The sequence below is a fragment of the Triticum urartu genome, chromosome 6A (genome assembly GCF_056163025.1).
Source record: "Triticum urartu cultivar PI428250 chromosome 6A, HENAU_Tu73, whole genome shotgun sequence".
NCBI classification, from domain to species: Eukaryota; Viridiplantae; Streptophyta; class Magnoliopsida; order Poales; family Poaceae; genus Triticum; species Triticum urartu.
The window spans coordinates 597,593,157-597,665,245 of NC_141878.1; the positions used below are offsets into that span (position 1 = coordinate 597,593,157).

The 72,089-nt window shown below is 46.5% G+C and overlaps 2 protein-coding genes and 2 long non-coding RNA genes across 5 annotated transcripts; all 4 read right to left on the minus strand.

Moving 5' to 3' along the window:
• Positions 1 to 42,365: 42,365 nt before the first annotated feature.
• Positions 42,366 to 44,122, minus strand: LOC125521281 (uncharacterized). The gene is made up of 4 exons (XR_015607886.1): positions 44,043 to 44,122; positions 43,717 to 43,956; positions 43,570 to 43,637; positions 42,366 to 42,771 (listed from the first exon to the last, which is right to left on the minus strand). It is a non-coding gene; the product is annotated as an uncharacterized LOC125521281 (long non-coding RNA).
• A 77-nt stretch (positions 44,123 to 44,199) lies between these two features.
• LOC147966991 (uncharacterized) lies at positions 44,200 to 45,667 on the minus strand. Its single transcript, XM_087531002.1, has 6 exons — positions 45,639 to 45,667; positions 45,220 to 45,427; positions 45,046 to 45,138; positions 44,863 to 44,964; positions 44,407 to 44,784; positions 44,200 to 44,316 (listed from the first exon to the last, which is right to left on the minus strand). Exons 1-6 carry the CDS (start codon positions 45,665 to 45,667, stop codon positions 44,200 to 44,202), a joined length of 927 nt encoding a protein of 308 aa, XP_087387128.1.
• Positions 45,668 to 46,268: 601 nt separating this feature from the next.
• Positions 46,269 to 49,038, minus strand: LOC147966992 (uncharacterized). Its single transcript, XM_087531003.1, has 3 exons — positions 47,657 to 49,038; positions 47,264 to 47,572; positions 46,269 to 46,278 (listed from the first exon to the last, which is right to left on the minus strand). The coding sequence occupies exons 1-3, from the start codon at positions 48,256 to 48,258 to the stop codon at positions 46,269 to 46,271; spliced, it is 921 nt and encodes a 306-aa protein (XP_087387129.1). The 5' UTR covers positions 48,259 to 49,038.
• Positions 49,039 to 49,470: 432 nt separating this feature from the next.
• On the minus strand, positions 49,471 to 51,738 carry LOC147966993 (uncharacterized). Of its 2 annotated transcripts, none has more exons than XR_015609132.1 (5): positions 51,093 to 51,738; positions 50,643 to 50,841; positions 50,235 to 50,345; positions 49,993 to 50,054; positions 49,471 to 49,912 (listed from the first exon to the last, which is right to left on the minus strand). It is a non-coding gene; the product is annotated as an uncharacterized LOC147966993 (long non-coding RNA). The 2 variants fall into 2 exon arrangements; XR_015609131.1 differs by having other exon boundaries at positions 50,675 to 50,841; positions 51,093 to 51,731.
• Between the last annotated feature and the right edge of the window lie 20,351 nt (positions 51,739 to 72,089).

Genomic DNA, 72,089 nt, shown 5'->3' on the forward strand with positions numbered 1-72,089 from the left:
CAGGGCAGATATATCATTTAACTTAGTAAGATGTGCCACAACAGTTTCAGATATATAGCCATAGAAAGGATCAAATTCAACCAAAGTAATTATATCTGGATCAACAGAGAATTCATAATCCTTATCAGGAACACAAATAGGTGAAGTTGCAAAAGCAGGATCAGGTTTCATTTTATCTCTAAGTGAGTCTTTATTCCATTTAATCAATAACCTCTTAAGCTCGTATCTATCTCTGCAGGCTAAAATAGCTAAAGAAGAATCTTTATCAAAAAGATAACCTTCAGGAATAACAGGCATATTTTCATCATCACTATCATCATCGTATTCAATTTCATCAATTTCTCTTTCTCTAGCCCTAGCAATTTGTTCTTCAAGAAATTCACTAAGGGGCACAGTAGTATCAGGCATAGAAGCAGATTCATCAGAAGTATCATGCATAGTAGAAGTGGCATCATCAATAACATGCGACATATCAGAACGAATAGCAGAAGCAAATGTAGGTGTCACAAACTTACTCATAACAGAAGGTGAATCAAGTGCAGAGCTAGATGGTAGTTCCTTACCTCCCCTCGTAGTTGAGGGATAGATCTTGGTTTTTAGATCTCTCAAGTTCTTCATAGTGTCCATCAGATATAAATCCCAAGTGACTCAAAGAATATAGCTATGCTCCCCGGCAACGGCGCCAGAAAAAGGTCTTGATAACCCACAAGTATAGGGGATCGCAACAGTTTTCGAGGGTTGATTATTTAACCCAAATTTATTGATTCGACACAAGGGGAGCCAAAGAATATTCTCAAGTATTAGCAGCTGAGTTGTCAATTCAACCACACCTGGAAACTTAGTATCTGCAGCAAAGTGTTTAGTAGCAAAGTAATATGATAGTGGTGGTAACGGCAACAAAAGTAAAGGCAGCAAAAGTAATGTTTTTGGTATTTTGTAGTGATTGTAACAGTAACATCAGGAAAATAAATAAGCGTAAACCATTATATGGAAAACTCGTAGGCACCGGATCAGTGATGGATAATTATGCCGGATGCGGTTCATCATGTAACAGTCATAACATAGGGTGACACAGAACTAGCTCCAATTCGTCAATGTAATGTAGGCATGTATTCCGTATATAGTCATACGTGCTTATGGAAAAGAACTTGCATGACATCTTTTGTCCTACCCTCCCGTGGCAGCGGTGTCCTATTGGAAACTAAGGGATATTAAGGCCTCCTTTTAATAGAGAACCAAAACAAAGCATTAACACATAGTGAATACATGAACTCCTCAAACTATGGTCATCACCGGGAGTGGTCCCGATTATTGTCACTTCGGGGTTGCCGGATCATAACACATAGTAGGGGACTATAGACTTGCAAGATAGGATCAAGAACTCACATATATTCATGAAAATATAATAGGTTCAGATCTGAAATCATGGCACTCGGGCCCTAGTGACAAGCATTAAGCATAGCAAAGTCATAGCAACTTCAATCTCAGAACATAATGGATACTAGGGATCAAACCATCACAAAACTAACTCGATTACATGATAAATCTCATCCAACCCATCACCGTCTAGCAAGCCTACGATGGAATTACTCATGCACGGCGGTGAGCATCATGAAATTGGTGATGGAGGATGGTTGATGATGATGACGGCGATGAATCGCCCTCTCTGGAGCCCCGAACGGACTCCAGATCAGCCCTCCCGAGAGGTTTTAGGGCTTAGCGGCGGCTCCGTATCGTAAAACGCAATGATTTCTTCTCTCTAATTTTTTTCTCTCCAAAAGCAAATATATAGAGTTGGAGTTGGCGTCGGAGGGTTAACAGGGAGCCCACGAGGTAGGGGGGCGCGCCCTAGGGGGGCGGGGGGCGCCCCCACCCTCGTGGAAAGGGTGTGGGACCCTTGGTCTTCATATTTGGCGAGGATTTTTTATTGTTTTTTCTAAGACCTCCCGTGGAGTTTCAGGTCATTCCGAGAATATTTGTTTTCTGCACATAAAACAACACCATGGTAATTCTGCTGAAAACAACGTCAGTCCGGGTTAGTTCCATTCAAATCATACAAGATAGAGTCCAAAACAAGGGCAAAAGTGTTTGGAAAAGTGGATACGACGGAGACGTATCACTAACTCTCAATCCCTCCATGGATTCTTGCTAGTTTTTGAGGAAAAAGAGAGAGGAGATCTAGATCTACATTTCCACCAATCACTTTGTCCTCTATGTGAGGGGAACCCCTTGGATCTAGATCTTGGAGTTCTTGGTGTTCTCCTTCTTGTTCTTCCTCTCATTTTCCTCCCTAGCATTAGTTGCTCCGGTGGGATTTGAGAGAGAAGGACTTGGGCACTCCGTGTGCCATTGCCATTGCTTTCGTGCATCGGTTTGAGTTCTCCACGGTGATACGTGGAAGTGAAGTTTGAGAAGCTTATTACTCTTGGGTGTTTGGGCACCCTAGAGCTTGTTCCTCTTGGGTGCCTTGGCGCCCTAAACGGTTGATGTTGTTCGGAGCTCAATCATTGCGGTGTAAAGCTCCAGGCAAGCGTCGGGGTCTCCAATTAGGTTGTGGAGATCGCCCCGAGCAATTTGACGGGTATCGGTGACCGCCCCCAAGGGTTGCCAAAGTGTACGGGTTCGGTGACGGCCCCTAAGGGTTGCCATTTGTACGGGTTCGGTGACCGCCCTCAAGGGTCCCTTAGTGGAATCACGGCATCTTGCATTGTGCGAGGGCGTCAGGAGATTACGGTGGCCCTAGTGGCTTCTTGGGGAGCATTGTGCCTCCACACCGCTCCAAACGGAGATTAGCATCCGCAAGGGTGTGAACTTCGGGATACATCATCGTCTCTGCGTGCCTCGGTTATCTCTTACCCGAGCCCGTTTACTCATGCATTTTACTTTGTGATAGCCATATTGTTTCTTGTCATACATCTTGCTATCACACAGTTGCTTATCTTGCTTAGCATAAGTTGTTGGTGCACATAGGTGAGCCTAGTTGTTTTAGGTCTTGTGCTTGACAAATTAACCGCTAGGTTTATTCCGCATTTGTTCAAGCCTAAATCATAATTATTTTAAAACGCCTATTCACCCCCCTCTAGGTGACATCCTCGATCTTTCAATTGGTATTAGAGCCTCGTCTCTCTTTGTTAGGCTTAACCGCCTAGAGAGTAGAGATGTCGACTAGGGGATTAGGATTCTCTGACACTCTTAGTTTCGATGGCACAAATTTTGATGTTTGGGTAATTCGCATGCTTAATCTCTTTAGGGTCATGGACCCAAATTTAGAGTGAATTGTAGATATGGGTTTTTCTCCTCCAAAGGCACTACAAGAAATATGCCAACTTATGACCTTCTGTCAGTGACCCTCGAAGAATTGGTCATAAATTTATGACCATTTTAGACCAATTGGTCAAAAGATGTTCGGGGGCTCCAAACCCTAAACTATAACGACCATTTTGGTGAGAAAGGTCGTAATTTCCTTACACGAAATGGTCATAAAGCAGATAGCACTGGTCTGCTGCCTTATTTCTAGCTGATCATGACCAATATAGATGGTCATAACCTTGTAAATTGTGGTGGGTTGCTATGACTAGGCACCACCTCATCAGTTTTGCCTATGTGTCATGTCCATGTGGCAGTTTTTGCCCTAGGTTGTGAAGCAACCTATATTACTGTCATTCCCAAAATTCCCAAAAAAATCCCATAAATTCTTTGGGTCATATCTTCATCAAATATGTAAAAAATCCTTCCTTGCCTAGTTCAAAACTAATTCAACAATATTCATTTTCCTATTCTGTTCACATTACCATATTCTTGATTGCCCTCGGAATTTTTGGGCACTCTTTCCTATCCAAATCATTACCGTATGACAAAATTCAGCTCCATTTTCCTAGCAAATCTTCCTCGGCAAACTTCCAAAGTTTTTGTCCACCTAGAAGCATTGTGAAGTACCTTTTTTATATCTCAAAATGACATGAAATTTATACAGTTCCTTCATATGCCCAAATTATCACCCTCCTCCAAATTGCAGCTCAGTCAAATCATCTATGTGAGCCCAGGTTCAATTTATATTTTATGGCCAAATTGGCACGTTGCAAAGCAAGTGTTATATAGACCCCTTCTATTACCCTCAAACTTTTTGGGCACTCTTCCATAGCCAAATCATTGCCACATGATAATATTCAGCTCAATTTTCCTAATACATCTTCCTCAGGAAATTTCCAAAGTTTCTACCTCGAGAGAAGCTTTGTGAAGTAAGTACTAGCTAGGCTTACCCAAATGATCTGAAAATTTACCAGCGCATGACCATACCTATGTAACTTACCTACACCAATTTTTAGCTCATTTCATTCATCCAATCTCTCTCACTAGTTTTCCCAAGTTTTTATCCATAGAAGAGCATTGTGAAGGAACTACTACTTTCGCATGTCCAAATGGTATCAGTTTTCTACAATGCTTTCCTATGCCCAAATAACCATCCTCCACCAAATTTCAGTTCAATCCATTGATTATTTTGAGCCCGGCTTCAACATTCATATTTTTGTCCAGCGTGGTACTTTGTAAAGCAAGTACCACATAGGATCCTCCTTTTAAGCTAAAAATTTGTGAAGACATTCTACTTAGTAGATGATCATCCTCAGCCAAAACTCACGCCCATTGTCCATGTGCATTTCCCGTACCGCTAATCAAACACTTGGCTGCTAATTCAAGTTTGAGCATCGATCGGTCTCCTCGTGAGAATCTTATGTTGTGATTTTCTTCCTAGAACCTACCTGGGGAGTTCCCAACCCACTAGACATGCCTAGGCTGCCCAGAACACATGGCAACGCCACTGTCACGCGGTGACCACGCTGCGGGCATGCGAGTTTACGCGCTCTAGAGTTGGGGGCCTCGGCCACCGCCCAAACCTCGACGTATCGCCACCAAACCATGTATTTATGATTAAATAGGTACTTATGTAACTATACATGATTTTTGGAAAAAATAAATAGTAAACTATGAGGCAGCTGTAGTTCAAATTTGACCTGCTTCCAGCTAAATCGGCGGGAATTTGTCTTTTTCACCAGAGGTGGATCAAAACTTTTGACACCCAACCATTTTGTCAATTGTACACTAAATATGGCCTAGTATTTTAGAAAATTGATTTGGTCCAATTTTGCAACAAATATATGGTAGGTCCTTCACAAAAAAACTCATTTCGGGCACTCGGAAAATGGAAAATGTATTTTCCGTGCAAAGAAAATGAAAACTCCCTTAGGCAACATTGTTTGGAATTCTAAGATGCACCCTTGTGCACAATATGAGATCATTTGAACAAACTATGCCAAGAATGTGGCCATAAGATTGATCATTTGGCTTGAAAGTCATGAATCTTCACGCATGATAGCTCATTTCTAAAACACTTTTTTAAAAGAATTGCCGTATTACAAGTTTATTATTTTTCCTGGAAACATGGTCGCATATAATGACACAATGTGAAGGTTTTGCAATTTTTTGATTTTTTTGGTGTTTCTCTGATTAAATAGATACTTATTTACCTAGAAATGATTTTTGGAAAAATTAAAGAGCAAACTATGAGGCAGCTGCAGTTCAAATTTGACCCGCTTCCAACTGAATCGGCGAGAATTTGTCTTTTTCACGAGAGGTGGATCAAAACTTTTTACACCCAACCATTTGGTCAATTGTGCATTAAATATGTACTAGTATTTTATAAAATTGATTTGGTACAATTTTGCAACAAATCTATGGTAGGTCCTTCACAAAAAAAACCTCCTTTTGGGCACTCAAAAAATGGAAAATGGTTTTTTCATCCAAAGAAAATGAAAACTTCCTTAGGCAACATTGTTTGCCATTCCAATATGCACCCTTGTGCACAATATGAGATCATTTAAGCAAGCTATGCCATGAATGTGGCCATAAGATTGATCATTTGGCTTGAAAACCCTGAATCTTCACGCGTGATAGCTCATTTCTGAGAACACTTTTTTGAAATAATTGCCGTATTACAAGTTTATTATTTTTTCTGGAAACTTGGTCACATATAATGACACAATGCGAACGTTTCCCAATTTTTTGATTTTTTTTGATTTTTTATGCCCGTTTCAAAATGCGGTCAAAACGGCGGGCTTGACCGTTCCTAGCTAGTGGTTGAATCTTGCAAAACTTTTGATGTTTCTCTGATTAAATAGATACTTATGTACCTAGAAATGATTTTTGTAAAAAATAAAAAGCAAACTATGAGGCAGCTCCAGTTCAAATTTGACCCGCTTCCAACTGAATCGGCAGAAATTTGCCTTTTTCATGAGAGGTGGATAAAAGCTTTTGACACCCTACCATTTGGTCAATTGTGAATTAAATATGGTCTACTATTTTAGAAAATTGTTTTGGTCCAATTTTGCAACAATTATTAGGTAGGTTCTTCACAAAAAAACCGCATTTTGGGCATTTGAAAAATGGAAAATGTTTTTTTGCAAAAAAATTCATTTCTCATGACATATTTTTAAAGATATTTATCTTATTTCATGTTTGTTACTTTTCCTGAAAACTTATTCACATTTGGTGACACAATGAGAAGGTTTTCATTTTCTTTTTCAATTTTGTCAGGTCATAAAATAGTTGATAAGATTTTAACACGCTATTTTTAGTCAACTACGACCAATTTAAATGGTCATAACGTGGTACTGCATTCTGATTGGTCCGTGGACATCTCACGCGGATCGTGCATGGAACACCGTCGGATGCTCGCGGATCCAACGGCAGTCCTCGGCCCACCACACCAACCCCAAGCCCACCTAAGCCGAAACCCTAGCTCTACTCATGGACATTTTCCACCCCCCTGCCTCCTTTCTTTCTCTGCCCCTCGCTCCCTCACGCACCCACTATCCCTCCCACGAAACCCTTGCAGCCGCCACCTACGCCTCTTGTTCCGGCATGTTCCGGCGGGCCTCGCCGGCGCGCAGCCCAGATCCGAGCTCCCCTGCCTCCGCTCTTCCCTTCCGTCCGGCCAGATCCGCCTCTTGCGTCCACGGTAGCTCATCCCCAACCCCTTCCCACGGCTAGGATTTCGAGGGTGGCATTCCCACCAATTCCGGCGCGGCGGCGACGACTGTGCTCCGCCCTCTTCGACGCCCACCAACCTAGCCGTATGGCACGGCCATGGCCATGGCGGCGGCAAGATCCACCCCTCCCTCATCTCCTCGCTGCCGCCACCTCCTCCCCGTCCTGCAGCGGCGCGTCCCGCCACCACCTCCTTCCTCGATGCGTCTCGCAGCGACGCCCATCGTGTCCCACAGATGTCGTCCCTCTCCATCAATCCCCACCGCATTCCCCAATCCCCACCCCCAACCAAAATCTTCCCCATCTCCCCCAGCCGATTCTCCTCCTGTCCGCGTCCCCTTCCCCACCCCCGCTCCCAGATCGCGCCGCGCGCCGCCCCTGACCGTCACGGGAACCCCACCCCGCCACCGATGAGGCCTGACTCCCCGGGGGCCCAGCCAAGATGGTGCTCGCGTAGATGGCCTGGAGCATGTACTACTCGTCTCTTGCGCGCGGTTCCACTCGTCTGATCCCGTGCTGGCTGTAGATTCCGGGCGGAGATGGAGGTGGCGCTGCAGGCGTGTGATGCCGCGGACTGGGTCTACAAGGGAGAGGGCGCGACGAATTTCATCCTCAGCTACACCGGCTCCTCGCCCTCCATGGTATGCTCTGCTCTGCCATGCCCTGAGTAGGCTCGTTATGCTGTGTTGTTGGGTACTACTTAGCTTTCATGTATTTACTACAAGATTCTGGACTTGGTATGATGCGTTTGCCCCTGCCTAGATTAATTGGTGTACCGATCGGAGAAGTTGGTGGCCTAGAATCAGAGATGCTAGCTTGTCGCCAGTGCTCTGTTTGATAATTAAGCACTCATCACTGTAGCAATCAATAAATTATGTGTAGGGTTGCCCTCTTAATTTAGGCATCTGCTTCCACTTTATTATTGAAACATGAGAGCAGGGGTCAGGCGTAGCTCTTTGTTACCTACCAGTTTTTTAGCCATTTCTAACGAGGAAACAACCATCCTATCTGTAGTTGGTTCCCTTGATTCCCCATTTTGCTTCCGTATGATACATTTAGAGCTGATAGGGGTTAAACTCTGTTGATCTACCTTTGGTTTGCATACAGCTAGGCAAGGTACTACAGGCCAAGAAGGTCGTAAAACACAAGGCACAACCAGCACCAAACTGTGTAAACTTCTCAAGCTACGAGCAGCTCGCGTGAGGTGACATCCCAGAATTGATCGAGTCTGTCAAGCAAGGTTCTGTGGCTCAAGCTTATGCAGTACATGTCATGAGCCAACATGTGTTTTTCCAGCACTAATTCATTTCCTGCGCTAATTTGATCGAGGGACTGGTCAGGAGGAGGCTGATGCCCTTGTGTTTTTCCTGCTGTAGGCCGTCTTCAGGGAGCTCTACAACATGCTGGATCCAGGGAAGCCGGTCTTCAACCCCAAGAAGGGCAAGCCCAGTGTCGTCATGTCCTGGTTCAAGAGGACCATCATCTACGACGTCCGCGCGTGACCCAACCTCGTCGAGAGCACCTCCGGGAGCCGGGATCTCCAGATGGTAACCTCCTCCTATCTCGATCCCTTCCCACCTAGCATAGATGCCTCATTTACTGCTTATGTGCATCCCAAATCCATGCCTGGGACTGACCAAGGGGTCTGCTTTTAGTTGGCCATGTTCATATTTGTTGATATTCTCAAAGTGTAGCATGTACGAGTTTTATTTGTTGACACTCTCCTCATGTGAAGTGATTAGTTAGCAATTTGGACTGGTGGATGGAGTTTGGTACATGTAAAACGGTTCTGGCATTGTCATTTCTGAGCATATTTTGTAACTGTAGCCTCCAATGGGGTTGACACTCTGCTCATATACATTTTAGCTCTTTTGCTTTTAATCTGTTAGCAGTGGTCACCATTATATATTGCCTGTGAATAAGTATTTCAACTCATTCGCATTGAATCTGTTAACAACAGTAGCAAATACTTGTTTGCTTCATGATTATATGTTGCCATGATGATTTAAGACGATTAGCTGATGCTGAACATGTTATATCATTCTGACCATGTGAATTTGTTAGTGGTGCACTTATTTTCAGAAGTAGCATTTACACTGTAGCTCCTTGCATATATATGACACTGCTTGGAACATGTAAAACGGTTATGGCATTCTCATCTCTGAGCATATTCTGTAACTGTAGCCTGCAAGGGGATTGAGCATATATGCATTTTAGAAATACTACTGTTTTCAGTTGACAGACTCAAATAATGCAGCATGCATTGTCCTTTTCCCTGCACAAATAATGCAGTATGAGATGTGTGACCACATCATGTAATTATGCGCTGATGCAAGTTGTTTTTGGCTGTAATTTAAAGGAGTTGCTCATCCCGGTAGCCTTGACATGTAGGATATCTATAGTTTCTGTTGCTCATGCTCATCCGCAAGCTTTTGGATTTATTGTTAGTCAGATTTCTGTTTTACTTCTGTTTGGTTCTAGGATCCGTGGGTCGTGAGCAGAATCAAAAGCATTTGCGCTTGCATTCTCTGTTATATGTATTCAGCCATACCATCTTTTCATTCTACGCACAGTTTATTGCATCTAACTAGTGCCTGCAACTTGATTGGCTTGAATTTCTCATTATCTGATTTAACCAGTCGAGTTTGTATCTATAAGTTTATTTGATATGTTAATCTTGACAACTACCCTTAGTTCCGTGTTTCTTGTCTTCTAACACTTGTTTACTTTGATCTTGCGGTTTCAGCCATGGGCAAGGGACAAGACTTGCATTGACATCGTGATCATTGGCGATGTCGACCACCACTGGCCATCTGATCTACAAGCTTGGAGGTAGAGCGGTCTATTTGTAGATCCCAATATTTATGATTGTGTGGATCTGGGTGAAGTTTGAAGTTCCTGGGTATGCAAGATTTGATGGTTAAACTGGTTAATGTGATGTGAATGAGTGTATGGAAACTGGTTGTTGTGATGTGTCAGTGTATGTAGTTTCACGTGTTCTATTCTGTGTAGCATATTGTAATAAACTTATTTTAGATGTTATTTGAAGACTTTCATATGCTTTCTCTCTTCCGTCTGTTTGATATATTGCTTATTAATAAGCTGTGAAAAATCTGACATTTGGGACCCATCTGTAAACTGGAGCTGGGAGAAAAAGCTGGAAATAAAAAATAAATGGACTGCAAAATGTTGTGTGCTAGAAAATAAAAAGGCCAAATTGTAGGCCAGGCCCATGTAGCTAACCGAAATTAACATAAAATACATATATTAAAAGGGCTTGCCTAAAGTAATACATGGGCCAAATTACTGGGTCAAACCCATGTAGCTAATAAAAGCACAGGAAAAAAATACATTAAAAAGGCCGAATTGTTGGGCTAGGCCCATGTAGAAAATCGAATTGGACCGGGCTGAATCTTGTGCCATGTCAGATTGCCACGCTGGATGCCTACGTGGCCTGGGGAGGTTGCTAGTGACCAAAACGCCACACTAGACATATTTTGGTCATAAACGTCTTCGACCATTCCAGAAGAAAGGTCGCTATAGTTAGTTCATGACCGCCAGCTTTTGACCTTCTGTTTTTGGTCACAAAAAGGTCGCAAATGAAAAACTATGACCTTTCAGTGACAAATAGTGGTGGTCACAAGTTGACATATTTCTTGTAGTGAGGATCCCCAAATATTATCTTGAGAGGATGAGAAAAACTCTTATCTCAATGCTCAAGCTTCTAATGTGCTTTTCGATGCTTTGAGCAATGTAGTTATATTTCAACTCATGCCGTTCCGGGATGCTCATGAGTTGTGGACGAAGCTTCAAGATAAATATGGTGCGTCCAAGATTTGTGGGGATGATTGTTCTCCCTCCACCTCCGGCCGTGTTGAGTTCTCAAATTCTTCTACTTCACCTACATGTGGTTTGCCACAAGGTAATGAAATGGTGAATAGTGTTGGTCATTGCAATGATGATAGTATGCTTATTGTGGATGATACTTCATCATTATCTTATTGCAATGCATCTTATTTGGACTTTAACACTTCGAGCACCATACATGTTTCACATGCTTGTGTTGATAGTCCGTGCATATCTTCTAGAAAGTGTTTGACTAAATCTCATGATGATATTCTTGCTATATCTTGTTGCCATGATAAAAATGCTTGTATTTCCTCGTGTTGTGGTGCTAACAATGTAGAGGAAACCCAACACTCCATGGAACAAGATGTGGTTTTAAATGGTGCTTCAAGGGATCCTACATCATCATCTATTGCTTTTTGCCTTATGGCTAAGGCTTCAAAGGTATCTCCTACATTGAAACCCAATATGTCTCTTGATGATGGTGTTGATGCTAATGATGAGGAGGATAATGATGAAGAGAATGATAATGTTGCCTCCTTAAAAATTAAGGGGGAAATGGTTTTTAAAGCTCTTCATAAAAATAAAATTGCTCATTCCAACTTCATGGAAATCATGTCCATTGCCATTGAGGGCAAGAAGTATATTGAGGAGTTGGAATCTCATCTCGAGGAGCATGAGGTCACCATTGAGAAAATGGAAGGTCATGAGCGTGATTACGCTAATGAGATTGCGAACCTCTCTCAAGCTCTTGAACTTGAACAAACCACCAAGGAATCTCTTGAGGAGACTTTTGCTCTAGAATTATCTAGAGTGAGGGAATCTCATGATAGAACTCTTGAGGTGGCCAATGATTTTGAAACTAAAAATGAGGAGCTTGAAGATGCACATGCTAAACTCCTTGAGGACTTTGAGCACCTCGAAAATGGCTCAAGGGTCATTAAGAGTGAGCTCATCAAACTCACCGTGTCTCATGCTCAACTTAAAGCTTCATATTCAAAAGAGCTTGCCAACTTGTCTTCTCCTCTTGTTGCTAATTGTCGGTGTCAAAACCGGCGGATCTCGGGTAGGGGGTCCCGAACTGTGTGTCTAGGCCGGATGGTAACAGGAGGCAAGGGACACGAAGTTTTACCCAGGTTCGGGCCCTCTCGATGGAGGTAAAACCCTACGTCCTGCTTGATTAATATTGATGATATGGGTAGTACAAGAGTAGATCTACCGCAAGATCAGAGAGGCTAAACCCTAGAAGCTAGCCTATGGTATGATTGTTGATGTGTATGTTGTCCTACGGACTAAAACCCTCCGGTTTATATAGACACCAGATAGGGTTAGGGTTACATAGAGTCGGTTACAATGGTAGGAGATCTTCGTATCCGTATCGCCAAGCTTGCCTTTCACGCCAAGGAAAGTCCCTTCCGGACACGGGACGGAGTCTTCAATCTTGCATCTTCATAGTCCAGGAGTATGACTGAAGGTATAGTTCGGCTATCCGAACACCCCCTAATCCAGGGCTCCCTCAGTAGCCCCTGAACCAGGCTTCAATGATGACGAGTCCGGCGCGCAGTTTGTCTTCGGCATTGCAAGTCGGGTTCCTCCTCCGAGTACTTCATAGAAGATTTTGAACACAAAGATAGTGTCCGGCTCTGCAAAATAAGTTTCCACATATTGCCACGGCCAAGCCTAATGTATTCCGTAGCGTGACACACCACGGCCAAGCCTTTATCCGAGTCGTTTCAGTATCCCACCTCAGCGCGTTATGCAAGGCGGTTTCCTTGGCACGTCTTGTCAAAGCAGAGATCGTGTCCCCTTATTCCGGGATTCTCATCAATACGGGCGTGGGTAACCCAACCTCTTCTAGGACTCTTAGATCATAGGCAAGTCCGCATTCAAGATCTCTTTAATGCAGATTTTAGTTTGGTCGCATTAACACAAGTTATGCTGGTTCGTCAAGTCCAGCCTTGCAAACGCCGGCCTCTTCACTTGTGGGAGTTCAATCCCGAGGGACAGTGCGCCATTCGAAATTTCCTCGGCCTGACGCACAAGATGTACAAGTTGTTCTTCGGACCTCGAGGACGTGGGCCTGAGAAGCAACCGTGCCGCCGAGCAGGTAAGGCATCCTCCGACCGAGCGTACTACCTCTCTTTTGATGCAAAGTTATTTCTGAGAGTTTGCTTTTTGACCCGGACTGGCTAACAAAGGCGAAGTTGATTCGGTGCTCGGCCCCCCTCCCTGAGGGTTTGGAAAATCTGATATTGGAAAAGATGCTCCAGACCGCACCTTGCCCGGAGCCCTTGAAGGAAAATACGGGCGGTCGCAGGCCCCAAACATTGGCCGCTCCAGCCGAGGGAGCGAGCGTCTTCACGAAGGAAGACGACCAGAAGAGGAAAAGGATTGCGTTTGGGGATTCGGAAGCCGAAGGTTCAAAACGGGAGAAGAAGTCTCCCACAGAGGGTCCTACCCCAGGGGGTGCGGTTGCCGCACAAAGTCCTCGGGGGGATTGTCAGGACCCCGATCCTAAGTCACACCGATCCAGCATGTAACACATCATATCACTTTGCGGCCTCACGCATGGTATTCCCACGGGTGCCACCTTACCTGGCCCGGGACCGTTTGCGCCTTTTGGCTCACGTATATGATAGTGTCGCTAGCATCCATATGACAAAGAACCCGGGCCGACATGGCTAGTCGTGAAACCAAAGCGGCGCTAACCCATGAGGACAGGCATACATGAATCACATCGAGCATGTCGGTCATCAACGTGTGAATCCGGGCTGTAGCACTGGGCTAACGGGACTCCGGTAACCCGGGCTGTAGCAGGCTAGGCAGGACTCCCGAAGTCACCGCGTGACATTTCCCCGAAGGGACAGACACAAGAATGAAGTGAATCACATGCCGGCCAGTCAAGTGTTCCGAGCAGTAGTGCTGGGCTAGCAGGACTCCGGTGAACCGGGCTGTAGCGTACTACTATCGCTCAGAAGCGCTAGACTACATTTCCCCATATGATAGGCTGCCAAGGATAAACAACTAGATAGTCGGATCCCACACATACCAAGCATTTCAATCATACACACAATATGCTCGATATGTGTAGATACAACATGGCATCACAACATAACTCTACAACTCAAGTATTTATTCATTAGGCTCCGAGGAGCGAGATATTACAAACATGGGTCTTATGACCCAACACACAGAGCATACAAGCAACAAGCACATGCGGAAGCTTAACATGTCTGAGTACAGACATCTACAAAAGGAAAAGGCTAGGAAGCCTGACTATCTACCAGATCCTGCCGAGGGCACAAGATCGTAGCTGAGGTATCAAGCTAAACGTCGAAGTCCACGCGGAACTACTAGCAAGACTGAAATCTCTCTGCAAAACATAAATTAAGCAAACGTGAGTACAAAGGTACTCAGCAAGATTTACATCAGTACTAAACTACATATGCATTGGTATCAACAAGGGGGTGGTGGAGTTTAACTGCAGCAAGCCAGCTTTGACTCGGTGGCTATATTAAACTACGACTGCAAGTAACTATTTTGAGGTGGCGCACACGAGTCCACATATTCACCATTCAATACACTACTATGGATCCTCTTCCGTCTCCCTACGAGAAGGCCATCCATAGCACTCACGCTTATCTTGCGCATTTTAGAGTATCCACTTTCACTTGTCTATGAACTGTTATAGGCAACCCAGAAGTCCTTTACCGCGGACACGGCTATTCGAATAGATCATTTATAACCCTGCAGGGGTGTACTTCGTCACACATGTTTCCACCACTTAGCGTCTGCACATGACATGTGCTCAGCAGACTTCAAGAGAAAACCGACGTGGGTGTAGACCACGACCCGACTAACCTCACAAGTCTCTAGTCCAGGTTTATCGCCTATTCAGGTTCCATCCGCAAGGAAATCCGGCCGGGGTGTCCTCAACGGCCCCAAACGATGTGAACAGGGTTCCCGAGACACCAAACGGGTGACTCGGTACACCGTGCCACGGTATATCTACCGCAACATAGCCCACCCCTAGGGTCAGCGCTACGCACGGCCGCCAACACATGTCCTACAAACACTAGAAACTAGTTGCAACTCCTGGACAGAGGCGAGAGGGGTCAGTAAGTTGAGCGGGGTCATATTTCAGGGCCCAATGTGTGGTAGTAGCTGTTTCATGGATCACAAACACAGAACTCAGTTCCTAAGGACGGCTGCAATGAGACAACCCACCATGTACTCCTACATGGCCTCTCACCGCTACCTTTACCAAATCGTGTTCACACACTTAGCTCACACACAGTAGGACATGTTCACAACTTTCCAATTCATCCCTGATGAATCAGACCTGATACAACTCTAAGCAATAGCAGGCATGACAAGCAAACATGAATGAGTAGGCACATCAGGGCTCAAACAACCCCTACTCATGCTAGTGGGTTTCATCTATTTACTATGGCAATGACAGGTCATGCAGAGGAAAGGGGTTCAACTACCGCAACATGTAACAGTTGAATCGTTGTTGTCCTAATGCAGTAAAAGAGAGCAGGAGCGAGAGAGTGGGATTGTATCGGAATGAACAAGGAGTTTTTGCTCGCCTGGCACTTCTGAAGATAGCATTGAGTCTTCATCAGTGTCAACGATCACAACGTCGAAACAACGTCTATCGGGAGGGGACAAATACCGGCAACAAGGAAGAACAAAATCAATGCAATGCAACAATATGATGCATGATCATGACATGGCAATATGCTGTTGATTGAGCTAATGCAACTAGCAACAAGTTAAAAGGAGTTGGTTTGAACACTAGGTTCAAATTCAAATTCCACATATGATTATTTAAATGCCCTTTATTTGTTTTGTCCAAAAAGGAGGACAAACATTGTTCAAACATGCATGAAAATGGTACAGATGGATTCCTTGAATTTTTCTGATAATTTTACATATATAATTTATTTTATTTGGAGTTACGGTTGAATTTCTATGATTTTTAGAAGTTTAGGCAATTTTTTGGAATTTTCTGAATAAAATTAAATCCAGAAAGTGATTTACTGCGTCAGCATGACCTAATAGTGACGTCAGCAGGTCAACGGCTTGGTCCAGGTCAAACCTGACGGCTGGGACCCACTGGTCAGTGACTAGGCTAATTAACAGAGACTGTTAGTGCTAATTAAATCCTAACTAAAAGTGTCAGTGGGGCATGGCCCACATGTCAGTGGCAGTGAGGTGGTAATTAGGTGGGGGAGGTTAATCCTAACGACAGACACGTCGGCAGTCGCCGGAGTATCGCCGGCGGCGAGCAAAACGATGGCGGCGCGGCTTGGGATTGCGCTACGGGCGGTGGTTTGGCGCGCTGGGGGCACTAGGGAGGAGCTCTTGCTCGTCCGCATCCAAAGGAACGGACGGGAGGCCGCTAGGTGGCCGGAGTTAAGCACGACGTCGACCTCGGCGGCGGCCGGAGTTCGGGCGAGGTCGGGGTTGGCGCTAGGGGGCACGGCAGGTCGAACGGGTGGGCGCGCCCGACTCCTGGGAGAGTGCTGAGCACGGGGCAAAGCTCGGGCGTGGGTGGCGGCAGCTGTGGCCGTGGCGGCGATGAGTTACGGCGGCGGCGAGCTTCGGCCGTGGTGGTTAGTGAGGCCAGAGGACGAAATAGACGGCGGGGAGAGAGGGGTTTGGTAGAGGAGCTCACGGCGAGGTCAAAGCGGAGCTCAGCTGGCTCGGGGACGACCGGAAGGCGACGAATTCGTCGATGAAGTCCGGTGGCCGTGCTCGGGGAAGATGACTTGTAGCGGCGATGTGGGGCTCCCGCGGTGGCGTGGCTCGGGGTGGAAGAAGGAGGGGGTCGAGGCGGAGCTTTTGGGCGCAACGGCAGGGCGAGGGGTGGCCGGTGGCCACGAGTACGGCGACGATGACGACGAGCTCCGCTCGGTGGTGCGCGCGAGAGGGGAGCAGAGGAGGGGATGGGGTCCAGGGGGAGAGAGGAGAGGTGCAGGGGGGCGAGGGGGAGTGCGTGGCACTCGGGGCTGGCTCCAGAAGCGGCGGAAGCAAGCAGGAGGTGGCCGGACGCGTGCTCGCGCGCGCCGGCCACGCGCTCGTCCTCCTGCAAGGAGGAAGACGACAGGGGAGGGGGCCAGGTGGGCCGGGCCGGCCACTTGGGCCGCCAGGTAAGGCCCAGGTGGGCTTCTCTCTCTCTCTCTCTCTTTATTTTTCTTCCATTTTCTATTTTTCTGCTACTGTTTTGGCTTTAGTAAAAATACTAAAGCATTTTGAAAAATGCTGGAATAATTTGTGGACACTCTCTAGATTATTCTAGTGGCCCACATTTAATTTCGGCATTATCTGAGCACTTAATTTATTTATAGTATTTAAATGCCCAAAGTCAAATACAATATGAATTAATTCAAAGATCCAGGAATGACCTAGAAATATGTGCATCATTTTTGGCAGAGGTTTTCACCTTTATCAAAAATAATGAACTTTTCTAAAGGGCATTCTGGGTCATTGAGAAAATATTTTATTTGGACCTAGTTTGATTTGATCTGGTCCTAGGGTTTGATCAATCCCCATTTCAAGTTTATTTAAATTGTAAACATGATGACATGAGAAACAAGCAAGGCAACAGGGGCTGAGCTAGGGCTATGACAGGGATCAATTCTCCCATGAGTTATAAGTGACCCAAAATACCTTAATAGTACAGATATGTCGTCTTTTCTTCTAAGAAGATAACCACTGCAGGTATCTTTGCAGTTCGGGCCTTAGCCCCTCTCAAATGAGCTTGTCTTCGGGGGATCTTCTTCCAGAGATGATGGAGAGCGAAACACCTCCTCCGGACTCCTCTGCTCCGGAAGCGGGCGACCCTGAAGTGTCGTCGCGGAGGGCCTCTCCGAGTCCGGCGAGGCCAGAAGATAATCCCGTCGACCCCCGAAGTTCCCAGTGTCCGGCTCCCGAAGAGAGCAGACAAACGAGTCCGGCACCGTCTAGTGTGCGGTCGGATGTTCTGAGGGAGTTGGTGGGGCAAGCGGCCATCTCAGATGAACACCGTGTGCTGATGAATACGGTGATGGAGAGAATCTTGTCTGCCGAAAGCGGATTGCATAAAGCTTTTATGAGTCTACTGACAGGTTTTGAGGTACGTAAAATAATGTATGATAGTCCTGCACATGCTAAGTGTGCCCTGTGTAGATAGTAGCCCCTGAGACTCTGGTTGTCGTTGGGAACGACGACGATCAGAGGATCATAATCCTAGGTAGTAACCGTACTGTTTGTATGAGCAGGTGATGGAAGCTCCGGTGGCTAGCCGGACTAGCGAGTTTGCCCATTTAAAATGGCAGTTGGATGCGGCAGACGCCGACATCGAGCTTGTTAACAAAAGGCTTGACGAGGCGCAGGGTAGGTGTTATTATCTGGTAAACGTCGCATAGTAAGAGTAGTATGAAGCCAGTATATTTAACACATTATTACTGCAGATGGAGCTGCCACTGTTGAAACCTTGTGGTCGGAACTTGCCCGAGCCAAGGAACAAGCAAGATTGGGTAATGCGGCTGCTTTGAAGGCGGCCGAAGAGTTGCGAGCTAAGAAGGCCGCACGTGGCGAGAGCCGGGATAAGATGGCCAATATGGCCGTAGAATTAAAAGCCGCCGTCGACCGTTGCCGGGCTCTTGAAAAGGAAAACCAGGCGAAGGCATCGGACCATGAGAAGGTAGCTGCAACAGGAAAAGACCTCCGCTCTGCTATGAGGGCAAAGAAGGAGGAGCTGCGGGAAGCCGGGGATATTGTAGCCGGGAAATCCTTTATGCTGCAGAGGAAGTTCGGAGATCCACGGTTTGCCCCTCTGGATCGGCTGTGGAGTTCGGAGGATGCATATATGGATTTGGCGGCGAGCGCTGCTGATGCGGCCAAGTACTTCAAGGGTTAGACGGACCGTGAAGTGGACCAGCTGTTTTGGACACAATTCCATTCTCCCGAGCGTCCACTTTCGTTGTCTGACCAACTAGCCGAATGGGCCGAACTAAATAGGTTGTCCGGACTCGCCATGAGGTCTGTTGTGGATCAGCTATGGCCAGAAAGGCTAAAACCAAACAGCTATTTTGGCTTGGTGCAGCAGTTCCTTGACGTGGTGTCGCGCATTAATGCGATGAAGAGGTCGGCGTGTATAGAAGGCGCATTAATGGCCTTTGCCCGTGCTAAAGCATACTGGGTGGAGATGGATGCTACCACTGTTGCAGCGCAGGATTCGGCCATAGGTCGAAGGGCTGCTGAGCACTACTTTGAGGAATTTCTTGGGGGTGCTCGTTTGATAGAGACCCAGTGCTCAAAAAATATTATGTTTGAGTGACATGTAATCTCATTGTAAGCGAAATGCTTTTATAAATTTTCATAAGGCTACTTTTATACTTTTGCCTGAAAGTAATGTGATGCCTCCTGGGCAGCCGTTTATGTATACATGCGTATGACCTGAAAGATTGCAGTCGTCGGCTTCAACCCCCACGCATATAATGTGGAGGTGTTCGCAAAAACACGCGTTCACACTTAACCCAACGTCTTGGTCCTATTAAGGAGGTGATAGCGGAGCGAGCGAGGCAACCGGACTATAATGCTTTAACACTTTCACTTTGCCATAGGAGTTTGACAGTGGAGCTACTAGATAGCCCCTGGTGGCTCCGCACTCTCCCGATCCCGGGGTGCGTATATGCCTGGCCGGAAAGCGGACCTTCGTTAAGGCGGAGGAATTCTAACATTCCCGTGGGTCATCGAGTGGTTAACCAGTCTCGCGCTAGATCATGACAGTCAGTTTTCGGCTTTCTCTACTGAGGTGCTCGTCCGGATGAACCAGGGCACAATCGCAGTAGTTCTCCTGGTGCAACCTTAGCCAGTAAAGCGGAACGTAAGGCACCAAAACACAGGAGCCGGGCAAACCCAACATTTTGTTGGAAATATGCCCTAGAGGCAATAATAAAAGTATTATTATTATATTTCTTTGTTCATGATAATTGTCTTTATTCATGCTATAACTGTATTATCCGGAAATCATAATACACGTGTGAATACATAGACCATAATATGTCCCTAGTAAGCCTCTAGTTGACTAGCTCGTTGATCAACAGATAGTCATGGTTTCCTGGCTATGGACATTGGATGTCATTGATAACGGGATCACATCATTAGGAGAATGATGTGATGGACAAGACCCAATCCTAAGCATAGCACAAGATCGTGTAGTTCGTTTGCTAGAGCTTTTCCAATGTCAAGTATCTTTTCCTTTGACCATGAGATCGTGTAACTCCCGGATACCGTAGGAGTGCTTTGGGTGTATCAAACATCACAACGTAACTGGGTGACTATAAAGGTGCACTACAGGTATCTCCGAAAGTATCTGTTGGGTTGACACGGATCGAGACTGGGATTTGTCACTCCGTATGACGGAGAGGTATCACTGGGCCCACTCGGTAATGCATCATCATAATGAGCTCAAAGTGACCAAGTGTCTGGTCACGGGATCATGCATTACGGTACGAGTAAAGTGACTTGCCGGTAACGAGACTGAACAAGGTATTGGGATACCGATGATCGAGTCTCGGGCAAGTAACATACCGATTGACAAAGGGAATTGTATACAGGGTTGTTTAATCCTCGACATCGTGGTTCATCCGATGAGATCATCGTGGAGCATGTGGGAGCCAACATGGGTATCCAGATCCCGCTGTTGGTTATTGACCGGAGAGTCGTCTCGGTCATGTCTGCTTGTCTCCCGAACCCGTAGGGTCTACACACTTAAGGTTCGGTGATGCTAGGGTTGTGAAGATATGTATATGCAGTAACCCGAATGTTGTTCGGAGTCCCGTATGAGATCCCGGACGTCACGAGGAGTTCCGGAATGGTCCGGAGGTAAAGAATTATATATAGGAAGTGCAGTTTCGGCCATCGGGACAAGTTTCGGGGTCATCGGTATTGTACCGGGACCACCGGAGGGGTCCCGGGGGCCACCAGGGTGGGGCCACCTGCCCCGGGGGGCCACATGGGCTATAGGGGGTGCGCCTTGGCCTATATGGGCCAAGGGCACCAGCCCCTATAGGCCCATGCACCTAGGGTTTCCATAGGGGAGGAGTCCCACTATTGGAAGGCACCCCTAGTTGCCTTGGGGGGGGGGGAGGGAAACCTCCCCTTGGCCGCCGCCCCTACGAGATTGGATCTCCTAGGCTGGCGCACCCCCCCCTTGGCCCTCCTATATATAGTTGAGGAGAGGGAGGACTTCATACCTCAGCCTTTGGTGCTTCCCTCTCCCCTGTTACATCTCTCCCTTGTAGTACACGGTGAAGCCCTGCTACTGTGACGCCCTGCATCCACCACCACGCCGTCGTGCTGCTGGATCTTCATCAACCTCTCCTCCCCCTTGCTGGATCAAGAAAGGAGGAGACGTCATCCGCTCCGTACGTGTGTTGAACGCGGAGGTGTCGTCCGTTCGGCGCTTGGTCATCGGTGATTTGGATCACGTCGTGTTCGACTACATCAACCCCGTTCTTTGAACGCTTCCGCTCGCGATCTACAAAGGTATGTAGATGCATCCAATCACTCGTTGCTAGATGAACTCATAGATGGATCTTGGTGAAACCGTAGGAAATTTTTTATTTTTTGCAACGTTCCCCAACAGTGGCATCATGAGCTAGGTCTATGCGTAGTTCTTCTTGCGCGAGTAGAACACAATTTGTTGTGGGCATAGATGTTGTCAACTTACTTGCTGCTACTAGTCTTATCTTGCTTCAACGGTATTGTGGGATGAAGCAGCCCGGACCAACCTTACACGTATGCTTACGTGAGACCGGTTCCACCGACTAACATGCACTAGATGCATAAGGTGGCTGGCGGGTGTCTGTCTCTCCTACTTTAGTTGGAGCGGATTCAATGAAAAGGGTCCTTATGAAGGGTAAATAGAAGTTGACAAATCACGTTGTGGCTTTTACGTAGGTCAGAAAACGTTCTTGCTAGAACCCTAATTCAGCCACGTAAAACTTGCGACAACAATTAGAGGACGTCTAACTTGTTTTTGCAGCAAGTGCTTTGTGATATGATATGGCCAAAGTTGTGATGAATGATGAATGATCTATATATATGATGTATGAGTTGTTCATGCTATTGTAATAAGAATCACGACTTGCATGTCGATGAGTATGACAACCGGCAGGAGCCATAGGAGTTGTCTTTATTTTTTGTATGACATGCGTGTCATTGAGAAACGCCATGTAAATTACTTTACTTTATTGCTAAACGCGTTAGCCATAGTAGTGGAAGTAATAGTTGGCGAGCAACTTCATGGAGACACGATGATGGAGATCATGGTGTCAAGCCGGTGACAAGATGATCATGGAGCCCCAAGATAGAGATCAAAGGAGCTATGTGATATTGGCCATATCATGTCACGTTTATTATTTGATTGCATGCGATGTTTATCATGTTTTGCATCTTGTTTACTTAGAACGACGGTAGTAAATAAGATGATCCCTCATAACAATTTCAAGAAGTGTTCTCCCCTAACTGTGCACCGTTGCTAAAGTTCGTCGTTTCGAAGCACGCCGTGATGATCGGGTGTGATAGATCCTTACGTTCACATACAACGGGTGTAAGACAGTTTTACACATGCAAAACACTTAGGGTTAACTTGACGAGCCCAGCATATACAGACATGGCCTCGGAACACAGAAGACCGAAAGGTCGAGCATGAGTCGTATAGAAGATACGATCAACATGAAGATGTTCACCGACGTTGACTAGTCCGTCTCACGTGATGATTGGACACGGTCTAGTTAACTCGGATCATGTAATACTTAGATGACTAGAGGGATGTCTAATCTAAGTGGGAGTTCATAAATAATTTGATTAGATGAACTTAATTATCATGAACTTAGTCTAAAATCTTTGCAATATGTCTTGTAGATCAAATGGCCAACATTGTATTCAATTTCAACGCGTTCCTAGAGAAAACCAAGCTGAAAGACGATGGCAGCAAATATACGGACTGGGTCCAGAACCTGAGGATCATCCTCATAGCTGCCAAGAAAGATTATGCCCTACAAGCCCCGTTAGGTGATCCACCCGTCCCACAGAACCAAGACGCTATGAACGCTTGGCAGACACGTACTGATGACTACTCCCTCGTTCAGTGCGGCATGCTTTACAGCTTAGAGCCGGGGCTCCAAAAGCGTTTTGAGAGACATGGAGCATATGAGATGTTCGAAGAGCTGAAAATGGTTTTTCAAGCTCATGCCCGGATCGAGAGATATGAAGTCTCTGACAAATTCTTCAGCTGTAAGATGGAGGAAAATAGTTCTGTCAGTGAGCACATACTCACTATGTCTGGGTTACATAACCGCTTGACTCAGCTGGGAGTTAATCTCCCAGATGACGCGGTCATTGACAGAATCCTCCAGTCGCTTCCACCAAGCTACAAGAGCTTTGTGATGAACTTCAATATGCAGGGGATGGTAAAGACCATTCCTGAAGTATTTTCTATGCTGAAATCAGCAGAGGTAGAAGTCAAGAAGAAACATCAAGTGTTGATGGTGAATAAAACCACTAAGTTCAAGAAGGGCAAGGGTAAAAAGAACTTCAAGAAGTACGGCAAGGAAGTTGCCGCGCCCGGCAAGCAAGCTACCGGGAAGAAGTCAAAGAATGGACCCAAGCCTGAGACAGAGTGCTTTTATTGCAAAGGGAAGGGTCACTGGAAGCGGAACTGCCCCAAATACTTAGCGGACAAGAAGGCCGGCAACACCAAAGGTATATTTGATATACATGTAATTGATGTGTACCTTACCAGTACTCGTAGTAACTCCTGGGTATTTGATACCGGTGTCGTTGCTCACATTTGTAACTCACAGCAGGAGCTGCGGAATAAGCGGAGACTGGCGAAGGACGAGGTGACGATGCGCGTCGGGAATGGTTCCAAGGTCGATGTGATCGCCGTCGGCACGCTACCTCTACATTTACCTACGGGATTAGTTATAAATCTCAATAATTGTTATTTAGTGCCAAGTTTGAGCATGAACATTGTATCAGGATCTCGTTTAATACGAGATGGCTACTCATTTAAATCCGAGAATAATGGTTGTTCTATTTATATGAGAGATATGTTTTATGGTCATGCTCCGATGGTTAATGGTTTGTTTTTGATGAATCTCGAGCGTATAGCTACACATATTCATAGTGTGAGTACCAAAAGATGTAAGGTTGATAATGATAGTCCCACATACTTGTGGCACTGCCGCCTTGGTCACATAGGTGTCAAACGCATGAAGAAGCTCCATGCAGATGGACTTTTGGAGTCTCTTGATTATGAATCATTTGACACGTGCAAACCATGCCTCATGGGTAAAATGACCAAGACTCCGTTCTCAGGAACAATGGAGCGAGCAACCAACTTATTGGAAATCATACATACTGATGTGTGCGGTCCAATGAGTGTTGAGGCTCGCGGTGGCTATCGTTATGTTCTCACCCTCACTAATGACTTGAGTAGATACGGGTATGTCTACTTAATGAAACACAAGTCTGAAACCTTTGAAAAGTTCAAGGAATTTCAGAGTGAGGTTGAGAATCAACGTGACAGAAAAATCAAATTTCTACGATCAGATTGTGGAGGAGAATATTTAAGTCACGAATTTGGCACACACTTAAGAAAATGTGGAATAGTTTCACAACTCACGCCGCCTGGAACACCTCAGCATAATGGTGTGTCCGAACGTCGTAATCGCACTCTATTAGATATGGTGCGATCTATGATGTCTCTTACCGATTTACCGTTATCTTTTTGGGGCTATGCTTTAGAGACTGCCACATTCACTTTAAATAGGGCTCCGTCGAAATCCGTTGAGACGACACCGTATGAATTATGGTTTGGGAAGAAACCTAAGCTATCGTTTCTAAAAGTTTGGGGATGCGATGCTTATGTCAAGAAACTTCAACCTGAGAAGCTCGAACCCAAGTCGGAAAAATGCGTCTTCATAGGATACCCTAAAGAAACTATTGGGTATACCTTCTACCTAAGATCCGAAGGCAAGATCTTTGTTGCCAAGAACGGACTCTTTCTGGAGAAAGAGTTTCTCTCGAAAGAAGTAAGTGGGAGGAAAGTAGAACTTGATGAAGTGTTACCTCTTGAACCGGAAAATGGCGCAACTCAAGAAAATGTTCCTGAGGTGCCTGCACCGACTAGAGAGGAAGTCAATGATAATGATCAAGATACTTCTGATCAAGCTCCTACTGAAATTCGAAGGTCCACAAGGACACGTTCCGCACCAGAATGGTACGGCAACCCTGTCTTGGAAATCATGTTGTTAGACAACGGTGAACCTTCGAACTATGAAGAAGTGATGGCGGGCCCGGATTCCGACAAATGGCTAGAAGCCATGAAATCCGAGATAGGATCCATGTATGAAAATGAAGTATGGACTTTGACTGACTTGCCCGTTGAACGGCGAGCCATAGAAAAATAAATGGATCTTTAAGAAGAAGACAGACGCGGATGGTAATGTGACCATCTATAAAGCTAGGCTTGTCGCTAAGGGTTATCGACAAGTTCAAGGGGTTGACTACGATGAGACTTTCTCACTGGTAGCAAAGCTAAAGTCCGTCCGAATCATGTTAGCAATTGCCGCATTCTACGATTATGAGATATGGCAAATGGACGTCAAAACGGCATTCCTTAATGGTTTCCTTAAGGAAGAATTGTATATGATGCAGCCAGAAGGTTTTGTCGATCCTAAGAATGCTAACAAGGTGTACAAGCTCCAATGCTCGATTTATGGGCTGGTGCAAGCATCTCGGAGTTGGAACATTCGCTTTGATGAAATGATCAAAGCGTTTGGGTTTACGCAGACTTATGGAGAAGCCTGCGTTTACAAGAAAGTGAGTGGGAGCTCTGTAGCATTTCTCATATTATATGTAGATGACATACTTTTGATGGGAAATGATATAGAACTCTTGGACAGCATCAAGGCCTACTTGAATAAGAGTTTTTCAATGAAGGACCTTGGAGAAGCTGCTTATATATTAGGCATCAAGATCTATAGGGATAGATCAAGACGCCTCATAGGTCTTTCACAAAGCACATACCTTGATAAGATATTAAAGAAGTTCAAAATGGATCATTCTAAGAAGGGGTACTTGCCTGTTTTGCAAGGTGTGAAATTGAGCTCAGCTCAATGCCCGACCACGGCAGAAGAGATAGAAGAAATGAGTGTCATCCCCTATGCCTTAGCCATAGGTTCTATTATGTATGCCATGCTGTGTACCAGACCTGATGTAAACCTTGCCGTAAGTTTGGTAGGAAGGTACCAAAGTAATCCGGGCAAGGAACACTGGACAGCGGTCAAGAATATCCTGAAGTACCTGAAAAGGACTAAGGTAATGTTTCTCGTTTATGGAGGTGACGAAGAGCTCATCGTAAAGGGTTACATCGACGCTAGCTTCGACACAGATCTGGATGACTCTAAGTCACAAACCGGATACGTGTATATATTGAATGGTGGAGCAGTGAGCTGGTGCAGCTGCAAGCAAAGCGTCGTGGCGGGATCTACATGTGAAGCGGAGTACATGGCAGCCTCGGAGGCAGCACATGAAGCAATATGGGTGAAGGAGTTCATCACCGACCTAGGAGTCATACCCAGTGCGTCGGGGCCAATCAAACTCTTCTGTGATAACACTGGAGCTATTGCACTTGCCAAGGAGCCCAGGTTTCACAAGAAGACAAGGCACATCAAGCGTCGCTTCAACTCCATTCGTGAAAATGTTCAAGATGGAGACATAGATATTTGTAAAGTACATACGGACCTGAATATAGCAGATCCGTTGACTAAACCTCTCCCTAGGGCAAAACATGATCAACACCAAAATTCCATGGGCGTTCGATTCATCACAATGTAACTAGATTATTGACTCTAGTGCAAGTGGGAGACTGTTGGAAATATGCCCTAGAGGCAATAATAAAAGTATTATTATTATATTTCTTTGTTCATGATAATTGTCTTTATTCATGCTATAACTGTATTATCCGGAAATCGTAATACACGTGTGAATACATAGACCATAATATGTCCCTAGTAAGCCTCTAGTTGACTAGCTCATTGATCAACAGATAGTCATGGTTTCCTGGCTATGGACATTGGATGTCATTGATAACGGGATCACATCATTAGGAGAATGATGTGATGGACAAGACCCAATCCTAAGCATAGCACAAGATCGTGTAGTTCGTTTGCTAGAGCTTTTCCAATGTCAAGTATCTTTTCCTTTGACCATGAGATCGTGTAACTCCCGGATACCGTAGGAGTGCTTTGGGTGTATCAAACGTCACAACGTAACTGGGTGACTATAAAGGTGCACTACAGGTATCTCCAAAAGTATCTGTTGGGTTGACACGGATCGAGACTGGGATTTGTCACTCCGTATGACGGAGAGGTATCACTGGGCCCACTCGGTAATGCATCATCATAATGAGCTCAAAGTGACCAAGTGTCTGGTCACGGGATCATGCATTACGGTACGAGTAAAGTGACTTGCCGGTAACGAGACTGAACAAGGTATTGGGATACCGACGATCGAGTCTCTGGCAAGTAACATACCGATTGACAATGGGAATTGTATACAGGGTTGTTTAATCCTCGACATCGTGGTTCATCCGATGAGATCATCGTGGAGCATGTGGGAGCCAACATGGGTATCCAGATCCTACTGTTGGTTATTAACCGGAGAGTCGTCTCGGTCATGTCTGCTTGTCTCCCGAACCCGTAGGGTCTACACACTTAAGGTTCGGTGACGCTAGGGTTGTGAAGATATGTATATGCAGTAACCCGAATGTTGTTCGGAGTCCCGTATGAGATCTCGGACGTCATGAGGAGTTCCGGAATGGTCCGGAGGTAAAGAATTATATATAGGAAGTGCAGTTTCGGCCATCGAGACAAGTTTCGGGGTCATCGGTATTGTACCGGGACCACCGGAGGGGTCCCGGGGGCCACCAGGGTGGGGCCACCTGCCCCGGGGGGGCACATGGGCTATAGGGGGTGCGCCTTGGCCTATATGGTCCAAGGGAACCAGCCCCTATAGGCCCATGCGCCTAGGGTTTCCATAGGGGAGGAGTCCCACTAGTGGAAGGCACCCCTAGGTGCCTTGGGGGGGAGGGAAACCTCCCCTTGGCCGCCGCCCCTAGGAGATTGGATCTCCTAGGCTGGCGCACCCCCCTTGGCCCTCCTATATATAGTTGAGAAGAGGGAGGACTTCATACCTCAGCCTTTGGTGCTTCCCTCTCCCCTGTTACATCTCTCCCTCGTAGTACACGGCGAAGCCCTGCTACTGTGACGCCCTGCATCCACCACCACGCGTCGTGCTACTGGATCTTCATCAACCTCTCCTCCCCCCTTGCTGGATCAAGAAAGGAGGAGACGTCATCCGCTCCGTACGTGTGTTGAACGCGGAGGTGCCGTCCGTTCGACGCTTGGTCATCGGTGATTTGGATCACGTTGTGTTCGACTACATCAACCCCGTTCTTTGAACGCTTCCGCTCGCGATCTACAAAGGTATGTAGATGCATCCAATCACTCGCTGCTAGATGAACTCATAGATGGATCTTGGTGAAACCGTAGGAAAATTTTTGTTTTCTGCAACGTTCCCCAACACATTTGACCAAAGACAATGATTCGGAGATGATGCATATAAGGCCAAACTCGCGACACCGAACACTCCCTAAGGTATTCGGTCTTTGTGGTATAAACTGGGCCTAAATAATGGCCTTCGTAAGAAGCCCCTTATGTCCAGGTACGTGCATTGGTCTGGCGTGGCCACATGCCAAGACGTCAGCATCCTTCTCAACGGTGGATATGTATCAACAAGAGACAGTAAAAAAGGTTTACGCAGGGTCTTAATCTAAAAAGAATCCTTGGAGCGGGTCCCTGCTGCATGTCTGCGCCTGTGTCTCCGTTGTGCCGTATCCTGGACGGGTGTGGCATGATGATCGTCTTTAAAAGAGAGGAATTTAGGTGAAAAAGGTTGTCGTGCAAAAAATATAATTAAAGAAACTATGCATAATTTAAAATGAGGAGGAATGGCCACATGTCTGCGCGCATTGAGCCCCTTGTATTGACAAATAGGGGTGTGACCATTTATTCGGTATAAGTAGCGGCGCCGGACTCGATTAGTTGTTTCTGAGGTCTTGACGACCTATGGGGCGCTTTGGCTAGTCTGGGCGCCTTTAGTGTGTGGCTGCCAAGGCAGCCTCACTCTCTTTGGCGCGCAGAGATCACTTGATATTTCCGTGCACTGAAATGGTGCCGCGTGGACCGGACATCTTGAGTGTGAGGGAGGCATAGTGTGGTATTGCATTAAAGCAAGCGAAAGCTTCGCACCCGAGCAGTGCTTGATAGCCACTTTGAAACAGAGTGATGTGGAAGGTTAAATGCTCGCTACAGAAGTTATCGGGGGAGCCGAATATAACTTGTAGTAGGAGGGAGCCCGTACAACGAGCCCCTGGGCCTGGCGTTACTCCTTTGAAGGTAGTATTGCTATGGCGAATTTGTGTTGGGTCTAACCCCATCCCGCGGATTGTATCCTGGTATATTAGGTTTAGGCTGCTGCCGCCGTCCATCAAGACTCGTGTGAAGTGATATCCGCCAATTACTGGGTCTAATACCAAGGCAGCCCATCCTGCGTGTCGGATACTTGCTGAGTAATCGCGATGGTCGAAAATGATCGGTTGAGACGACCATTGGCAGGACTTCGCGGTGACAGGCACTTGGGTATATTTTCCTGGGGGTGCCGCATTGTTTTTTCCTTGATCATGTGTAGTACGTTTACTGTTTTGACTTCTGGTGGGAATTTCTTTTGTTCCCCGGTGTCTTGCTTGGGAGGCTCGTCCTCATCTTCAGTTGGTGTATCCTCCCCCTTGTGTACGGCATTGAGCTTGCCGGACTGCTTGAAGACCCAACATTCTCTGTGGGTATGATTAGCGGGCTTGCTAGGGGTACTATGTATCTGACATACCTGGTTCAGAATTTTGTTGAGGCTGGACGGTTCATCCCTGGTGCCTTTAGTGGGCGGCTTTTGACCTGGCCGGGAGCTTTTGAATTCGGCATTTGCTATTTCTGTTGCACCGTGATTTCCCGTTTCCATCTCTAACTTCAGATGTACTGGGGTCGCTGGTGCTGCATCTGGCTAGCCAGCTATCCTCACCCGCGCAAAAGCGGGTCAGGAGGTTTGTTAATGCGCCATCATTCTCGGCTTATTTTGGCCGAGGTGTCTGGCGAGCCATTCGTCACGGACGCTATGCTTGAAAGCTGCCAAGGCTTCGGCGTCCGGACAGTCGACAATCTGGTTCTTTTTAGTGAGAAACCTGTTCCAAAGCTTTCGGGCTGACTCTCCGGGCTGTTGAGTTATATGACTCAAATCGTCTGCATCCAGAGTTCGGACATAAGTTCCTTGAAAATTTGCCCGAAAGGCATCTTCGAGCTCTTCCCAACTTCCAATGGAGCTTTCGGGGAGGCCTTTGAGCCAGTGACAAGCTGGCCCTTTGAGCTTGAGGGGTAAGTATTTGATGGCGTGGAGATCATCTCCTCGAGCCATATGGATATGAAGGATACAGTCCTCAATCCAAACCCCAGGGTCTGTTGTCCCATCGTATGCCTCTATGTTTACGGGCTTGAATCCCTTTGGAAATTCATGGTCCAGCACCTCATCGGTGAAACATAGGGGGTGTGCGGCACCCCTGTAACTGGGTGTACCGTGTTGTTCTGATGCTTGTTGTGTTGCATTGTATGCTAGGGCGCGCTTGCGTGGTCCATAGATGGATCTTGTTGCGCCGTCCTTTGGGTGCGAGCCCTTACGTGGGTCGCGTGTTGTATTGTGAGCGGCATTGTATGCCGTTCTGTGTTGATAGAGGGGTCGTCTATCCGACCAGGTGGTTGCTTTGATATTTGGTTGTGGGGGGTTGGAGGCCTCCTCATCGAATTCGGGTAGCAGCTTCCGCTTTGGGTAGCTCTTTGAGGGGCGATTGTCGCCGTACATTGCTGATGTATTAAGTATTTTACTCCATCTGAATTGGAGTTTGTTTTGCGAGGACTTGAGCCTTCGCTTCTGCTTTTTAAGGCTCCTTGCAGTGGCAACGAGCCTTTCGCGGGCATTCTGATGCTCCGGGTGCCTGTCCGGCGTTATGTCGTCCGGACCATTATCCCTGATAGGATTTGTTTGTTCGGTTTGGATATCCGGATTGCGGTTGTCCGGCAGCGGTTCGCCCTGCTCCAGCGCTGGGTCTGTGTGATCGCTATTTCTGTCGAGGCGGGATTTGGGGCGGCGCTTGTGTCGCCGTTTTGACTGCTTTTCGAGGGAACAGGCCTTCGGTGCGTCCTTCCGCTCCTCGTCGTCATCTTTTGGTGCATCCGCCGTGTATACGTCATATGACGAGGTGGCGTTCCAGGGCCCAACAGGCGCTGGTTCTTCATTGTCTCCTTCATCGGCGTCCATACCGTCGATGTCTTCGGAGTCAAAGTCGAGCATGTCAGTTAAATCGTTGAGAATGGCTACAAAGTGGGTGGTGGGTGGGCTTTGAATTTCTTCATTGTCCATACTCCAACCTTGCTGCCATAGTCCTGCCAGGGCTCTCCTGATAAAGAGAGAGACTTCAGTGACTTCAGGATATCGCCGAAAGGCGAGTGCTGAAAGACGTCCGCGACCGTGAACTCCATGATCAGCGCCCAATCGGATTCGATCGGCTGGGGCGCGGAGGGTTCGGAGTCTGGAGAAGAATCCAGCTTCGTGGAGTCACGAGTCTCGAAGAGTACGGGGCTGGCGTTCGGCTCAACCGCCACTGGGATCACAGCCCCCGAGGTGGCGTCCAACCGCCCATCCTCGATCGGTGCGGCTGGCTCCGAACTAAGGGTCAGAGCCGACACGGGTGCGGCCTACAGGGCACTGTTCGGCGGCAGAGCTCGATCATGCTCGTTGTGACAGTGTGGCGCGCTCGGCAGTGGTTCGAGTCCGTCGAAGATCAAGTCCCGGCGGATGTCAACTGTGTAGTTTAAATTTCCGAATCTGACCTGACGGCCAGGGGCGTAGCTTTCGATCTGCTCTAGATGGCCAAGTGAATTGGCCCGCAGTGCGAAGCCGCCAAAGACGAAGATCTATCCGGGGAGGAAGGTCTCACCCTGGACTGCATCGCTATTGATGATCGTAGGAGCCATCGGGCCTGACGGCGACGGCACAGATGAACTCTCAGTGAAAGCACCAATGTCGGTGTCAAAACCGGCGGATCTCGGGTAGGGGGTCCCGAACTGTGCGTCTAGGCCGGATGGTAACAGGAGGCAAGGGACATGAAGTTTTACCCAGGTTCGGGCCCTCTCGATGGAGGTAAAACCCTACGTCCTGCTTGATTAATATTGATGATATGGGTAGTACAAGAGTAGATCTACCGCAAGATCAGAGAGGCTAAACCCTAGAAGCTAGCCTATGGTATGATTGTTGATGTGTATGTTGTCCTACGGACTAAAACCCTCCAGTTTATATAGACACCGGATAGGGTTAGGGTTACATAGAGTCGGTTACAATGGTAGGAGATCTTCATATCCGTATCGCCAAACTTGCCTTTCACGCCAAGGAAAGTCCCTTCCGGACATGGGACGGAGTCTTCAATCTTGCATCTTCATAGTCCAGGAGTTCGGCTGAAGGTATAGTTCGGCTATCCGAACACCCCCTAATCCAGGACTCCCTCACTAATGATGATGCTTGTGCTACCAACTCTATCTCTTGTGAAGCATCCATATTGAAGGAGAACGTTGAGCTACGGGCTCAACTTGAGTTGCTATATAGCAACTATGGGAAATTGGAAGAAAGCCATGAAAATCTCTCAAGCTCCCATGATGATCTTCTAGTATCCCATAATGTACTAAAGATAGATCATGAGGCCATGATTGCTAAGGTAACATCCAGTGAGCCTCATGTGGATACTAGCACTACTTCTAGTCAAAATGCTATGTTGCGATGTGCTAGTCCTAGTAATTCGTCTACTCACAATGTTGGTACATCTTGTGATGAATTGCTTTCCTTGCCTTGTTGCTCTAACGATGAAGCTTATACTTCGTCTAGTACTTGTGTTGAGACTAACCATGTAGAGGAAATCAAAGAGCCCAATTCCCAAGTCACTTCTTTTAAGAAAGACTTGGAAAAGAGTCATGAAGGGAAATTCACACTCAACAATATCTTGAGTGTGCAAAAATCTCCCAATGACAAAGGTGGACTTGGATTCAACTCCAACAAGAAGAAGAAGTCCAAGATGAACAAAAATAAGGGCTAAGAACAAGTCAAGAATTCGGCCAAGATTGTTTGCTTCAAGTGCAAAGTAGAAGGGCATCATGTTAGATCTTGCCCATTGAAGAAGAAGCCCATTAGTGACAAGCAACAAGGGAAGCAGCCACAAGTTCACTCTCATTCTCAACATCAAGTTGAAGAAAAGCCTCTTCCCAAGAAGACTCAAGCTTATGCTTCTCAAGTTGAGAAATCAAGTGAGAAGAAAGTTAAGAGTAGACGTTGCTACCTATGTCGCAAGAAAGGTCACCTCGCCTCTTCATGCACTAGTGGTAACTTATCCAACCCAATTATTATTGATGATGTCTATTCTCTTAGGAAGGATAAGGTTGGCAATGTGGTTGCCAAGTTTGTTGGTACTCAAAGTGGTTTGAAGCAAAGACCATTTGGGTAGCCAAGCCTATTGTGACTAACCTCTTAGGACCCAACTTGGTTGCGGACCAACTATCTCATACTTGATCAATAGGTGTTTTTGGAGGTCATTGGAGACTTGGCTACATTATGAAGAATTAAGGGGACTTCATCATTCTCATTGGCTCAAGCCAAGTCATTCGGATTATCAAGTTTCTATCTTATATCCAATGTTCCTCCTTGCGGTAACTCGTGCTTAAAGTGTCTACATTGATAGTTACTTGCCCCTTTGCATGTTTGGATTTGTACATTGCATGTGTTTGTATATGTTGTGCTTCCAACTTGATTATCTTGAGCAATCAACTATGTGTGTGTTGGTTTGCACATCATGTACATGTGTGTCGTTCGTTGAGCCTTTGTGCATCTTGGTCATATCTTGGTTGGCTCTTGTGATAGATTAATGGAATATCCCATTGTGGGGGAGTGATGTGCTTTCTGCACCTCACAATCCTATAAATGTGTGTACATGAGGAATACCATCTAGTATTGATATTACAAGATTATCTAGTCGCATTGTGGTATGTCTTCTCATGAGAAAGTCAAATTCTAAATAGTCCATTAATTATATCTTTTTGGATCCCTTAATTGCCTCTTGTCTATCTTTAATTGGTATCACATTATGGGGGAGTAATATGCTATGTGTATATTACTAGCCTCGAAATGTGTACATTTGAGATATTGTCATCTAGAGTTGATATCGTAAATTATCTTGTTCCTAGGTGCCATGCTAGCTCTACAAGTTGCAATTTTCTTGTTGTCTGGTGTGAAGATGATGTCGGATATCCTTGCTATCTACCACCGGGAACTATTTCCATTTGCTTCTTGTCTTTTGACAATTGGTACTGACTTTTGTGGTAGAATTTATTGATTATCTTTACATTGACTTTTGCTTTTTATTTGCCTTTACTATTGCCAAGGATTGTATCATCCCCCTTTGTCTTCCATACCACTTGTGGATCTTGTTTATTTCTTGATCTTGTCTAGTGTTTTCTAGATATAGTGAAAGTGGTGATCCCACCTTGTGCATTTTGTATTCAAATGCAATTTCTCTATAATGCACTAGTCTTGGAGGAGCTATCCTATTTTCTATAAAACACTCATCTTGTGATCCTTATCAAGTGTGTGTCGGTGGAAGGCAAGTCCTTTCTTTTGGGTACTTTGTGCCATCATGAAACTTTGTAGAGAGCTTGGTTTGTTTGGAACCATCCTCTCTTTTGGGGGTTTGATATCCTTTATTTAGTGGATATCAATGGATATCTTGTTCCTTGATGTATCTTTTATTGATACCCTCCAAGTGATGATTTATTCAATTGGTATCTTTTCTTCACTTGGTATTTCTGTCATTTGGTATCGGTTCTTGAAAGTCTTGAGCATGCATATTAACTTCGTGTAGTATCTTTGGCATGCTTTCTTTCTTTGACCCAATATATAGGGGAAACTCCACCAAGTCTCAAATTGGATGAGATGTGCATGAAATTCATTTTCGTATCTATATGCACATTTTTATGTGGATTTTGTCCTATGTATTGTTGGTTCTCTAACTCTTTGGTGCCAATGAGTTTGGGTACCATTTTGTTTGTGTTGTTGTTCTAGGGACAATTGGAGATACATTGGATGCTCGGCTCACTCACAAGGTAGGTGTTATCATCATGTGCTTATTGGAGTCGAGCTAGGATGATCAATGAACTACTATCTACCTTCAATTGGTATCTACTACATCCTTCCAATGTTAACTCGGTAACAAGGATCTTCATATTCTTTATGCACACATTTCTTGCATCAACCTTGTGTAGGTTGTATCATGGCATGTTATTCATTCATTCTTGTGATACTTGTTCCCTTTCTCAAAGCATCCCAACAATGATCTCTTGTTGCTAGTTGTGATGTCTTTGATGGGTGTGTGGTAGGAATTCATTTATATACAATAAGACCATATCTAGCCATGTGCTATGCTTCCAAGCAAATATCTTATTGGTATATGTATGACCTCCCTTTGGATATCTTGTTCCTCGTGTTGTAACTATTTCTGGTGTACATCCTTCTTTGTAGATATATATCATCATGATTTCAACTACCTAGAATCTTATACACTTGAGATAAGTTGCATATCTAGTTGATATCCTTTCTTTCACGTCCACCTTGTCTTTCTTATGTTATTTCTTTGGTGGCTCCGTGAAAGCTTTTGCCTTGAGTGCGTGTCTTCTATCGTTGCATCTTGATGCACTCTTGTGTGGTGAAGATTATTTTCCTCATGCTTATCTTTACGAGGCTTTTGCCATCTTAATTGGTATCCCTCGTCTTGATGAGGCTTTCATCTTCTATCTTCACGACGGTTTGTCACAAGCATAGGTTCTTTATATGCTTATTAGTAAGCTTGTGAACCCATTTGCTAGTTGTGTGTGGGAATGATAGGCCTTGCACCATGTGCCTCATTCTTTCAAGACTTTATTGATGCTTAATGATCATCCGTACTTTAGTCTTCTCAAGTGTTTTTCCTTGACTCACACACATCATTTTGGTTGAGCCCTTTCTTAAGTTGCCTCTTTTACTTGTTGCTCAACCATGTGTTTGTTGCAAGTACTAGGTTTTGTTTCCTATATGCTCACTTACACTTGTTGTAAGTTTCTATTGATTTTGGGGGAGCTATGATCCTATTTTGTGCACTTTGTATCCAAATACAAAAATTAGTGATGTGCACAAATCATGGGGAGCTTCTCTAGTTTCTTTAGCACAATCCTCTGCTCATATCATAATATCTTTCACTACTAGGAAAAGGGCTATAGATAGAATTGACACTAATGGCGCACCAGACATGTGGTGCGCCATTACTATATACTAACAGCGCACCATCTGTTGGTGCGCCATTAGTGTGGAAGACACTAATGGCGCACCAGGCACATGGTGCGCCACTAGTAACAAAATGTTTTTTTTCATTTTTTCAAACATACTAATGGCGCATCCGGGCAGAGTGCGCCATTAGTAGTTAGAACTACTAATGGCGCACCAGCCATAGAGTGCGCCACTACTGTATTTTTTTTACTTTTTTGCAAAACTACTAATGGCGCACCGTTGCACAGTGCGCCATTACCAGTTTAAACTAGTAATGGCGCACTGTGCCACGGTGCGCCATTAGTATAAAAATTATTTTTTTACTTTTTTGCAAAACTACTAATGGTGCATGTCTGTGTGGTGCGCATTAGTATGTTGGGTTACTAATGGCGCATGTCTATGTGGTGCGCCATTAGTAACCTGGGACCAGCTAGATATTTTTGGACAGCCACACCTACACACTCACTTTCCCCACTTCATTCCCCCCACCTCCTTCTCTAAGCTTGTCGGCTGCCTCCTCCTCCTCACCTCATTTGCACCATAGATTCATCAAAATTAAGTGTTGAAATTACCTTTTTTGATAGGTAAGTAAGTGGAAAGCTATCTTCGTGTTGTATATCTACTTTTTTTTCTCCCTAGCTCGCTCCAACAATGTGCACATGCACTTTTTGTGGCCTAGCTAGATCTATGTATGTTTGTGGTGTTGCATATGTTTGTGGTGTTGCATATATGTTTGTGTTTGTAGGTACCGGTATTTGAGATGCGATAGTTGCCAATATTTTGCAGGAATGTTGATTCATTTCCGTTTCGGCGAGAATTTTGGCACTATGCATTCTTTTTGGTCCTATTTTTAGGGAAAGTCATGCCAAATTTTTTCTTGGTTCTAAAATATCGTTTTGCTCTACCCCGCAGGCGAACATGGTCCGCACGATGACCGAAGGCATCGTGAATAGGTTTTTGAGCTCCACGAAGGCCGAGATGCTTCAAAAGAACGAGATGGAGATAAGATATCCGCGTCGAAGATGCAAGCTGAAGAGCCTTATTGCGGACCCGGATTCCGGGCAGGTGCGGGACCACCTGCTCTTGCGTGGTTTCATGGATGGCTATCGGTGGCAAGGTGATGAAGATGACTATGAAGTCGTCCATGGGGGCCGGGCAAGAAATGAGGAAGGGCAGCAAGACAACCACCGTGGCTCGGGCGGGCGAGAAGACGAAGAAGCTCCAGGACATGATCACTACGGTGATGTTGTACACAGTCATCATGTAGAAGATGCCGGACATGAGGATGAGGAAGATGCTGGAGCAGACGAAGGGCATGATCATGAAGATCTAGATGCCGGAGGAGCAGACGACGATGGACCATCGATGGGCTGGGTGCAGGACCCTCATATTCAAGAGCTGCTTTTCAACCAGACGAATAACGCAAGAGCTGCCGCCCGAGAGAAAGCCAAGCTGGATCAACTGGAGATAGACGCGGTTACTCCATTGTATGAAGGATGCAGACCCGAGGATACCCGCCTGAAAGTAACGCTCATGGCTTTGGAGATGAAGGTAAAACACAAAATGACCGACGCATGCTTCGAGGAGAACATGTCATTCTGGCACGAACGTCTTCCCAAGGGGAACAAGTGCCCGACCAGTTTCGAGGAGGCAAAGAAAGTCGTGTGTCCTCTGGATTTACCGCACGTGAAATACCATTTGTGCATGAACAATTCCATACAAGAAGAGGAAGAAAGCTCCTTGAAAAGTGGTGTGGTACTTTCCGATCACTCCTCGTCTGCAGCGGTATTTCGCGGACCCTAAGGTAGCAAAGCTCCTCCGTTGGCATGCGGATAGGGAGGAGAAGAAGCGAGAAGATGACGCAAATGATCTGGAGATAAATAAAAAAGACAAGATGCTGAGTCACCCTAAGGATGGGAGCCAGTGGCAAGCGTTGAACTTCGAACACCCAGAATTTGGGAAGGATCCAAGGAACATCGTGCTGGGCGCGAGCACCGATGGAGTCAATCCGTTTGGCAGCCAGAGAAGCACACATGGCACCTGGCCTGTGTTTGTGTGGATGTACAACCTTCCCCCCTGGTTGTGCATGAAGAGGAAGTACATTCACATGAGTATGCTAATTGAAGGGCCGAAACAACCAGGGAATGACATCAATCTGTATCTGGGGCTGCTGAAAGAGGAGCTAGACACGCTGTGGAAAACGCCAGCCAATACGTGGGACGCTGCAGAGAAATAATATTTCCCTATGAGAGCCGCACTGCTCACAGCGGTGCACGACTATCTCGGTTACGGATATCTCGCGGGGCAGGTGGTCCATGGATTTTCTGGATGCGTCAGGTGCATGGATGACACAATGTATCGCCAGCTAGATACAGATCCCGGGTCTTCGAAAACCATGTTCATGGGACATTGAAGGTGGCTTCGCGACGATGACCCATGGAGGAAACGCAAGGATCTGTTCGATGGTGAAACCGAACTCCGAAGACGCCCGCGTACGAGGAGCGGCAAGCAAATAGACGTGCTGTTGAAAAATTGGAAAGATTGCCCACTGCCGGGAAAGAAGCAAAAGGCGCCAGAGCCGGGAAAGAAGCGAAAGGCGCCAGAGCCGCTGCTGAAGGTATGGAAAACGAGGTATGATTTCTGGGACTTGCCGTACTGGAAGATCCACCGTGTGCCTCACAGCCTTGATGCCATGCATATCATGAAGAATGTGTGCGAGAGTCTGCTTGGTACCCTGCTCAACATGCCAGAGAGGACCAAAGATGGGCCAAAAGGCAGGCAGGAGCTTCACACTAATGATGATGATGATGATGAGGCGAAGCAGGACACAGAAAGTCGTCGTAAAGGCAAAAAGGCCAAGAAGACCGGAAATGACTACCCTCCCGCGTGCTTCACTCTAAGTCAGGAGGAGATCGAGCAGTTTTTCACCTGCCTCGTAGGAGTAAAACTTCCTTACGATTACGCGGGGAAGATAAGAAGATACCTAGACCCAGCGAAGCAGAAGTTCAGCGGGATGAAGTCTCACGACTGTCACGTGCTGATGACGCAGATACTTCCAGTTGCAATCCATGGGATCATGGACGCGCACGTCCGTGAAACGCTATTTGGCCTATGCAACTTCTTCGACGTCATCTCTCAGAAGTCGGTTGGCGTGAGGCAACTCAGAAGGCTACAGGAAGAGATCATGGTGATACTATGCGAGCTTGAGATGTACTTCCCGCCCGCATTCTTCGACGTTATGGTGCATCTGCTGGTCCATATCGTGGAGGATATCATCCAACTCGGGCCGACGTTCCTGCACAGCATTATGCCATTCGAAAGGATGAATGGTGTCATCAAAGGATACGTTCGCAACATGTCACGTCCAGAGGGAAGTATAGCCAGGGGCTTTCTGACCGAAGAGTGCATCTCCTACTGCACGAATTTGAAGGAAATATGCCCTAGAGGCAATAATAAAGTTATTATTTATTTCCTTATATCATGATAAATGTTTATTATTCATGCTAGAATTGTATTAACCGGAAACATAATACATGTGTGAATACATAGACAAACTTAGTGTCACTAGTATGCCTCTACTTGACTAGCTCGTTAACCAAAGATGGTTATGTTTCCTAACCATGAACAAAGAGTTGTTATTTGATTAACAAGGTCACATCATTAGTTGAATGATCTGATTGACATGACCCATTCCATTAGCTTAGCACCCGATCGTTTAGTATGTTGCTATTGCTTTCTTCATGACTTATACATGTTCCTATGACTATGAGATTATGCAACTCCTGTTTGCCGGAGGAACACTTTGTGTGCTACCAAATGTCACAACGTAAATGGGTGATTATAAAGGAGCTCTACAGGTGTCTCCAAAGGTAGATGCTGGGTTGGCGTATTTCGAGATTAGGATTTGTCACTCCGATTGTCGGAGAGGTATCTCTGGGCCCTCTCGGTAATGCACATCACATAACCCTTGCAAGCATTGCAACTAATAAGTTAGTTGCGAGATGATGTATTACGGAACGAGTAAAGAGACTTGCTGGTAACGAGATTGAACTAGGTATTGGATACCGACGATCGAATCTCGGGCAAGTAACATACCGATGACAAAGGGAACAACGTATGTTGTTATGCGGTCTGACCGATAAAGATCTTCGTAGAATATGTAGGAGCCAATATGGGCATCCAGGTCCCGCTATTGGTTATTGACCGGAGATTTGTCTCAGTCATGTCTGCATTGTTCTCGAACCGTAGGGTCCGCACGCTTAACGTTACGATGATAGTTATTATGAGTTTACGCATTTTGATGTACCGAAGTTAGTTCAAAGTCCCGGATGTGATCATGGACATGACGAGGAGTCTCGAAATGGTCGAGACATAAGGATTGATATATTGGACGGCTATATTCGGACACCGGAAGTGTTCCGGGTGATTTCGGAGAAAACCGGAGAGCCGGAGGGTTACCGGAAGCCCCCGGGAGAAGTAATGGGCCATATGGGCCTTAGTGGGGAGAGAGAGGGGCTGCCAGAGGTGAGCCGCGCGCCACCTCCTCCCTGGTCCGAATTGGACTACGGGAGGGGGGCGGCGCCCCCCCTTTCCTTCTCCCTCTCCACCTCTTTCCCCCTCCTAGTAGGAGTCCTACTCCTACTAGGAGGAGGACTCCTCCTTGGCGCGCCACACCTGGCCGGCCGGCCTCCTCCCCTTGCTCCTTTATATACGGGGGCAGGGGGCACCCCTAGACACACAAGTTGATCCACGTGATCGTTCCTTAGCCGTGTGCGGTGCCCCCTGCCACCATATTCCACCTCGGTCATACCGTAGTAGTGCTTAGGCGAAGCCCTGCGTCGGTAGAACATCATCATCGTCACCACGCCGTTGTGCTGACAGAACTCATCCCCGAAGCTTTGCTGGATCGGAGCCCGGGGAGCGTCATCGAGCTGTACGTGTGCTAAGAACTCGGAGGTGCCGGAGTAACGATGCTTGGATCGGTTGGATCGGGAAGCCGTACGACTACTTCCTCTACGTTGTATCAACGCTTCCGCAGTCGGTCTGCGTGGGTACGTAGAAAACACTCTCCCCTTCGTTGCTATGCATCACCATGATCTTGCGTGTGCGTAGGAATTTTTTTGAAATTACTACGAAACCCAACAGTGGCATCCGAGCCTAGGTTTTATGGTTTGATGTTATATGCACGAGTAGAACACAAGTGAGTTGTGGGCGATATAAGTCATACTGCCTACCAGCATGTCATACTTTGGTTCGGCGGTATTGTTGGACGAGGCGACCCGGACCTACATTACGCGTACGCTTACGCGAGACCGGTTCTCCCGACGTGCTTTGCACATAGGTGGCTTGCGGGCGACAGTCTCTCCAACTTTAGTTGAACCGAGTGTGGCTACGCCCGGTCCTTGCAAAGGTTAAAACGGAGTCTAATTGACAAACTATCGTTGTGGTTTTGATGCGTAGGTGAGATTGGTTCTTGCTTAAGCCCGTAGCACACTATACCATGACCAAAAATTAGAGGTCATAATATCTGCCGGGAAAACAGGCCATTGGAGGCAGAGTAACTGCCGGGAAAGTCTTTTGCCGGCAACTACAAACCGCCCTTGAAAGTCCTGTCGGGGAAAGGAATTCCCGGCAGTTACCCTATACGCCGGCAGAATATCTGCCCTTCATGTTCTTGCCTTTACCGGCAGTTAGCACTATTACCGGCGTACAGATCTTCCCCGGCGGGCTGATTATACAGGGCAGTTAGAAGATTTCCCGGCAGCCAATCTGCCTGTATTTTTGTTCACTGCAACCACACAAATCTCCCATATTGTATGTATTTCGACAGCTATGATTTATCTTCAGTCCATTCTGTGCCATCTATATATAAAACACACATGCATACAGTAATAAAGATAGCATCACACTTCAGAGATAGTGCATATACTAATTATGAGCAATCCATCATCCATACATCATTAGTCCAAGACAACTAAAAGCTAGCACAAAGATCCATTATGTGTGCCTACATGCACACACAGGCATACAATACATCATTAGTCCAGGACAACTAAAAGCTAGCACAAAGATCCATTATGTGTGCCTACATGCACACACAGGCATACAAGTCCAGTAACAAGACAGCCAAAAGCACAACTATCCATCAGGTCTACATGCACACATGCGTACTGTTGTAGGTTCACAACTCAAAGTAGTACATCATAGACAAAAGCGCAAAATATACAATCTGGTTTTAGGTGTAAACATATCCCGGTAGAAGATCCTTTTAGCTCACCAAACACACCGCATTTGTGGATGCAAAGGCATTATGCCGGTGACCTGTAAAAAAAAGAAATGGCCAAATAGATCAGCTCAGAAGAACACATGTTCCAAACATATATGTTGCATCGGTTGAAAAGGAAAATCGACTCAACCAAATGAAAGAGACACATGTGTGTCACCCTGTATGCATTCCACAAGGCACAGACAGAATGCGTGGATGTACTCATAAGAAGAGATTGTGCACTGTGTATGAATCACTAGGAAAATCAATGTAACCAATCACTATAAATATATACCAATAGCCATCTTGTTTGGTGCAGTATAATTTCTCTTGATTGCTGTTAAGTAAATAGAACATTCAAAAACTGCAGCCAGGGATCAATTACTAGCAATCCAAGTGGCAATGCAGGGTGTCCACCATTCTGTTTTCTTGTACATGTTTTTCCTATTTAGTGTGTAGGGCCGTACCCAAGAATAAAACAGGGGCAGTGCAAAATCAAAAGGAGATGGTGTTGATGCCTTGAGGGTGGAAGCTGCTTGCTTTCAGAAAGAGTTTGCAGGCACATAAATGTCTGTCAAAGTTTAAGTAGTAGCTGCAGAATTATCTAAGAAACAGAGTTGCTGTTTGTGATTCAAAATAGGACTTAAGCATGTATTTGAAAGTAGGCACATTTTTTATCTACTAGGAAAACCATAGAAAGTACAAGTTGCTCAGGAGAAAATAAAGAACTTTTAGGTTCCTACTTTCAATCACATGCTTCATTCAGAAAAATAATAAGTCATCCGTATGTGAAAAGAGAAACATATCTTTTCTTTAGGTGTAAAATATTCCAGAATTCTATGAAGATGCAATACCTTCAAGATGTGGGGACTGCTATGGGCTGTCATGGTTGCTTCTGCATAACTTTACGAACAACCTCAATCTGCAGACATAGGATTGTCAATATGAAGCAATTTGAGAAACAAACTGCTGAAATAGACATGATCAGGAAGAAGTTTTACATATCTACGAGGCCATGCAATAGATCGCCCGAGAGCATTCGCCATGGTCCTCACATTCCCATAAGGGCGTTGCAAAATAGCATCCTTTTTCATCACCATGTTAACTACGACTTCACAACATTGAGATCCAAGTTCGGCACCCGCCACTATCCTCGTCCTATAAATTGACTGAATAGTGGCCTTCGCCACTGGTATGTTATAAGGGCGGGAGATAGAGTACAATATGACATCCTGTCCAACCTGAGACAAGCAAAATATAAGCCAAACTTCACAAAATGTGTGTCAAATATAAAGCAATAAATCTTTAGGAGCAAGAGTTTTTTTACTTGGGGAGTCTTTTGAGTGACGGTTGTGTTTTGATGATCTAGTTGTTGATTCATCTGTTGGACCAACACTTGCTTCTTCTGTTGTGTGATTTTTGGTTGACTTGGTCTATTTGACATCTACATCCAAAGAGAATTTTTTGGACGTTATTTAAAAAGTCTAGTTGACAATACTAAAATAATGCATTTTCATTTGAGCAATGCATACCACGTGATCATCCTCCTTTTCAGCAGCCATGTACCCAGTCTCACTATTTTCGCCTTCATCATAAATATACTGCACCAAGCCAATACGAGTTAGCAAAGAAGGAAAGATAACTATACTATTCATAAAGGTTTCAAATGGGGACAATGCCAAAAAACACACCTCGTCTTGTGCAGAATTGGAATCATAGTGTGGACTGAATTGCTCCTTTTCTTTAGCCTGAGAAGCTAACATCATCTTTTTCATCTCTAGGACTTCGTTCATAACAATGTCCATTTTTCGATCGGTTGCTTCCACATGCTCCCTTAAAAGTGCAGCCTCTTCCATAGCTTTTCGACATTCTTCCTCAGCCAGTTGGAGCCTTGTTGATTTCAATTTTCTAGTTCCAGGCATGCGTAGATCTGATGCACTTGGCCCCATGCCTATACAGCGAACATATCCATTCCTCTCCTTTCCAAATACATGCGAAAAAAGATCGCCTTGCTCTATGGTTTTTTCTAACAATTCTGGTTGTTCATTTGCTTTGTTCTCTAGCTCTTTCTACAAGGAGGAACCACAAAAATAAGCATCACTACAAATGGCTCTACTACATGAAAGTACTTGCTATTTAGTACATACAATTTTTTGTGCCGCTGCCGCATTGGAAGGAACTCCTTTTTTAGTAGTGTGTGTTATAACAAACGCGTCATCTCTACGTGGGGGATATCCATTCTTCTTGTGCTCAATTCAATTTATTATTCTATGAGCCAACACATATTTAGATGGGTGAAAGAATTGTAGGAAACAGTAGCAAAAATGTACCTCTTCTTCAATAACACGTGCATGACTCTTGCTGCCAGTTGTATGAAACAAGGTCATCCCTTGGCGATTTAACTTCCCTATCTCACTACGTTGCTAAAGTACAAGAAACAATGATCATGATAGACAGTTAGAGCTTTTCAAAAATGAACATTGGACAATGATCTTGCAGCATACCTTAGCTGCATCAGTCCTCCAATGGTCAATAAGCCATTTCCAGTCATCTTCATGAACTCTAGCATCACAATCAGCAAGGAGCTCCTCGTCAGTCTTTTCTTCATGAAAATACAAAGCCTTCAGATCTGATTTGAAATCTCTCCATTTCTTAGCAGCACTTCCCATGACCCAGTCTTTAGCTCTTTCATCCACTTCATAGTACAATTGGTTATCAAGTTGCCAAAATTCAACAATGAATTAGAGGATGAAACATAAGTCCATAAGAAATTTTTGTATATGTGCATCACAGAAGTTACCTTCAAAGTATTCCACAATAAAAGCTTTTGCTTTGGCTCAACCAACCTCCAGTCAGGTTTGGCAAGTGATACTATCTCACTATTTTTAACCAGTGTGGCTATAAAATTTGCAAACTCGGTGGCATTGTCCCCCACAGGTTGTCCCTTCTCATTGATCTCTAGCCTAATTGGTGGCTGGTTCCCTCTTGAGCGTATATCGGCCTTTCTAGTATAGCTGCGTCCACGCTTCTTCTGTTGTTGACCACCATCTATATGAACATAGAAAAGAATTAGTTAGATCTCCGAAATGAAAAAGGTTAAATACCTAAAAAAATAGAACTACCTACCATGTTGTGTCGCTGCATTAACATCATCTTCATTCTCTTCTAATGCAGCATCTCGCATGTCTTCATCATCGTGCCTAGAATCAGCTCTAGTGGTGTCTGATCTTAGTATGCGTCTAGGCATTTCAAGAGCTGGCTGACTAGATGTGTGTTGCCTTTTCTGAAGATAAGCACATGTTGTTAAATAGCTACCATACACCTGCACAGTTGAATCAACACACAAGCAAGTCTTGGAAGGCTACCATCACCTTTGTCTTGTTGTTTTGTTCATGCGAAGACTTCTCTGCAAGTCTTGGAATTAATTGATGCAACTTCTCTGTGTTCAGCCTTAGAGTCTCTGCCCACGCTTCTTCATATGAAGTAGTATTAGCCCTTTCTCCTCCGTTTTCCATTCTTTTTCCTGAAAAAAATATCTGAATTAGAAAAAGGTTTAATGCAATCTGAAATACAAAAACATAGATGTAGTCTTACAAGACTGGTTAAAAAGGGTGTCTTATGAACAATCTGAACTAGAGGAACACATGAATATTAATTAGAAGAGGTATTTTGCAGAAATATTAAAAGCTAAAAACTACATACTTATCCTTCTTGACCTGTCGAACAATTGTTCCATCTATATATTCTCTCATACGAGGTGCACTTTTAAGATCAACCCGGAGATCTACATTAGCATCTAAATCAGGGAACAAAACCACATGTTCATCAACTTTCTCGAAGTTCTCATTTCCTTTTCCAAAAATATCATAAAGGATTCCCGGTTTGGACTGAACAACGCTATACCAATCTTTGTCAGTGGTATGTTCAACATAATACACCTGAGTTGCTTGCGAAGCCAAAATGAATGGCTCATCAGACAATTTCTCACCAGAGTTAAATAAATGCTTAGCCTGTACATTTGTGATGCCAAATTTATCGACTTTTACCCACTTGTCTGGTACACGGTTGTCAAACCAATCACATTTAAATAGCACGATATTTCCTTTGTGTTGATAGTTTAATTCCAGAATTTCTGTTATCACACCATAATATATTTTACTCCCCACTATAAGATTTTCAGCATTTGTAGATGTTTGTGCAACTAGAGCAACTCCACTACTTTGGCTGCGCCTACCATCATCGTAGGACCTTGTGTGGAAATTTACCCCATTTATAGTATAGCTGCTATATGTTTTTTGCAGCAATGAAGGGTCCAGACGCTAAAGTTTGGATCTCTTCGGACACTTATTCACCATTCTCTACTAGCTCTGCCACATGTAACTTAAACCACTCATGGAATTTTTCATGCTAGATGCGACTAATATTTCGATGACCGGTTGAGGACAAAAACTCAGCATGCTTTCTGCAGTAGTTAAATAAAATTTGAGTAACATATGGGGGAAAAATTCACTCTATGAAAACAAATGTTTGACATATGACATAACTGACCTCAAGTATGGCTCAATATGATCATAATTAAATAAGACATATCTATGTGCTTGAAGCCATGTTTTATTGTCCAAAGTCACATCATGTTTTCCAGCCAAAGGCCGACCCGTGTTGTCAAAGAAGGGCATAGTACTAGGAGTGCTGCTAGGACCAGCAAGCTCATTTGCATTAAGTCGACTAAATCTAGTCTCACAGTCTTGTAAATAACGAGAACAAAAAGTGATACACTCATCAAACACATAACTCTCTGCAATTGACCCCTCTGGATGACTCTTGGTGCGAACATATCCTTTTAACCTCATCAAAAACCTATACATGATTGACATAGCACATATGAGCGTAAAAAATAAAAAGATTTTTTTATGATACTAACAAATAGGTGCAGAATTTGACCTTTCAACTGGGAACATGTTGGTGTATTTTACTGGCCCCCAAAGCCTCACTTGGGCTGGAAGATGGACCATTAAGTGGACCATAAGATCAAAAAAGGATGGAGGGAATATAGTCTCGAGAATGCTTAATGTCTTAGCAATTTCTTCCTCTAGCTTCTCCATATCACTTACACAAATAACGGGTGCATAAATTTTCTTGAAGAATCTGCTCACACGTGTCAATGCAATGCCAACGTGCTCGGGCAATGTTCCTCTAACAGCCAATGGAAGTAAATTTTGCAAGAGAATGTGATTATCATGACTCTTCAATCCAGTAAAATTTTTCTCATTAACATGGACGTGGTAATACAAATCAGAAGCATAGCCATAAGGAAACTTGACCCCTTTAAAAACTCCACAAAATAGCTTTTTCTGCTCGGAGGTCATTAAGTAAAGTGCTGGAGGTACATAATATGAATCTTCTCCTAAGTCAGTAGGATGAAGATCAGCTCGTATACCTAGATCTCGTAGATCAAGACGACAATTAAAATTATCTTTAGATTTTCCATCGAAGCCCAAAAGTGTGTTCATTATGTTTTCACAAACATTCTTCTCAATGTGCATTGCATCTAAATTATAAGGCCGCAACAAGTCTTTCCAATATGGTAAATTAAAGAATATGGATTTTCTTTTCCAGATTACTGGTTAACCATCCTTATGCTTCCTTCTCTTTGTCTTTCCTACGGGGTTCTTTCCAAAAACAGTATGCATATTTTCTGTTAGAGCCAAAACTTCTTCTCCAGTAAGTCGTATAGGTGCCTCTCGAAGCTCCATACCATCAAAAGATTCTTCATCAAACCTATACTCATGGTTTGCATCTAAGAACCTTCTATGACCCATATAGCAATTCTTCATGCCCTTTGCCAGCCGAAGAGAGCAAGTGTGCAAGTGGCAATCTGGACAACCATATCCCCCAGAGGTGACACATCCACATAGGTGACCTAAACCAGGGAGATCAGAAATGGTGTATAATATGGCAGCATGCAAGTCAAAGGACTCTCCTGTAGAAGCATCAAAATTTCTAACGCCCTTTTCAAACATTTCGACCATATCATCAATAAGTGGTTCAAGATAGACATCCATGTCTTCCCCAGGTGACTTTGGGCCAGGAATTAATAAGGAAAGGATGAAATTTGGCTGCTTCATGCATAACCAAGGAGGAAAATTCAAGGGGATCAACATGACAGGCCAGATGCTATAGCTACTACAGTACATAGATCGATAGGGATTAAATCCGTCTGCCGTTATAGCTAGCCTAATGTTGCGACTATCTCCAGCAAATTTTGGATGTGTCGCATCAAAATGTTTCCATGCAGGAGAATCTGCAGGATGCCTCACTAAACCATCTCTTATGCGTCCTTATTCATGCCATCTTGCATCTGTTGCACTCTTCTTTGATATGAATAGCCACTGAAGCCTCTTCTTTATTGGAAAATAACGAAGAACCTTTCTTGGTACTTGGTGTACACGTTTCCCATCAAGGCTCTTCTTTTCAGATTTCCACCAAGAAGTTTTGCATATAGGGCATTGGTCTGCATTTGCATATTGCTTTCGAAATAATATGCAATCATTCTCACATGCATGTATATTAACATAACCTAGTCCAAGGCATTTTATCATCTTCTTTGCTTCATGAAAGTTCTTAGGAAGTGGCGAGTCCCCTGGAAAGGCCTTATTAAGCAGCTCGAGCAATATGTTAAAACTCTTATCACTCCAACCCCCAGGAAATTTGGTGTGGAGTAATCTAACTACAAAGTGTAGCTTTGAGAAGCTTGTGCACCCAGGATAAAGTTGTTGCCCTGCATCATCTAATAATTGGTGAAAGGCCTCTACATTTGGATCACTTCCATCCTCCCTTAGGTCACCATCATTCCCACCACCATCCCCAACTTCACCAAATTCATGTCCTATATCTTCAAGCATTTCAGGTATCCCATCAAGTACCTCAAATATGTCCTCATCTTCAACCTCGTCGTTTTGAAACTTGACAGGCTCGCACCATTGTGGAAGGCATAACGGTCCCTCCCCATGATACAACCATTTTTTATACCCTTCCAAGAACCCATTGCATACTAAGTGCTCATAGACAACACTAGATTCCTTCCATGCACAGTTCACACAGATTTTACAAGGACATAATATCTTGCTCCCTCTAGCAGAATTGGTAAATGCAAATTGTATAAATTGTTTGACCCCTTCAATATACGTTTTTGTATGCCTACAATTATTGATTCATCAATAGATAATCCTTCGATAATATTATATAAAGTGGAAATCCTGTTCATCTTAATGTTGTACCTAGCATGATCCATCCAACTCTTGTCCATCACGAGTTGCTTGTACTAAATTTGAACCCTTGCCTAATTATCGCAAGCGAACACAAATCAATAATTACAAACCAGAGCAACACTCGAATATTCGAAATATAGTCTAATATTACCATGCAATGATAGAATCAAATTACAAGTTATTCAAACTAAAATTAGAAGATACCACACAATGATATAAAAAATATCAAGTCTTATGATCAAGAATCTCACCAGAACCTGGAAGTGGCACTTGTTCAATTATTGATGGCTGCAGCTTGATACCTTCTTCACTTCCCAACCTAGATCTTAAACTTGTCCTTAAAGTCTGGTTTAGGCTGGTTCCTGGAACGCGTAAAAATATAATTACCCTAGATGAAGAACAATAACCAACTAGCATGCAGTTATGATCTTACATTTAGCATATCAAAAGGTACCACAAACTTGTCCAGTTTATCATCCAGATCATTAATGAAACTAAATCAAAAGTACCAAGTCATATACTCTAAATAGCACCTGATAGGCATAAATTAGGAATCATGTTCTGACAGTTCAAGTTACAAGGATCTTCTATTAGACTCATAGCTCATAGCCAAGTTTACTACCTCAGCAAAAAAAACTATGCATGTTCTAAATGCAGACCTGGGACAACAGAGAACAGAACTCAGTGCAACCTCTATCTGCGACTCTCAGGCTGTTGCTGCTCCTGCTGATCAGTTGACGAGTAGGTGGCAGAGGAGGTGAACCAGGGGCGAGGATGGCGAAGGGTATCGGGAGGCGTTGTTCTTGGGGAATATAGCACCAATAGAGGGCCTTTTTAGTGATGAGCTCCTTTGCATATCTGCAAACATTTATAGATTAATAAACAACAAAGGATTATAAACAGCATGTATGCCACTTAGATACAGGTCATTTTTCATCAAGTGGTGAAGCTACCTAATAGCATGTTTATACTATGAAAAACTGTCATTTATAAGTTTACAAAACATAATGAGTATGATATGAGAAAATGCCAATAACACTAGAAAAGAAATCCATACTTGCAATCCAGCCATATTTCACAACATACAAAATTATGTCAAAGACACAAACCTGCATGTTTTAATCCTTTCACAGCATCAAAGTTTTTGTATGTATATCCCACAAAACTGAGATCTTTTTAATTCAGCTTCGCCTGTACACTGGGACAGCTATGTGGGGTGATGGAGGGGATGGGGCGGCGGCGCTGGATTGCGTGATGCTGGTGCGTCCGGCTGGATTGGGGGATTCTCCTGTGGCGTGGATAAAGAGGATGGGGGCGGTGGTTCTGGGTGGACGTAGGGGCGGCGGGCTGGATTGGGGATGCTCCTGCAGTGTGGATGAAGAGGATGGGGGCGGTGGTGCTAGGTGGATGCAGGGGCGGCGGCGCCGGGTCGATGCAAGGGATGGGGGCGGCGGTGGGTCGATGCAGGGGATGGGGTCGGCGCCGGGTCGATGCAGGGGATGGGGTCGGCGGCGGTGGGTCGATGCAGGTTCGGCGGCGGCGGCTCGATGTAGGGGATGAAGGCGACGGGTGGATGCAGGGGATAGGGGCGGCGGCGCCGGGTCGACGCAGGGGCGGCGGCGGTGGGTCGATGCAGGGGATGGGGGCGCGGCAGCGGTGGGTCGACGGAGGGGCGGCAGCGCTAGGGTTTGGCGACGACGGCGAGATGCAGTGCGGGCGGCTGCTGAGGGAGGGAGAGCGTCGAGATGTGTTTTTTTTGAGATGAAGTGTGTGGAGAAGGGGAAAGAGGAGGGGGAAAAGGCCACGGTGGGCTTCCAGTGTCTTCTAATTTTTCATTCTCCCGCGACTTGCCTCGCGCGCTTTTTGGGCCTCAATTCGTTAATTCCGCGCCAACTGGTTAAGGGCAGTGCGTTCGCCCCCAAAATGAATTTGGGGCAATTGGGCCGCCCCAAAAGATGCCGGCAGATGGCCTGCCCACCTAGCTTCCATATTCCCGGCAGATGCATTGACCTATACATCATTGCGCGGCATATAAAGCTTTCTAGGCAGTTACTCGCCCCCAATTCTTGCTTATTCCCGGCAGTTAATTGCCCTTAATTTTTTGTCATGGTGTAGTGGCAGCCACGTAAAACTTGCAACAACAAAGTAGAGGACGTCTAACTTGTTTTTGCAGGGCATGTTGTGATGTGATATGGTCAAGGAATGATGCTGAATTTTATTGTATGAGATGATCATGTTTTGTAACCGAGTTATCGGCAACTGGCAGGAGCCATATGGTTGTCGCTTTATTGTATGCAATGCAATCGCGATGTAATGCTTTACTTTATCACTAAGCGGTAGCGATAGTCGTGGAAGCATAAGATTGGCGAGACAACAACGATGCTACGATGGAGATCAAGGTGTCGCGCCGGTGACGATGGTGATCATGACAGTGCTTCGGAGATGGAGATCACAGGTACAAGATGATGATGGCCATATCATATCACTTATATTGATAGCATGTGATGTTTATCTTTTTATGCATCTTATCTTGCTTTGATTGACGGTAGCATTATAAGATGATCTCTCACTAAATTATCAAGAAGTGTTCTCCCTGAGTATGCACCGTTGCGAAAGTTCGTCGTGCTGAGACACCACGTGATGATCGGGTGTGATAGGCTCTATGTTCAAATACAACGGGTGCAAAACAGTTGCACACGCGGAATACTCAGGTTATACTTGACGAGCCAAGAATATAAAGATATGGCCTCGGAACACGGAGACCGAAAGGTCGAGCGTGAATCATATAGTAGATATGATCAACATAATGATGTTCACCAATGAAACTACTCCATCTCACATGATGATCGGACATGGTTTAGTTGATTTGGATCACGTGATCACTTAGAGGATTAGAGGGATGTCTATCTAAGTGGGAGTTCTTAAGTAATATGATTAATTGAACTTAAATTTATCATGAACTTAGTACCTGATAGTATCTTGCTTGTTTATGTTTGATTGTAGATAGATGGCTTGTGCTATTGTTCTGTTGAATTTTAATGCGTTCCTTGAGAAAGCAAAGTTGAAAGATGATGGTAGCAATTACACGGACTGGGTCCATAACTTGAGGATTATCCTCATTGCTGCACAGAAGAATTACGTCCTGGAAGCACCGCTGGGTGCCAGGACTGCTGCTGGAGCAACACCAGATGTTATGAACGTCTGGCAGAGCAAAGCTGATGACTACTCGATAGTTCTGTGTGCCATGCTTTACGGCTTAGAATCGGGACTTCAACGACGTTTTGAACGTCATGGAGCATATGAGATGTTCCAGGAGTTGAAGTTAATATTTCAAGCAAATGCCCGGATTGAGAGATATGAAGTCTCCAATAAGTTCTATAGCTGCAAGATGGAGGAGAACAGTTCTGTCAGTGAGCATATACTCAAAATGTCTGGGTATAATAATCACTTGATTCAATTGGGAGTTAATCTTCCGGACGATTGCGTCATTGATAGAATTCTCCAATCACTGCCACCAAGCTACAAGAGCTTCGTGATGAACTATAATATGCAAGGGATGAATAAGACTATTCCCGAGCTCTTCGCAATGCTGAAAGCTGCGGAGGTAGAAATCAAGAAGGAGCATCAAGTGTTGATGGTCAACAAGACCACTGGTTTCAAGAAAAAGGGCAAAGGGAAGAAGAAGGGAAACTTCAAGAAGAACGGCAAGCAAGTTGCTGCTCAAGAGAAGAAACCCAAGTATGGACCTAAACCTGAAACTGAGTGCTTCTACTGCAAGCAGACTGGTCATTGGAAGCGGAACTCCCCCAAGTATTTGGCGGATAAGAAGGATGGCAAGGTGAACAAAGGTATGTGTGATATACATGTTATTGATGTGTACCTTTCTAATGCTCGCAGTAGCACCTGGGTATTTGATACTGGTTCTGTTGCTACTATTTGCAACTCGAAACAGGGACTACGGATTAAGCGAAGATTGGCTAAGGATGAGGTGACGATGCGCGTGGGAAACGGTTCCAAAGTCGATGTGATCGCGGTCGGCACGCTACCTCTACATCTACTATCGGGATTAGTATTAGACCTAAATAATTGTTATTTGGTGCCAGCGTTGAGCATGAACATTATATCTGGATCTTGTTTAATGCGAGACGGTTATTCATTTAAATCAGAGAATAATGGTTGTTCTATTTATATGAGTAATATCTTTTATGGTCATGCACCCTTGAAGAGTGGTCTATTCTTATTGAATCTCGATAGTAGTGATACACATATTCATAGTGTTGAAGCCAAAAGATGCAGAGTTGATAATGATGGTGAAACTTATTTGTGGCACTGCCGTTTAGGTCATATCGGTGTAAAGCGCATGAAGAAACTCCATACTGATGGACTTTTGGAACCTCTTGATTATGAATCACTTGGTACTTCCGAACCGTGCCTCATGGGCAAGATGACTAAAACACCGTTCTCCGGTACTATGGAGAGAGCAACAGATTTGTTGGAAATCATACATACAGATGTATGTGGTCCGATGAATGTTGAGGCTCGTGGCGGATATCGTTATTTTCTCACCTTCACAGATGAGTTAAGCAGATATGGGTATATCTACTTAATGAAACATAAGTCTGAAACATTTGAAAAGTTCAAAGAATTTCAGAGTGAAGTTGAAAATCATCGTAACAAGAAAATAAACTTTCTACGATCTGATCGTGGAGGAGAATAATTGAGTTACGAGTTTGGTGTACATTTGAAAAATTGTGGAATAGTTTCGCAACTCACGCCACCCGGAACACCACAGCGTAATGGTGTGTCCGAACGTCGTAATCGTACTTTACTAGATATGGTGCGATCTATGATGTCTCTTACTGATTTACCGCTATCGTTTTGGGGTTATGCTTTAGAGACGGCCGCATTCATGTTACATAGGGCACCATAAAAATCCGTTGAGACGACGCCTTATGAACTATGGTTTGGCAAGAAACCAAAGTTGTCGTTTCTTAAAGTTTGGGGCTGCGATGCTTATGTGAAAAAGCTTCAACCTAATAAGCTCGAACCCAAATCGGAGAAATGTGTCTTCATAGGATATCCAAAGGAAACTATTGGATACACCTTCTATCACAGATCCGAAGGCAAGACTTTTGTTGCTAAAATTCGGAAACTTTCTGGAGAAGGAGTTTCTCTCGAAAGAAGTGAGTGGGAGGAAAGTAGAACTTGACGAGGTAACTGTACCTACTCCCTTATTGGAAAGTAGTACATCACAGAAAACTATTGCAGTGACACCTACACCAGTTAGTGAGGAAACTAATGATGATGATCATGAAACTTCAGATCAAGATACTACTGAACCTCGTAGATCAACCAGAGTGAGATCCGCGCCAGAGTGGTACGGTAATCCTGTTCTGGAAGTCATGCTACTAGATCATGACGAACCTACGAACTATGAAGAAGCGATGGTGAGCCCAGATTCCGCAAAATGGCTTGAAGCCATGAAATCTGAGATGGGATCCATGTATGAGAACAAAGTATGGACTTTGGTTGACTTGCCCGATGATCGGCAGGCAATTGAGAATAAATGGATCTTCAAGAAGAAGACTGACGCTGACGGTAATATTACTGTCTACAAAGATCGACTTGTCGCAAAAGGTTTTCGACAAGTTCAAGGGATTGACTACGATGAGACCTTCTCACCCGTAGCGATGCTTAAGTCTATCCGAATCATGTTAGCAATTGCCACATTTTATGATTACGAAATTTGGCAGATGGATGTTAAAACTGCATTCCTGAATGGATTTCTGGAAGAAGAGTTGTATATGATGCAACCGGAAGGTTTTGTCGATCCAAAGAGAGCTAACAAAGTGTGCAAGCTCCAGCGATCCATTTATGGACTGGTGCAAGCCTCTCGGAGTTGGAATAAACGTTTTGATAGTGTGATCAAAGCATTTGGGTTTATACAGACTTTCGGAGAAGCCTGTATTTACAAGAAAGTGAGTGGGAGCTCTGTAGCATTTCTGATATTATATGTGGATGACATATTACTAATTGGAAATGATATAGAATTTCTGGATAGCATAAAGGGATACTTGAATAAGAGTTTTTCAATGAAGGACCTCAGTGAAGCTGCTTACATATTAGGCATAAAGATCTATAGAGATAGATCAAGACGCTTAATTGGACTTTCACAAAGCACATACCTTGACAAGATTTTGAAAAAGTTCAAAATGGATCAAGCAAAGAAAGGGTTCTTGCCTGTGTTACAAGGTGTGAAGTTGAGTCAGACTCAATGCCCGACCACTGCAGAAGATAGAGAGAAAATGAAAGATGTTCCCTATGCTTCAGCCATAGGCTCTATCATGTATGCAATGCTGTGTACCAGACCTGATGTGTGCCTTGCTATAAGTCTAGCAGGGAGGTACCAAAGTAATCCAGGAGTGGATCATTGGACAGCGGTCAAGAACATCCTGAAGTACCTGAAAAGGACTAAGGATATGTTTCTCGTATATGGAGGTGACAAAGAGCTCATCGTAAACGGTTACGTTGATGCAAGCTTTGACACTGATCCAGACGATTCTAAATCGCAAACCGGATACGTGTTTACATTAAACAGTGGAGCTGTCAGTTGGTGTAGTTCTAAACAAAGCGTCGTAGCGGGATCTACATGTGAAGCTGAGTACATAGCTGCTTTGGAAGTAGCAAATGAAGGAGTCTGGATGAAGGAGTTCATATCCGATCTAGGTGTCATACCTAGTGCATCGGGTCCAATGAAAATCTTTTGTGACAATACTGATGCAATTGCCTTGGCAAAGGAATCCAGATTTCACAAGAGGACCAAGCACATCAAGAGACGCTTCAATTCCATCCGAGATCTAGTCCAGGTGGGAGACATAGAGATTTTCAAGATACATACGGATCTGAATGTTGCAGACCCGTCAACTAAGCCTCTTCCACGAGCAAAACATGATCAGCACCAAGGCTCCATGGGTGTTAGAATCATAACTGTGTAATCTAGACTATTGACTCTAGTGCAAGTGGGAGACTGAAGGAAATATGCCCTAGAGGCAATAATAAAGTTATTATTTATTTCCTTATATCATGATAAATGTTTATTATTCATGCTAGAATTGTATTAACCGGAAACATAATACATGTGTGAATACATAGACAAACTTAGTGTCACTAGTATGCCTCTACTTGACTAGCTCGTTAATCAAAGATGGTTATGTTTCCTAACCATGAACAAAGAGTTGTTATTTGATTAACGAGGTCACATCATTAGTTGAATGATCTGATTGACATGACCCATTCCATTAGCTTAGCACCCGATCGTTTAGTATGTTGCTATTGCTTTCTTCATGACTTATACATGTTCCTATGACTATGAGATTATGCAACTCCCGTTTGCCGGAGGAACACTTTGTGTGCTACCAAACGTCACAACGTAAATGGGTGATTATAAAGGAGCTCTACAGGTTATGTTTATCATGTTTTGCATCTTGTTTACTTAGAACGACGGTAGTAAATAAGATGATCCCTCATAATAAATTCAAGAAAGTGTTTCCCTAACTGTGCACCGTTGCGACAGTTCATTGTTTCAAAGCACCACGTGATGATCGGGTGTTTGATTCAGACGTTCACATACAACGGGTGTAAGACAGATTTACACATGCAAACACTTAGGTTGACTTGACGAGCCTAGCATGTACAGACATGGCCTCAGAACACAGAAGACCGAAAGGTCGAGCATGAGTCGTATAGAAGATACGATCAACATGAAGATGTTCACCGATGTTGACTAGACCGTCTCACGTGATGATCGGACACGGCCTAGTCAACTCGGATCACGTTATACTTAGATGACTGGAGGGATGTCTATCTAAGTGGGAGTTCATTTAATAATTTGATTAGATGAACTTTATTATCATGAACTTAGTCTTAAGTATTTACAATATGTCTTGTAGATCAAATGGCCAACGTAGTCCTCAACTTCAACGCGTTCCTAGAGAAAACCAAGCTGAAAGACGATGGCAGCAACTATACGGACTGGGTCCGGAACCTGAGGATCATCCTCATAGCTGCCAAGAAAGAATATGTCCTACAAGCACCGCTAGGTGACCCACCCGTTTCCACAGAACCAAGACGTTATGAACGCTTGGCAGACATGTGCCGATGACTACTCCCTCGTTCAGTGCGGCATGCTTTACAGCTTAGATCTGGGACTCCAAAAGCGTTTTGAGAGACATGGAGCATATGAGATGTTCGAAGAGATGAAAATGGTTTTTCAAGCTCATGCCCGGGTCGAGAGATATGAAGTCTCCGACAAATTCTTCAGCTGTAAGATGGAGGAAATAGTACTGTCAGTGAGCACATACTCACTATGTCTGGGTTGCATAACCGCTTGACTCAGCTGGGAGTTAATCTCCCCGATGATGCGGTCATTGACAGAATCCTCCAGTCGCTTCCACCAAGCTACAAGAGCTTTGTGATGAACTTCAATATGCAGGGGATGGAAAAGACCATTCCTGAGTTATTTTCAATGCTGAAATTAGCAGAGGTAGAAGTCAAGAAGGAACATCGAGTGTTGATGGTGAATAAAACCACTAAGTTCAAGAAGGGCAAGGGTAAAAAGAACTTCAAGAAGGACGGCAAGGGAGTTGCCGCGCCCGGTAAGCAAGCTGCCGGGAAGAAGCCAAAGAATGGACCCAAGCCCGAGACTGAGTGCTTTTATTGCAAGGGAAGTGGTCACTGGAAGCGGAACTGCCCCAAATACTTAGCGGACAAGAAGGCCGGCAAAACAAAAGGTATATGTGATATACATGTAATTGATGTGTACCTTATCAGTATCCGTAGTAGCTCCTGGGTATTTGATACCGGTGCAGTTGCTCACATTTGTAACTCAAAGCAGGGGCTGCGGAATAAGCGGAGATTGGCAAAGGACGAGGTGACGTTGCGCGTCGGGAATGGTTCCAAGGTCAATGTGATCGCCGTCGGCACGCTACCTCTACATTTACCTTCGGGATTAGTTTTAAACCTTAATAATTGTTATTTAGTGCCAGCTTTGAGCATGAATATTGTATCGGGATCTCGTTTAATTCGAGATGGCTACTCATTTAAATCTGAGAATAATGGTTGTTTTATTTATATGAAAGATATGTTTTATGGTCATGCTCCGATGGTGAATGGTTTATTCTTAATGAATCTGGAGCGTAATGCTACACATGTTCATAGTGTGAATGCCAAAAGATGTAAGGTTGATAATGATAGTCCCACATACTTGTGGCACTGCCGCCTTGGTCACATAGGTGTCAAACGCATGAAGAAGCTCCATGCAGATGGACTTTTAGAGTCTCTTGATTATGAATCATTTGACACGAGCAAACCATGCCTCATGGGTAAAATGACCAAGACTCCGTTCTCAGGAACAATGGAGCGAGCAACCGACTTATTGGAAATCATACATACTGATGTGTGCGGTCCAATGAGTGTTTAGGCTCGCGGTGGCTATCGTTATGTTCTCAACCTTACTGATGACTTGAGTAGATATGGGTATGTCTACTTAATGAAACACAAGTCTGAGACCTTTGAAAAGTTCAAGGAATTTCAGAGTGAGGTTGAGAATCAACGTGATAGGAAAATCAAGTTCTTGTGATCAGATCATGGGGGAGAATACTTGAGTCACGAATTTGGCACACACTTCAGAAAATGTGGAATAGTTTCACAACTCACGCCGCCTGGAACACCTCAGCGTAATGGTGTGTCCGAACGTCGTAATCGCACTCTATTAGATATGATGCGATCTATGATGTCTCTTACCAATTTACCGCTATCATTTTGGGGCTATGCTTTAGAGACTGCCGCATTCACTTTAAATAGGGATCCGTCGAAATCCGTTGAGACGACACCATATGAATTATGGTTTGGGAAGAAACCTAAGCTGTCGTTTCTAAAAGTTTGGGGATGCGATGCTTATGTCAAGAAACTTCAACCTGAAAAGCTCGAACCCAAGTCGGAAAAATGCGTCTTCATAGGATACCCTAAAGAAACAATTGGGCATACCTTCTACCTTAGATCCAAAGGCAAGATCTTTGTTGCCAAGAATGGATCCTTTCTAGAGAAAGAGTTTCTCTCGAAAGAAGTAAGTGGGAGGAAAGTAGAACTTGATGAAGTATTACCTCTTGAACCGGAAAATGGCGCAACTCAAGAAAATGTTCCTAAGGTGCCTGCACCGACTAGAGAGGAAGTTAATGATGATGATCAAGATACTTCTGATCAAGCTCCTACTGAAACTCGAAGGTCCACAAGGACACGTTCCGCACTAGAGTGGTACGGCAACCCTGTCTTGGAAATCATGTTGTTAGACAACGGTGAGCCTTCGAACTATGAGGAAGCGATGGCGGGCCCGGATTCCGACAAATGGCTGGAAGCCATGAAATCCGAGATAGGATCCATGTATGAAAACGAAGTATGAACTTTGACTGACTTGCCCGTTGAGCGGAGAGCCATAGAAAATAAATGGATCTTTAAGAAGAAGATAGACGCGGATGGTAACGTGACCATCTATAAAGCTTGGCTTGTCGCTAAGGGTTATCGACAAGTTCAAGGGGTTGACTAAGATGAGACTTTCTCACCGGTAGCGAAGCTGAAGTCCGTCCGAATCATGTTAGCAATTGCCACATTCTATTATTATGAGATATGGCAAATGGACGTCAAAACGGCATTCCTTAATCGTTTCCTTAAGGAAGAATTGTATATGATGCAGCCGGAAGGTTTTGTCGATCCTAAGAATGCTGACAAGGTGTGCAAGCTCCAATGCTCGATTTATGGGCTGGTGCAAGCATCTCGGAGTTGGAACATTCGCTTTGATGAGATGATCAAAGCGTTTGGGTTTACACAGGCTTATGGAGAAGCCTGCGTTTACAAGAAAGTGAGTGGGAGCTCTGTAGCATTTCTCATATTATATGTAGATGACATACTTTTGATGGGAAATGATATAGAACTCTTGGACAGCATCAAGGCCTACTTGAATAAGAGTTTTTCGATGAAGGACCTTGGAGAAGCTCCTTATATATTAGGCATCAAGATCTATAGAGATAGATCGAGACGCCTCATAGGTCTTTCACAAAGCACATACCTTGATAAGATATTGAAGAAGTTCAATATGGATCATTCTAAGAAGGGGTTCTTACCTGTGTTACAAGGTGTGAAATTGAGCTCAGCTCAATGTCCGACCACGGCAGAAGATATAGAAGAGATGAGTGTCATCCCCTATGCCTCAGCCATAGGTTCTATTATGTATGCCATGCTGTGTACCAGACCTGATGTAAACCTTGCCGTAAGTTTGGTAGGTAGGTACCAAAGTAATCCCGGCAAGGAACACTGGACGGCGTTTAAGAATATCCTGAAGTACCTGAAAAGGACTAAGGAAATGTTTCTCGTTTATGGAGGTGACGAAGAGCTCGTCGTAAAGGGTTACGTCGACGCTAGCTTCGACACAGATCTGGATGACTCTAAGTCACAAACCGGATACGTGTATTGTCGGTGTACTAGAGTAGGGGTACCCTTGTATCCCGAACTTGTGCACGGGCAGTCGCAGCATCCCGCGGCAAGGCTTGCCGGGTGACCGCCAAGGTCCTCCGTCGTTCCTTTGGAGCCATTCAAGAACAAAGTATTCAAGCCAAGGAGACAAGACCCCGGCAAGAGGAGCTTGCCGGGAAGGCCAACCAAGGCATCTCAAGGAACTTGCCACGACGCGCCACACGTCCCGGCAAGACCCGGTGAGCGGGAAGCTCCCGGATGCGACAAGACAACGACCGCGGCAAGGCGCTTGCCGCGTCAAAGCTACCACTCTGTACCCGCGCTCCAGCACATCCACCAACGTGTCGCTCTGGGACCCTTCCAGGCGTACGTGGCGGGAGGCTGTGCAGCCAGCGGTGCGCGGTGGCAAGCGGCGCTGACAAGATTGCCATCGTGGCGAGCGGTGGCGTCCCTGACGGTCCCTTTTTGCACTATTTGGGCGACGCAGACGGACATTCAATGCCTTTGTCCCCTGCCGTCAGGGTTAGGTATGATACACTGTACTGGTAGTTGTACCAACCGCAACACCTTTCCATTTTTACCCTTGTCTACGTTGCCACCTGTCGGTGACCCCTTGAGCATATAAAAGGAGGCCCATGCGCGATGTAGGGGGGGAGGAGAGGAAAAAAAGGACACTCACGCTCGGTTTCGTTAGCTGCTGGTGTGTACTGTAGCACTCAGCGCTCCCGAGCAAGAACTCAATACAAACCACAAAGCAGGAGTAGGGTTTTACGCATCCAGGCGGCTCGAACCTGCGTAAACCGCTCGTGTGCTTCGCCTCGATCCGCTCTTCGCGCGACCTCCGCCTCCTCGCCGAACCGAAAGGGGCTCGGTCCGCCGGGTCCCATAGGTGTTCGTGGATCAGTCTCCCCCGACATCTTTGGCGCGCCAGGTAGGGGGGCGTCGAGGTTGTGTGAACCTGATCCGGCGTTCACGCGAGCTAGATCTTCATCTTCTTCATCGACATGCCACCAAAGAAGAAGGCTTCGGAGGCGGCTGCTCCGTCCGCACCGAACCCACCATCGCCGGAGCAAACGGCTGGTGGGGTAGACGCCGGTGGAAGAACGGGCGTCTACGAGGGAGCTCACGGTGCTGCCAGGTCCAAGGACAAGGCTGCGCTGCCCATCGGCGGCGCAGTCGGCTCCCACAACGACCGGGCGCACTCCAAGACCTCGGCGATCGTGCATGCACCGCGCCCATCCCAGGAGGCGCGGGACCGGCAGCGTCATGATACTCACGGTACCATACGTTTGCTGGACCAAGATCGAGCTGGTGGATCTCGGAGTGCTCAAGACCAGCATGCACGCCAACATGCTGGCGCGAGCGGGGCACGGTCGCCTGGACGAGATACTGCTCCTTCTAACATGGTTAGAAGTCCGAGCTTATCCCGCTCCTCACACCGTTCGCCGTCGCCGCCCGCCACCTCAGCAGAAGCTTTGGCGCGAGCTCAACTGCTCCTAGACTACCCTCCAATGGCAGACAAGATCGACGACTGGAGGGCCACCATTCAGAGCCTCATCGGCTTCGCCAACGGCGACAATCCACGGCAGCCGAGTACATCGCAGCCGCGGCAAGTCAGCTAGGCACGAGCCGGTGGCGACAAGACCGGTGGGGGTGCAACCATCGTGCACTCTCCGCCCCGAAGGCCAAGATCGCTGACTCGCCGGATCCACCTCGACAGCGACTCCACCGCGTCTTCAGATCCACGAGTTTGTCGCGATCAGCGCCAAGTTCTTCACGAACAACAGCAAGAAGACGCTCGTACTCACATCGAGCACCGAAGAGAAGCGCGGCGTCAATCGGACCAGCGCGCTGGGCCCTCTGTCGACATGCATGCGCGAGGGGAACCAGGTGACTTGCCGTACGCGGTAGGTTGCCCTGCGTTTACTCGTGAGCTGCGGCAAGTCCAGTGGCCCAGCAGGAAGAATTTCAAGCCAGTCGCATCCGGCGGAGTTCCTCAGCATCTACACCATCGCGGTGCAAGCTGCCGGGGGGCGTGACGATAAGATCCTTGCCAACTACTTCCCGCTGGTGCTCAAGCCCAACGTCAGGTCCTGGCTCATGCACCCGCCGGACAACTCGATATCCTCCTGGGCAGACCTATGCCATCAGTTTGTCGGCGCCTTTACAGGCGGCCACAAACCTCATGGCCAACAGAGCAACCTTCATCTGCTCGCCCAGAAGGAAGGAGAGCCCCTACGCAAGTACATTCAGAGATTCAGCCGTGTACAGCACAACATCCCAGATGTCCACCCTGCCGCGGTCATCAGCGTGTTCCATCAGAACGTGCGTAACCGCAGGATGCGGGAGGAGATGGCGATGTGCAAGATCAGAGACGTCAGTGAGCTATATGCCCTGGCCGACAAGTGTGCACGTGCTGAGGAAGGGAGGAAACTCCCCGGAGAGAATACAGGAGCAGGAGGATCTGACAGCGAGGATGCTGCCCCGGCAAAGAAAAACCGGCGGCGGAACAACAGAAAGAAGAAAGGCAAAGATGTGCTAGTCGTTGAGCAGTCCAGCAACGGAGGTGGCGCCAAGAAAGCCAAAGCTGGTAGCTCCGGCAAGGAGATTGCCGCATGCACCAACTGCCAGGCTGTGGCGGCCGCCGACAAGCAGGACGGCACCGACAAGCAGTACTGCAAGATCCACCGCACCAAGGGCCATGACCTCCAGAGCTGCAAGAAGGTCGAGCAGCTCGTCGAGTAGCAAAAGGCTGAATACGAGCGACGCGACAAGGAGAAAGCCCAAGGAGGTGCGGGAGGATCCGGCAAGAAGCGCCCCGGCCGGGGAGGACGTCGCGGCAAGGCCAAGCAGCGGCAAGGAGACAGACCGCCCCGCGGCTGCGACAAGGATGAAGATGACGATGACGACGAAGACATCGATGATGTCGAGACCAGTGAGCAGGAGTTCCAGAAAGCCACAGAGGTCTTGTGCGTTGATGGCGGTGCTTCCGAGCAACGTAGAGAAAAAGAAAAAAGAGAACACTCACGCTCGGTCTCGTTAGCTGCTGGGGTGTACTGTAGCACTCCGTGCTCCCGAGCAAGAACTCAATACAAACCACAAAGCAGGAGTAGGGTTTTACGCATCCGTGCGGCCCGAACCTGGGTAAACTGCTCGTGTGCTTCGCCTCGATCCGCTCTTCGTGCGACCCTCGCCCCCGCCGAACCGAAAGGGACTCGGTCCGCCGGTCCCATAGGTGTTCGTGGATTAGTCCCCCGACATCTTTTGCGCGCCAGGTAGGGGGCGTCGAGGTTGTGTGAACCAGATCCGGCGTTCACACGAGCTAGATCTTCATCATCTTCATCGACATGCCGCCGAAGAAGAAGGCTTCGGAGGCGGCTGCTCCATCCGCGCCGAACCCACCACCGCCGGAGCAAACGACTGATGGGGCAGACGCCGGCGGAAGAACGGGCGTCGACGAGGGAGCTCACGGTGCTGCCGGGTCCAAGGACAAGGCTGCGCTGCCCATCGGCGGCGTAGCCGGCTCCCACAACGACCGGGCGCACTCCAAGACCTCGGCGTCCGTACATGCACCGCGCCCATCTCAGGAGGCGCGGGACCGGCAGCGTCATGGTACTCACGGTACCATGCATTTGCTGGACCAAGATCGAGCTGGTGGATCTCGGAGTGCTCAAGACCAGCATGCACGCCAACATGCTGGCACGAGCGAGGCATGGTCGCCTGGACGGGATACTGCTCCTTCTAACATAGTTAGAAGTCCGAGCATATCCCGCTCCTCGCACCGTTCGCCACCGCCACCTGCCACTATAGCAGAAGCTTTTGCGCGAGCTCAACTGCTCCTGGACTACCCTCCAACGGCAGACAAGATCGACGACTGGAGGGCCACCATTCAGAGTCTCATCGGCTTCGCCAACGGCGACACTCAACGGCAGCCGAGCATGTCGCAGCCGCGGCAAGTCAGCCAGGCACGAGCCGGTGGCGACAAGACCGGTGGGGGTGCAACCACTGTGCACTCTCCGCCCCGAAGGCCAAGATCGCCGACTCGCCGGATCCACCTCGACAGCGACTCCACCGCGTCATCAGATCAACGAGCTCGTCGCGATCAGCGCCAAGTTCTTCACGAACGACAGCAAGAAGACGCTCGTACTCGCATCGGGCACCGAAGAGAAGCGCGACGTCAATCGGACCAGCGCGCTGGGCCCTCTGTCGACATGCATGCGCCAAGGGAACCAGGCGGCTTGCCGTACGCGGTAGGTTGCCCTGCGTTTACTCGTGAGCTGCGGCAAGTCCAGTGGCCCAGTACGAAGAATTTCAAGCCAGACGTACCAGAGAAGTACGACGGCAAGTCGCATCCGTCGGAGTTCCTCAGCATCTACACCATCGCGGTGCAAGCTGCCGGGGGGCGGGACGACAAGATCCTTGCCAACTACTTCCCGCTGGTGCTCAAGCCCAATGTCAGGTCCTGGCTCATGCACTTGCCGGACGACTCCATATCCTCCTGGGCAGACCTATGCCATCAGTTTGTCGGCGCCTTTACAGGCGGCCACAAACCCCATGGCCAAGAGAGTGACCTTCATCTGCTCGCCCAAAAGGAAGGAGAGCCCCTGCGCAAGTACATTCAGAGATTCAGCCGTGTACAGCACAACATCCCAGATGTCCACCCTGCCGCGGTCATCAGCGCGTTCCATCAGAACGTGCGTAACCACAGGATGCGGGAGGAGATGGCGATGTGCAAGATCAGAGACGTCAGTGAGCTGTATGCCCTGGCCGACAAGTGTGCACGTGCTGAGGAAGGGAGGAAACTCCCCGGAGAGAATACAAGAGCAGGAGGATCTGACAGCGAGGATGCTGCCCCGGCAAAGAAAAACCGGCGGCGGAACAACAGGAAGAAGAAAGGCAAAGATGTGCTAGTCATTGAGTAGTCCGGCAACGAAGGTGGCGCCAAGAAAGCCAAAGCTGGTAGCTCCGGCAAGGAGATTGCCGCATGCACCAACTGCCAGACTGTGGCTATCGCCGACAAGCAGTACTGCAAGATCCACCGCACCAAGGGCCATGACCTCCAGAGCTGCAAGAAGGTCGAGCAGCTTGTCCAGCAGCAAAAGGCTGAATACGAGCGACGCGACAAGGAGAGGGCCCAAGAAGGCGCTGGAGAATCCGGCAAGAAGCGTGCCGGCCGGGGAGGACGCCGCGGCAAGGCCAAGCAGCGCCAAGGAGACAGACCTCCCCGCGGCCGCGACAAGGATGAAGATGACGACGATGACGAAGACATGGATGGTGTCGAGACCAGTGAGCAGGAGTTCCAGAAAGCCACAGAGGTCTTGTTCATTGATGGCGGTGCTTCTCTGCATACTTCGCACCGCCAACTCAAGCAGTGGGTGCGGGAAGTCAATGCGGCGGAAACACCTGTCGAGTCACGCAAGCTTCTGAAATGGTCCAGCACGCCTATCATCTTTGATATTGAGGACCACCCTGATCGCACAACTGCGGTCGGGTGCTTGCCGATGTTGGTTTCACCAACTATCCGCAACCTCAAGGTCACTAAGGTGCTAGTTGACGGCGGGGCCGGCTTGAACCTGATCTCCTCCGCGGTAATCCAGAAACTCCAGATCCCTGACAGCGAGCTCGAAAAGACCGGCACATTCCAAGGAATCAATCCGGGAAGGAGCAGGCTAAAGGGAAAGATCACGTTGCTGGTGACATTTGGCAGCGAGTTGAACTTCAGGACTGAGAGGGTCACTTTTCACGTTGCTGACTTTCCATTGCCTTACAATGGGATACTCGGTCGTCCAGCACTCGCCAAATTCATGGCAGCCTCTCACTACGCATACAACATGCTGAAGATGCCAGGTCCGATGAGTGTCATCTCTGTCCCTGGCGACAAGAAGGATGCTCTTATCTGCGCCGACAAGATCTACCGGGAAGCGGCAGCCGCAATAGATCGCAAGTCACCTGCTGTTGAAGCTCCCGGGGGGAAGAGGAAGACCAAGTCCGGCAAAAGTTCTGATGCCCACTCCGGCAAGCGCACCTCTTCGGAGTGCTGCGCTACCGTCGAGGACGCACCATCGAGCTCCACCGGCAAGTGTAAGAAGACAATGGCAGCTCCGCCAGAGACCAAGAAGGTGTCCGCCAAGGAGGACGGCACTGGTGGTACCTTCACCGTCAGTGCCACTCTGGACCCTAAATAGGAAAGCGCGCTCATTGCTATCCTGCGGGCGAACGTCGACGTGTTTGCGTGGCAACCGTCTGACATCCCCGGTGTTCCCAGGAAAGTAATTGAGCACCATCTTGCCGTTTGTCCTCATGCGCAGCCCGTCAAGCAGAAGGTCAGGAAGCAAGCAGTGGAGCGCCAAGAATTCATCGCAAAAGAGATCAAGAAATTGGAAGCAGCAGGCCTTGTCAGAGGTGTGCTCCATCCTACGTGGTTGGCCAATCCTGTAGTCGTGCGCAAGACAAACGGGAAATGGAGGCTTTGTATCGACTTTACCGATGTCAATAAAGCTTGTCCCAAAGACCCATTTCCCTTGCCGCGCATTGACCAGATTGTAGACTCCACGGCCGGATGTGACTTGCTTTCATTTCTTGACGCATACTCAGGATACCATCAGATCTTCATGGCAGAAGAGGATGAGGAGAAGACCGCGTTCATCACTCCATGTGGCACATACTGTTTCATACGGATGCCTTTCGGTTTAAAGAACGCTGGTTCGACATTTGCAAGGGTAGTCCATGTCGCTTTTGCGCCACAGATACACAGAAATGTGGAACCCTACATGGATGACATAGTGGTCAAGAGCAAGGACAAGGCAACTCTGATTCAAGATTTAGACGAAACATTTGCAAATCTGCGCAAGATCAACCTCAAGCTGAACCCTGAGAAGTGCGTCTTTGGCGTCCCGTCCGGCAAGCTTCTCGGGTTCTTCGTGTCTCAGCGGGGAATTGAAGCAAATCCCGACAAGATCAAGGCCATTGAGCAGATTGAAGAACCAAAGCGCGTCAAGGATGTACGAAGACTTGCCGGTCGCGTGGCTGCTCTCAGCAGGTTTATCTCTAGGTCTGCTGAGCGCGCCCTGCCGTTTTTCAAAATTTTGAAAAAGGCGGGTCCAATGAAATGGACTCCGGAAGCGGAGGCTGCGCTGCAGGACTTGAAGAGATACCTGTCCTCTATTCCAACACTTGTCGCACCTAAGCCACAAGAGAAGTTGTTGCTGTATATAGCGGCAACCAATCAAGTGGTTAGTGCTGCGTTAGTAGCGGAGAGGGAGGCAGATGATGAGCCAGCAACCACGGCAGATGCATCCAGCAACAAGCAGGGAACTTCACCGACAAGCTCTGGTCCCGACAAAGATGGATCTGCACGGGCGCATGAGGAGATACAAAAGAGAATGGTGCAGTGCCCAGTTTACTTTGTCAGTTCCCTTCTGCAGGGGGCTAGGTTAAGGTACTCTGGTGTGCAGAAATTGCTTTTCGGCCTCCTCATGGCCTCGAGAAAGCTGCGCCATTACTTCCAAGCACATGAGATCACAGTTGTCACTCGTTTTCCGCTGAAGAAGATACTGCAAAATCCAAAAGCAACAGGCAGGATTGTCGAGTGGGCACTGGAGCTGTCAAGCTTTGGCCTCAAGTTTGAGAGCACTTCAACTATCCAAAGCAGAGCATTGGCAGAATTCGTAGCAGAGTGGACGCCAACACCAGATGAAGAAATTCCAGAAATGAGCATCCCTGTCAAGGAGGCAAGCAAAGAGTGGCTGATGTACTTTGATGGTGCCTTCTCGCTGCAAGGCGCCGGTGCGGGTGTGCTACTTGTCGCACCCATCGGAGAGCACCTCAAGTACGTAGTCCAGATGCATTTTCCCAAGGAGCAAGCAACGAACAATACCGCAGAGTATGAAGGATTGCTTGCCGGTCTCAGGATCGCAGCAGACCTTGGGATCAAGAAGCTCATTGTCAGGGGTGACTCGCAGCTTGTCGTCCGCCAAGTGAACAAGAATTATCAGAGTCCATTGATGGAAGCCTACATTGATGAAGTGAGAAAGCTAGAAGAGCACTTTGACGGCCTACAGATGGAGCATGTTCCAAGAGCTCAGAACGACATTGCCGATGGCCTGTCAAAGTGCGCTGCACTTAAGTTACCTGTGGAACCAGGGATCTTTGTGCTCAAACTGACTCAACCGTCCGCAACGCCATCAACTGGACAGAGCAAGAAGAGGAAGTTGATTTCCGGTGACTATTCTCCGGTAGAGCTCCCCGAAGCTGCCGCCAAGAAGGTCCCCAAGATCAACACCAAGGGTGCTGAGGAGCAGTCTGCTCCGGCAAGCCCTAGGGTTTGTTCTGTTGAAGCAGACGCTCGCGACAAGTTTTGCTCCGGCAAGCTTGTCGGGGAACGTCAAGCTCCACTGAGCCGCAGATTCTCGCCGTAGAAGCGGATGTTCCCGCAGCAGCAGATGTGCCTTTAGTCCATGTTGTCGAGCCACAAGCTCCAGCATGGGCACAACAGATTGTTCGTTTCCTTCAGACAGGAGAACTTCCCGAAGAACAAGAAGAAGCGGAAAGAGTAGCCCGGCAATCAAATAGGTACCAGTTTGTTGACAACACACTGTATAGAAGAAGATTCAACGGCGTGAAATTGAAGTGCATTCACCGGGAAGACGGACAAAAGCTGTTGGCAGAGATACATGGAGGCATATGTGGTCACCACATTGGCGCAAGAGCACTTGCCGGCAAAGCATTCCGGCAAGGTTTGTTTTGGCCGACAGCCCTCCAGGATGCAACTGCACAAGTAACCAAGTGTGAAGCGTGCCAGTTCCATTCCAAACAGATACACCAGCCAGCTCAAGCTCTCCAGACGATCCCTTTATCCTGGCCATTTTAGGTATGGGGGCTCGACATCCTCGGCCCCTTTCCCCGAGCTGTCAGGGGCTTTGAGTACTTGTACGTTGCAATCGACAAGTTCACAAAGTGGCCGGAACTGGAACCAGGGAGGAAGGTGACAGCACAGTCAGCAGTCAAGTTCTTCAGGTCGATTGTTTGCCGCTTCGGGATCCCTAACAGGATCATCACCGACAACGGCACGCAATTCACGAGCCGCACCTTCATGCAGTACGTCCAAGATCTTGGCGCCAAGGTCTGCTTCGCTTTTGTTGCTCACCCGAGAAGCAACGGTCAAGCGGAGAGGGAAAATGTTGAAGTGCTGCGCGGGCTCAAGACGAGGACTTTCGACAGGATGCGCAAGTGCGGAAAGAACTGGATTGAGGAGCTGCCGGTGGTTCTTTGGTCGATCAGGACGAGCCAAATCGAGCCACTGGCCAGACACCTTTCGCTCTAGTCTACGGAGCAGAGGCAGTTCTCCCCACGGAACTCATATACGGGTCACCTCGAGTGCTCGCTTATGATGAGCTTGAGCAAGAGCAGCTGCGACAAGATGACGCGCTGCTCCTTGAGGAAGACCGTCTTCAGGCTGCTGTATGAGCTGCTCGCTACCAGCAAGCTTTGTGCCGCTACCATAGCCGCAAAGTTAATGCCAGAAGTCTCGAGGAAGGCGACCTTGTTCTTCGGCGCGTTCAGTCCGCCAAGAATGCCAACAAGTTGACGCCGAAGTGGGAAGGCCCTTACCGGGTGAAACGAGTCACTAGGCCTGGCGCTTTCCGCCTTGAGACCGAAGATGGCATTCCGGTGAGCAACTCCTGGAACATTGAGCATCTTCGTAAGTTTTACCCGTAAGGAGCGGTTGCCGGAACCTATTCCGGCAACCACCTTTTGTACAAGTCTTGCCGCTGTTGCATGTAATCCTTTGTACAAAGACGGGCGCAGACCCCGTGCATAAGTAAAGCTCATGTGCTCCGCACATCTTGTCAATTTCATGCTTTCTATTTTTTGCATGTGTTAACTGACACTTTGTGCAGCGCTTATCCCCGGTAAGCAATAACGAGCCGTAAGGCTCCATATCTTTATTTTCTCTTCTTTCTTTTTCTCAAGGAAAAGAAGGTTCCCTCGCCCACAAGTTTGCCAGGGGGAAAGGAGAAGATAATGGTGTGGATCAGACGTCGTTCAAGAAAGTTTCGCCTTACCGGGAAGCAAGCGACAGAAAAGCTAAGTTGCCAAAGTTTGAGCAATCAGATTTTTAAATTTTTAAGTTATCTTCCTCGAACGACCGTGCTTTGTATGGAAAACCTATGCGCGGAGGAACCAACTCGTAGCTAGTTGCGCCCTTACTTTGTTTCGAGTCCGCTCAAGAACTTAAGTGAGCTGCGACTAGTTGCTAGTTGCGCCCTTACTTTGTTTCGAGTCCGCTCAACAACTTAAGTGTGCTGCGACTAGTCGCGACAAGGTTTCTTGTCGGTAGCGGCACCGCCAGCAGGCCGCTGACGTCCCGCACTCAGCGCTCGCGACAAAGGTGCCTGCACCGGCAAGTTCCCTAAAAGCGTAGGGCAAAAACATACAAAGGAAGGAATCAAGTAACGGAAATAACATAGCAATCGCTACCCAAAATAGAGTTATATTACAAGATAGCTTGTCGCGGCTCTAACAAATTGTTCTCATAACATGACTAGCAGCGACAAGAAAAGGAGAAAACGGGCGGCCTAATC

Coding starts and splice junctions, on each gene's coding strand:
- LOC147966992 (XM_087531003.1), bottom strand. CDS start 48,258: ATGCACATTGAGAAGAATGTTTGTGAAAACATAATGAACACACTTTTG. Junction 47,573..47,656: donor AACATGTTCCCAGTTGAAAG/GTCAAATTCTGC, acceptor AATCATGTATAG/GTTTTTGATGAGGTTAAAAG.
- LOC147966991 (XM_087531002.1), bottom strand. CDS start 45,667: ATGAGAAGGGACAACCTGTGGGGGACAAT. Junction 45,428..45,638: donor GACAACCTGTGGGGGACAAT/GCCACCGAGTTT, acceptor GCAACTTGATAA/CCAATTGTACTATGAAGTGG. Junction 45,139..45,219: donor GGAGGACTGATGCAGCTAAG/GTATGCTGCAAG, acceptor CTTGTACTTTAG/CAACGTAGTGAGATAGGGAA.